Source organism: Carettochelys insculpta, chromosome 15 (assembly GCF_033958435.1).
Source record: "Carettochelys insculpta isolate YL-2023 chromosome 15, ASM3395843v1, whole genome shotgun sequence".
NCBI lineage: Eukaryota > Metazoa > Chordata > Testudines > Carettochelyidae > Carettochelys > Carettochelys insculpta.
Window position 1 is genome coordinate 39524200 of NC_134151.1, and position 58521 is coordinate 39582720.

Here is a 58521-nt window from a genome sequence, read left to right on the forward strand (position 1 = left end):
ACACCAGGGGATCCACCGCACCAGGAGAAGGTTGTTACAAAACTTTTTCTGGCCAGGGATCTTTGCAGCTGTCTGTCTGTATTGCCTGTCCTGCGATCCCTGCCAGAGGGTGGGGAAGACCTGGGAAAAGGGGAAAGCTGCCCTGAGGCCACTGCCCATCATAGAGGAGCCTTTCCAGAAAGTGGCTATGGACATAGTGGGCCCCTTCAGCAAGGCAACGCGTTCGGGGAAGAAATATATCTTGGTGGTGGTAGATTTTGCCACGCGATACCCAGAAGCAGTGGCCTTGACCTCTATCGACGCTGACACCGTGGCAGATGCACTGCTGTCCATTTTCAGCAGAGGGGGGTTCCCCAAGGAGGTCCTCACAGATCAGGGGTCCAACTTCATGTCGGCCCTGCTGCAAAGCTTGTGGGACAAGTGTGGGGTCCGGCACACCTGGGCCACAGCCTACCACCCGCAGACCAACGGGCTGGTGGGGAGGTGCAATGGGACTCTGAAGCAGATGCTGAGAACCCGGCGGGGGCGGGATGGGGCCGCGCCAGGCGCTGCAGTAACTCTGCTCTGCCCCGCCCCCACCTCCCGTTCCCCCTCCCCCCCCGCGGTTCCCCCTCCCCCCGCCGGGCGCCGCAGTAACTCCGCTCCGCCCTCCCCTCCCCGCCCGGCCCGGCCCCTCCCCCGCGGTTCCCCCTCCCCCCGCTGGGGGCGCTGCGCGGCGCTGCCCGGGCGCTGCCCGCTCCGGCGATGGCGGCGGCGGCTTCCGCGCTCGGGCCGCCCCCGGGCAGGGGCCGGACGGGCCGCGCCGCCATATTGGCTGTTGTCCTGGCGGCGGCGGGCGGGATGACTCGCCGGCGGAGCAAGGCGGCGGCGGCGGCGGCGGGGGCCGGGGCCGGGGCCGGGGCCGGGGCGCAGCGGGAGCGGGCGGGGGGAGCCGCCCCCCCCGGGCCCCCCCCGGGCCACGGCCCCGCCCCGCCCCCCGAGGCGGCGCCGGGCAGCAGCGCGGAGCCGGGCAGAGCCCCGCAGGTACCGGCCCCGCCCCGCCCCTCCCCTCCCGGGCCCGATCCCCACCTGCTCCCGGCCCCGCCCCGCCCCGGTCTGACCCCGCGGCCCCCGCCTCCCGCTGCGCGCCCTGGTCCCCGCCGCTGCGTCCCCGCCGCGGGCCGCCGTCCCGCTCGTCTCGGCCCCGGCCCGGCCCGGCACACGCTGCGCGCCCCCTTCCCCGCAGCGCCCCCAGCCCCGCTGTACCCCCGGCCCCGCTGCACCCCCGGCCCCGCTGCACCCCCGGCCCGGCACACGCTGCGCGCTGCCCCTTCCCCGCAGCGCCCCCAGCCCCGCTGCACCCCCGGCCCAGCACACGCTGCGCGCCCCCTTCCCCGCAGCGCCCCCAGCCCCGCTGCACCCCCGGCCCGGCACACGCTGCGCGCTGCCCCTTCCCCGCAGCGCCCCCAGCCCCGCTGCACCCCCGGCCCAGCACACGCTGCGCGCCCCCTTCCCCGCAGCGCCCCCGAGCCCCCCTGTACCCCCGGCCCAGCACACGCTGCGCGCCCCCTTCCCCGCAGCGCCCCCAGCCCCGCTGCACCCCCGGCCCAGCACACGTTGCGCGCCCCCTTCCCCGCAGCGCCCCCAGCCCCGCTGCACCCCCGGCCCAGCACACGCTGCGCGCCCCCTTCCCCGCAGCGCCCCCGAGCCCCCCTGTACCCCCGGCCCAGCACACGCTGCGCGCCCCCTTCCCCGCAGCGCCCCCAGCCCCGCTGTACCCCCGGCCCAGCACACGCTGCGCGCCCCCTTCCCCGCAGCGCCCCCAGCCCCGCTGTACCCCTGGCCCAGCACACGCTGCGCGCCCCCTTCCCCGCAGCGCCCCCGAGCCCCCCTGTACCCCCGGCCCAGCACACGCTGCGCGCTGCCCCTTCCCCGCAGCGCCCCCAGCCCCGCTGCACCCCCGGCCCAGCACACGCTGCGCGCTGCCCCTTCCCCGCAGCGCCCCCAGCCCCCCTGTACCCCCGGCTCAGCACACGCTGCGCGCCCCCTTCCCCGCAGCGCCCCCAGCCCCCCTGTACCCCCGGCCCAGCACACGCTGCGCGCCCCCTTCCCCGCAGCGCCCCCAGCCCCCGCTGTACCCCCGGCCCAGCACACGCTGCGCGCCCCCTTCCCCGCAGCGCCCCCAGCCCCGCTGCACCCCCGGCCCAGCACACGCTGCGCGCCCCCTTCCCCGCAGCGCCCCCAGCCCCCCTGTACCCCTGGCCCAGCACACGCTGCGCGCTGCCCCTTCCCCGCAGCGCCCCCAGCCCCGCTGTACCCCTGGCCCAGCACACGCTGTGCACCCCCTTCCCCGCAGCGCCCCAGCCCCGCTGTACCCCTGGCCCAGCACACGCTGCGCGCCCCCTTCCCCGCAGCGCCCCCAGCCCCGCTGTACCCCCGGCCCAGCATACGCTACGCGCCCCCTTCCCCGCAGCGCCCCCAGCCCCGCTGTACCCCTGGCCCAGCACATGCTGCGCGCCCCCCTTCCCCGCAGCGCCCCCAGCCCCGCTGTACCCCCAGCCCAGCACACGCTGCGCGCTCCCCCTTCCCCGCAGCGCCCCCCTGTACCCCCGGCCTGGCCCAGCACACGCTGCGTCCGCCCCCTTCCCTGCAGCGCCCCCATGCCGCCCGGCCCAGCCCGGTACACGCTGCGCGCGCCCCCTTCCCCGCAGTGCCCCCGAGCCCCCCTCTGCCCCCTGGCCTAGCCCGCAGCCCCTGTCTCCTGCGCCCACCCACGGGCCCCCAGTTCGCCCAGGCCCAGCCCCCCACTTGTGCCCGCAGCCCACCCTGGTTCTCCTCCGCACCCCTGGGGCCCATCTCCCCCAGTCTGCCCCCCACACCCCCTATGCCCACGGTGCCCGCTGCCAGCCCCTCATTGCACATGCTCCTTGCCCCAGTACCCCGCCAGTCTATGCCATGCTCCACACCCACCCCAGTCCTGTCCCGGGCCGCCCTTGCTCTCACTGCGGCGCTCCTGGCTGCTGGCAGCACCCTGACTCTGCACCCGTCTCCAGCACCCACCTGGGTCCTGCCCATGCTCCCCCTGCAGCACCTTCCCTGAGCTCAGCCCATCTGCCCCACGGGCAGCCCCCACCCCGTCCTCCGGCTGCCAGCCTGTATGCAGAGCCCAGGGACCTGCTCCCTGCCGGCAGCTTCCCCCATCTAGCTCCTCTCGCCCTCCCTAGAAGACTCTGTGTAGAGCTTGGCCCCCCTTCCTTTTCCCTGCGCCACCCTCCCCGGGTGCAGAGCCATGCACCTCAGCCCCTTCTCCGTGCCAGCCCTCCAACGCCCCCCTGCTGTGCCCGCAGCACCCCCGCCAGGCGTGCTTCCCCTGAGCCCTGAGCCCAGCCGCTCCCCCGGCCATGTGTGCGGCAGCCCCCTCCGGCGGTGGGCTGGGGGCTGGAGCCATCCAGCATACGCCCTTCTGGGAGGACTGTCCTCTCCCGGGCGTGGGTGTCAGACCCCCTTGTGGTGGGGTGGCGCTCTCAGGGCTGCTGTGCTGCTGGCTGGGAGGTGGCGCTCTGAGGGAGTTGTGCAGTTGAAGTCCACCGCGCCTCTTGCAGGATGGGGAGGGGAGGGCTCCAGCTGGGCTGGGGGAGGCGCAGGTAGGATCTTCCCGGTGGGCTGGGCTTTGCACTCCGCTGCCCTGGCCTCTCCAGGAGGATTCGTGGGCTCCAGCTGGAGCGGAGGCGCTGAGCTGACAGCGAGGTGAATTCTGGAATTCTCCAAGTGCCTGGGAACTCCGGGGCAAGGAGGGGGAGTGTGCCGCCGGCAGAGGGAGGCTGGCACAGCCAGGTGGGGCTCTGTGCCCCGGTGCTCCTGTCCAGGTGGACATCTGGGCAGGCGGTACCTCGCCCCCGTGCGCTCAGACGGCAGCTCGCTGGGCCAGAGGGTTCCCCTGGCGGTGTGCTAGCTCCCAGCCGCAGCATTGGCTCTGTGGAGAGCCAGGCTGTGAGAAGGGCTCCTCTTCCCTCCGCCCAGTCTGGGTCAGACGGGTGCAGAGCCAGGGCTCCGTGTGGTGCTGCAAGATGGGGATGCAGGGGCCAGTCTGAGGCTGGAGGTGCTGGGGCAGCTGGACCAAGCCTGACTTTGTACAGGGCAGCGTTTTCCTGCGGCCCTCTGAGGGGCGTCCCGCACAGGCCAGCGGCTGTGGGGTGGAGGGAGCTGCTCCTGGGTCCCAGCCTTCCTGTGGTGCTGGCTGCCTGTCTCCGCAGAGACGTCGGGCTGGCGCTGTCTCCAGCTCTCAGCAGGGGAGGAGTGGGCAGCGTGTGGCTCGGGTGAGGTGCAGCTCTCCGGGGGCACCTGGGACTCTGTATTTACATGAGATGCTCTAGGGTGCACCTAGATCGCTGTCCTGAAGGGCACCTGGTTTCCCCTGTGCTGGCAGAGGAGCACCCGGGAAGTTTGCAGTAAGCCTGCAAGGGGCGGAGGGCTATTGTAGGGGAGCTGCAGGGGCAGGATGACCCAGGGTTCAGACAGAGCAGGGGCTGGCTGCTTTTGCCAACCCAGGGATGCATTCTGCAGGGGACGGCCAGCCCAGGCTCAAGCTGAGCGCTGTGTGGGCAGCAGTGGGGTGTGCCGAGAACTGTCCTGTATCTGGCAGCAGCAGCATGGGGGATGGTGGTGTGTGACTGGGGCGCCTGGGCAGCCCTCTGCGGGTGCTGCTCGTGCTGCGACGTCGCTGCTCAGCCTTGTGCACAGAGGACAAGAGGGGTGACGGCATTAGGCTGTTTCTCTGGGACCCTTCCCTAATGGCTTTCCATCGCTGCAGTTGCCCTTGGGATGGCCAGGCCTGTAGCTGGGTGTGGTCTCTCCAGAGCTGACAGGGTGGGTCCCCGCTGGGGGCATGTTCTGCCAGGGTGGGAGGAGCAGGTCCCTGGCATGGGGTATGTTCTGCTGGGTTGGGGTCCTTGGTGGGGGCGGGTGTTCTGCCAGGGCAGGAGGGTCAGGGCCCTAGTGTGGGGGAGGGGGTGTTCCACCAGGGCAGGAGGCGCAGGGCCCCTGTGGTAAGGTGGCGGGGGACGTTCTGGTGGCACAGGAGGGGCAGGGCCCTGGTGCCTCAGTTATTCCAAGCTGAGAGTGAGTCTCAGCAATCTGTTTCTTCTCAGGATCACCTTAAGTCTTCTCCCAGCAGAAAGCACCCCACAGAGCTGGGGGGACCTTGGGAGGTCATGGAGTCCAGTCCCCTGCCCTCTTGGCAGGACCAGGCACCAGCCCCCCGCCCCCTTTTTTTTTTATTTAATCTATTTGACCAGATCCCTAAATGGCCCCCTTAAGGGTTGAGCTCACAGCTGCGGGTTTAGCAGGCCGGTGTGCAAACCACTGAGCCATCCCACCCCCCCGTGTGGGGAGCCCCTGGTCTGCTGGTGCGGGAGGGGCCCCAAGCAGTCCCATGGTACCAGTGGATTTGGCGGGGGCAGGCCTCCAGGGACTCGAGAGAGACCAACGCCTGGGATGCTCCAGGCTGTAGGTTGGCTGAGGCAGCTGTGATCTGACGTGGTATGTCGGAGGCGTGTGGCCCTGGGAAGGGGGCACAGCCTCCTGCAAGCGGGAGACGCCCACCTCCTCACTTACACGGAGAGGGGCCAATCAGATGGGCAGCTGCACCCGCCCCACCGCCGCCTCGGGGGGCTGGGGCATGGACGTTTGGCCTGGGGGGATCAGGAATAGTCTCCTGACTGTCCTGGGAGCAGAGTGGACCTGGTCCCCAGGGCTCACCTGCTGCTCAGGGTCACACCTGCCCATGGTGGGGTGCTGCCAAGCCGGTGATTCTGGCTGCCAGTGGTCTGCCAGGCCAACGTGGGCAAGAACGCCAAGTGCCTGGGCAGCGTCAGACAGACCTTCCCAGGAGGTCCGGTAGCACAGGCTCGGTGCTGGTCGGCGTGTGCCCCTCCCGGGCCAGGGAAGTGGACACTTCCCTGCACCGGTTTGGGGTTGGAGAGAACCGTTCAGGATGGGAGGGGCCCCAAACGTTCACACGCCCACCTGGCTGCCCCGGGACCCACGGCAGCACTGCCGGCTGCTCCCAGTCTGGGGAGGGCGGCCGCCGCGCAGAGGCGCCCAGGGTCTCAGCGTGGCGCCCTGGAAGGCTGGCGGGACCTCTTGTCTGGCACAGCAGAGACTGGGGCTGGCCAGGTGCCCCTGCAGGTCAGAAGGTATCACCTTTCCAAGCGGCTGCCCAGCATCGGGGGCAGGCCCCATGGCAGAGCGCCACAGGCCCTGTCACTGCAGCGCCGTGTGCACCTGCCGAGCGCCCCTAGCTCGGGTGAGGGCAGTCTCTGGGGAGTCCGTAGGCCTCACCTGCTGCCCCGGCTGGCGAGCTGTGCCGGAGGATGAACCGTCTTCACCTGTGTGGGCGAGATTTGCCCAGAGAATGGAGCAGTTACTTGGAGAGCCCCCACAGGGCAGCCCTCGTCGGTGCCCCCCCCCCTCCCCGCCACAGGGCAGCCCTCGTCGGTGCCCCCCCCCGCCACAGGGCAGCCCTCGGCTTCCCTTCCCCCCCCCCCACAGGGCAGCCCTCGTCGGTGCCCCCCCCCCCCCCACAGGGCAGCCCTCGTCGGTGCCCCCCCCCCGCCACAGGGCAGCCCTCGGCTTCCCTTCCCCTCCCCCCCCACAGGGCAGCCCTCGTCGGTGCCCCCCCCCCCGCCACAGGGCAGCCCTCGGCTTCCCTTCCCCTCCCCCCCCACAGGTCAGCCCTCGGCTTCCCTTCCCCTCCCCCCGCCACAGGTCAGCCCTCGGCTTCCCTTCCCCTCCCCCCCCCACAGGGCAGCCCTCGGCTTCCCTTCCCCTCCCCCCCCACAGGGCAGCCCTCGTCGGTGCCCCCCCACCCCCCACAGGGCAGCCCTCGGCTTCCCTTCCCCTCCCCCCCCACAGGGCAGCCCTCGTCGGTGCCCCCCCCCCCGCCACAGGGCAGCCCTCGGCTTCCCTTCCCCTCCCCCCCCACAGGGCAGCCCTCGTCGGTGCCCCCCCCCCCGCCACAGGGCAGCCCTTGGCAGTGCCCCTCTGGCTTGGGCACCATTCCAGCCATTGTGAGCCATAAAACGCCTCATCTCCTTAACAGCGATGCCCCTGGAGGGAGGCCACGGCCAGCCTGACAGTGGGGAAGGGACCTGAGCCATGAGGGTGCCCGCCCCAGCCACGGGCCCCACGACTCCTGGTTAGACACAGGAGAAGCCTTGGGCACCCAGGCAGCAGGCTCCCAGCGTGGGGCACACATCCGAGGGCTCAGCACTGTCGCTCTCCCCGGGGGGGGCTCTAGTTTCCATGCCCACTGTCTGACACGCTCCCTGCGGCCCTGGCGGCTGTGCTGGGTCTCTGGGGCAGGGAGCAGAAGGAGATGGACTTGAGGACATAGAAACCGTTCCGAGGCAGAGCGCAGAAATCTGCCCTTTGCCCTCTGTGTCCGGGCCAGGGGCTGGGGATGCTTTTTAAAGTCACCAATAGTCCAACTTCCAACAGCTTCGTTAACAAACAAAGCGGAGGCGGAGCTTTCCCGTGGCGGGGGCATTAGCTGGTTTGTTAATCCCCAGGGAGACGGACGGGGCTGAGCCCTGCCTGCGCTGTGCCGGGGGTTGCTGACCCTGCCATATTCTTCCAGCTGCTCCGGGGCTGAGCAGGGCCTGCTTGTTGCTGGCGGTCTCCTGTCTGGGTTCGCCCCCTTGTCCGTCGCTGGGTCCCCTAGGAGGTGTACGGACCTGGTGGGGAGGAGCTGGCAGAGAGCAGGGGGAGCCCCAGGAGGCTCGGCGGAGGTGGGGTTGGGAGAGCTGCGGACATCTGTGGAGAGAGCAGAACGTGGCCGCGCTAAGGCCAGCCGGGCTCGGCGCGTGGCTGAGGGACTCGCCCAGGGCTGCGCCGGGAGGTGCAGAGGCTGCAAGGCGACGGCGGGGGGAGCACTGGGACGTGGGCTGTGTCCGCAGAAGCGTGGCAGGGCTGGGGGCCCCTTTGAGTGCGGCTCGGGGTGGAGAAGACCTGGGCGCCTGGACTTGGGCACGTTGACCGTGAATTCGGTGGCAGTGCGAAGGGCCGGCCGCAAAGCCAAGGACTGAGGGACTGGCCCGACTGGAAGGGCCGGGGTTGATGGGGTAGCCCAGCTGTGGTAGGTGCCTGGGGAAGCCGGGAGCCCCTCGGCCAAGCACAGCACCAGCTCAGTGCAGTCCCGGCCTGTGCCCGGGTAAGAGCTGCGCAGGCCTCAGCCTCCCTGCAGCCGGTGCCCAGGAGGTGCGTGCGGAGCACGGCTGGAGAGGGAAAGCCCCATCAGCCCCCAAGAGCCTCCCCAGGGCTCCCCTCATCCCCAAGGCAGGGCCTGGCTTCCTGGCTTGCGGGCAGAGGAGGTGGCCGGAGCCCTGCCCCCGCCTGCGAAGCTGGGCATGGGCGCTGGCGCATCCTGCACCCAGCATGGACAAGCTGGCAGGGCACGCTGGGGGCGACGTCGACTGGCACAGACCCGCCCGCTGGGCCCACGCCTGGCTGCCTGCTCCCCCCAGGGTAGTGGCCTTGGAGCAGCCTGGCACTGCCCTAAGGGCTCCTTGGGGGCTCCTGCTGGCCAGCAGGGCGCTCTGCGGGAGCCTGGGGAGGGGCTGTGGGAGCAGAATGCAGAGAGTGCCAACCGCCTCCCCCGCCCCACGTCGTCTGCCCCAAACCGGCCTCTCCCCGGTCTGCGCAGCGCTGCCCGCAAGTCTGTGGTGAGCCTGGCCTTGGGGAGGGGCTGGCACTTCCTGGGTGCCCCAGGCTACTGGCCCCCGTGCTCTGCAGGGGCCACAGTGGTGTTCCGTGGGCACGGCTTCGCAGCTGCCCCCCCCCGGCTGCGGGTGACTCGTGGCCCTGTGTCCTCCTGCAGGTGCTGCCCACGGCCAACCAGTCCGTGCAGACGTGCTGTCTGCTCTGCCACCGCGAGCGCAAGGACTGGGGAGGCCCCTCTCCCAACGGGCTGGTGCCCCCAGGCGAGAGGCTGCCCCCAGACTTGGTGCCAACGCTGGTGCAGAACCTGCTGGGGGAGATGCCGCTGTGGGTCTGCCAGAGCTGTCGGAAGAGCGTGGAGGAGGAGGAGCGTCGGGCTGTACAGGAGCAGGCCTTGGCGGTAGGCAGCCGCTGTCCTCTGCCCGTGCTGATGGGGGCAGGGGCCCTCCTGGGCAGGCAGCCCTGTGTCCCCGGTTGCAGCCCTCTGAGTCCGCCTGGGCTGGCGCCTGCCAGAGCTGTCTGCTGGGCGTCTCCACACACGGTCTCCTGTGCGTGTGTTGCCCTCGGCTGGTTCCTCAACAGAGCGTCACAGCTCTGGGGAGCTGCGGCACTGCCAGCGGTGGGGCTGGGGAGGTGGGTGGGGGCGCCCATGGGGCTGCCCCGACGTGCCTTCCGGCTGGCTGCTCCTGCAGACCTTGGGTGTGCCCGGGGCGGGGGGATTTTAGTAAGTTGTGGGCCTTGCCCCTCGCTGAGCTGCTGCCCTCAGCCTGGCTCTGGGTCCACCAGGGGTTGGCCGCCTCAGGCCAAGGGCTGGCATTGGGGGCCCCTCCTCTGACCCCTGTGCAGCCCAGCCCACGGAGCTGCCCCCACCAGCCAGACCCCTGGCTGGATTTACAAGGCCTGAGCCCGTCCCATTGTGGGCCCATTGTTCCAGAGCCATGTCTGAACGGGTCTGCCAGTGTCCAGCGCTGGCACGCTCCCACCCTGGAGACAGATGTGAGGGGTGCCTGGGCATGCCCAGAGCGCGGTCAAGCCCCTGTGCTCCCCTTGGGGTGCTGGCGGGGAGCCCTGTGTGCTTGGTTGCCAGCAGCCCTGCTCCATGCTGAGCTGCACCAGGCTTCGCGCTTTGGGGTGCTCTTGCTGTGGGTGGTGTGTGTCTTCATTAAAGGTGCCAGTCGTTAGCCTGCAGCAGCTGGGCCAGGCCTGGCCTTTGTAGCCCGGCTCTGTGCTACTGAATGACATTGGCGTGGCTGTGATGAGCCCGTCCCCTGAGCCCAGAGTCAGGCCTGCCTTGGCACTGGGCACACGGTGCTGGGTCAGCTGCAGAGCCCATGGGATGTGCTCTTGTCCTGGAGCCCAGGGGGCAGAGTCGGGAGGCACAGGAAGGGAGCGTGGGGTGGACTGCACTTGGCCTGGACTGGTGGCGCTTGGACGGACCAGAGCGCTGGGTATTCGCCTCCTCAGGCTCCTGCTGCTTCACGCTATGAGTTTCTCCCCAGGTCTCATTATCGCACACGTCCTGCAAGTCACAGTCCTGTGGGGGTGGCTCCCACTCCTCGTCCTCGTCCTCGTCGTCCTCCTCCTCCTCCTCTTCCTCCTCCTCCTCTTCGTGCCACGGGAACTCGGGGGACTGGGATCCCAGCTCCTTCTTGTCTGCGCACAAGCTGTCGGGCCTCTGGAATTCCCAGCATGCCATGGGGGGGCCGCCTGCTGCGCTAGGTGAGTCCGGGTCCGGGTCCAGGCCTGGGTCTGGCTGGCTGGGGACGGGCATGTGCCACAGTACGTGGGGGGCTGGCGGTGGGCGCCAGGCTAGGGGCGGCGTGTGCTCTGCGTCTGAGCCGGGCCCTGTGCGGGAGAAGCCATCTCTAGCACTGACTCCCTTTCAGGCGAGAAGCAGCCCAGCCTCCCGCTGGCCCTGGAGTGCATGGGTCAGGCTCCCGCCGCAGCGCCCGGGCTCAAGGCCTGTCCCTACAACCACGCGGTGCCCCCAAGTGCCAGCGGGGCCGCCCCCGGCTCACCTCTGCCTACCTCACTCGACTTGTGCAAGACGCTGGCCAAGCCGTTCCAGAGCACGTGCCGCAGGCCCACCCCGCCAGGTGCGTGCGTGTGCGCTCGCAGTGCGCTCAGCTCGGGGCCCCTCCCTCGGCCCGGCTGCTCTCCTGCGCCCCCACCTGCCTCCGAGCCCAGGCAGCAGCAGAGCCTTCTCCGGGGGCACGGGGCGGGCGTGGAAAGGGAGATTGGCCTGAGGCCCTGCCATGGCCAAGCGTGGAAGCTGCTGGGCCAGGCCCCGTTCCCAGCAGGAGTTTGCTGGGCTCGGGGAGTCCAGCGTGGAGGCTGGCCGCCCTCCGTAGCCCGGCATGCTGGGATCAGGTGGCCCCTGGGCTGGCTCTGTGCCCGGGGCGCTCCCCTACCAGCTGGGCTGTGCACGGCTGGTACTGCAGGACGTGTGCCTGACTCGTCTCTAACCTGCCTATCTGCAGGTGAGGCCTTCCACTCCTTGGACCATCCCCGGCACCCGGACCTCGCTGCTCCTCCCAACAGCCCCACAGGGCTCCCCTCCCAGCTCCCGGCTCTGGCCCCCAGCAAGCACTCGCCTGCCCACCGGAGCCCCTCGCCGCAGACGGCTCCAGGCCCCACCCCCAGCTCCCACACAGCCGCTGCCGAGTCCCCCCCCACCGGCACGCGCTCTCACGGCCAGGCCTCCTGCAAGAGCCCTCATCTGCCCCCTGCCAATGGGCCGCTTCTGAAGATGCCACCTCCGCTGTCAGGCTGTGCCCACCCCTGCAACGGGCACTGCAGCGGGTCCCTGGTGCCACCAGCCGCCCCACACCAGCTGCCCAGCACTAACAGGTGAGAGAGGCTCTGCTGCGATGAGCCAGGGCCCTGCTGGGGCTTGAGTTGCCCCATCCCCGTGCCCAGGGCCATTCCTTGGGGCAGAAGGGTTCTGCCCCGTGCCCCACAGCCCTGCAGAGGTGGTCTGACTCCAGCAGTGCACAGCCCGGAAGCTCCAGGGCCTTTCCCACTGGGATGGATCCATGTGTGAGGCAGGTGTGGCCTTGGCGCCTGTCTCCTGCAGCTTGGGAATCGAACCCCAGCAGCTCAGAGAGCGGGACCTGCCCAAGAAAGGCCGGGAGCCCCAGGACTGGCTGCACGGCCTGCCCCATGGAGTGGGCTGAAGGTTGGGTTCCACCAGGGGGTCTGGGCAGCAGAGGGTCGCTGCTGGTTGAGGTGTGTGGGGCAAGAGCTGGGCTCTGGCTGCACCTCCGGGCTCTGGGCCCGTTCGCGGGTGCGCTGGGTGGTCAGGGGGCCGGGTGGGGGTCTCTTCCCTGCTGGATTACCAAGCCAGGCAGTGTTGGGAGCCTACCCACGGCTGTCTGCTGGGGCCTTCCCTCGCCGCCGGAGCGCAGGGTGCTCCCTGCAGTGCTGTCCGAGCCTGGCTCGCGTCGACCCCCAGCGCCTTGCCTGCTCACGGCCTTCCCTCCTTCCCCAGGGACCCCGTGTGCAAGGGCCACAAGTTCGCCAATGGTACCAGCTGCCACCCGCCGCTGTCGTGCGAGGCGGACGAGGGGCTCGGGGAGGATGAGGACAGCAGCTCTGAGCGCAGCTCCTGCACCTCCTCCTCCACCAACCAGAAAGACGGGAAGTTCTGTGACTGCTGCTACTGTGAGTTCTTCGGGCACAATGCGGTAAGTCGCTGGGCTCGCTGGCCACTGCCCCACCCCGGGAGCCTGCCCTGCCCGGAGCACAGGCCACCCTGCGCTCAGCGAGTTCGTCTGCATCAGCCGCTCGCGGGGGCCCGGGCCCGGGCCGCTCTCAGCCACGCTGGGTGGAGTGGCCCTGTCAGCGGCGGGGCAGGGAAGTGGGGCGCCCTGGGCAGGGCAGGGCAGTACCAGCCGGGCTTTCTCCACAGCCCCCGGCGGCCCCCACGAGCCGGAACTATGCCGAGATCCGGGAGAAGCTGCGCTCCCGCCTCACCAAGCGGAAGGAGGAGCTGCCGCAGAAGCTGGGCCAGAGCAGCGGCGCGGGGGAGCCGGCCGTCGATCACCGGGACGTGGACGAGCTGCTGGACTACATCAACAGCTCGGAGCCGAAGCCCCTCAACAGTGCCAAGGCTGCCAAGCGGGCCCGGCACAAGCAGAAGAAGAAGGTGAGGCTGAGGCCCGGGGACGTGCTGATCCCCGCCTGGCCCAGTGGGGCTTGGGGTCCTCTTGGCTCCCATTTCCCAGGGCAGCGGCCTGGCTCCAGCCTCCCCGGCATAGCGCCAGGGCCGGAAAAGGCCTTGATGCACAGCCCCTGGCTGAGAGGCCGGAGCAGAGCTGTCCCCAGGCAGGGGCCTGTCGGTAACTCCGCCAGCTCTGCCCCCTGTGGCTTCTCTGCCCAGCCCAATGGAACTGGTGCCCCTTCGCCCCCCAGGAGTAGACCACTGGCCTGTGGTAAGGGTCACCCTCAGCTGAGGCGCTGGCTGGTGGCTGTGCTGGGGCAGGCCCTGCGGGCTGCTCCAGAAGGCAGAGGGGCCCTGGCGGTGCTGAGTGGGGCTGTGCGGAGCCTGAGCCCGGTCTCCCATCCTGCCTGTTCCAGGAGAAGGAGCAAGCCCAGCTGGAGGCAGAGGCCCGGAAGCGAGTGGCACGCGGCCCTCTGGCCAGCCAGGACAGGGAGCTGGCGGACGAGAAGCTGCTGGAGTGGCCGCAGCTGGAGCTGGAGCGGGTGAACAGCTTCCTCAGCAGCCGGCTGCAGGAGATCAAGAACACCATCAAGGACTCCATCCGCGCCAGCTTCAGCGTCTACGACCTCAACCTGGACGTGGCCGACTTCCCCAAGAAGGCGGCCGTGCTGGAGCAGAAGGCGCTGCTGTCTCACTTCAACGGCTCCGTGGCCCGCCCAGAGATTGACCTGGATCTCTCCCCGCTGCGCCTGGGCTCCCCCCCGGGTCACGTGCCGCTGCGGAGCCCCCGGTGGGCTGAGAGCCCTGGGGAGGGGCCGCCGCAGGCCTCCGAGAACGGGGTGGTGAAACGCCTGAACGCAGTGCCCAGCCTGTCCCGCATGATCTGGGTCCAGCCCCCCCAGCCGCCAGAGGCTGCCCCGCAGAGCAAGGGGGCGGAGCAGCCGGAGCTGGCGCTGGCGGGGGGTCGGCAGCGGAAGAGCAAGCGGCAGAGCTGCCAGGCGAAGAAGGGGGAATGCCCTCCCCTGGCACCCACCGCCCAGGCCGAGCTGGAGAGCCCCAGCCCCAAGCCCCCTTCGAAGGCTGCGGCAGGGCCCGTGCTGCAGAGGGGCAGTGGCTGCGGGGCGCCCCCGCAGAGCGCCAAGGGGCAGGGCTGGGGCGGCAGCGCCAGCACCCGGTCGGAGAAGGAGAGGAGCAGTGAGGGCAAAGGCCGGAGGGGCGAGGGCAAAGCAGAGCAGCCGGCGCTGGTCCAACCGCTGCTCCCTGCCACGGGGGAGCAGCAGCCCCCCCAGCCCCCCGCACTGGGCAGCTCCCCCCAGCCCAAGGGCAAGAGCCGGAAGAGCAGGAGCAGGATGGAGAAATCCAGCACGTCGCTTGGTGAGTGCTGCCCTGTGCTGCGGCGCGCGCGCGTCCAGACCGCTGGCACCGGGGCAGGCGTGTCAAACCGGGGAGCGCGGTCCTGGGCAGAGCTGAGAGAACCTACCTGGGCTAGAACTGGGCCCCTGACAGCCCCGCTGGCACTTCCTCCTTGGGGAAGCAAACCAAGCCAGCCCCTCCCGCCACGCAAGCAAAGCCACCGATCCCCCAGCAGGTGCACCACTCTGTGCGGGGGCGAGGCTACAAACCCTGTCTCACCAAATCCACGTGTCCTTCCAGCCCCCAGAGGGACCAGCCGCCTCCCCAGGCCCGAGCGTACTGAGCCGTTACCCCAAAGAGCACGCTGGGCCCACCCTTTAGAGCCTAACGTGTAAAGGTTAATGAAGAAAGACAGAAAATAGGGTGAGAGAGGAAAGCTGAGCAAGGGGGTAAATCCCATCCATCAGTCACAGCTCCTGAGGCAGGTCACAGCCGATGGGACATGCTGCTGTCTTGAAAGGCTCTGAAAATACATCCCCTGGGGGACAGCTCCCCAGTCTGCCCAGGCTTAGCTCGTAGCAGAGAAGTTGTAGCAAACTGCTCCCCACGGGCAGGCTGCGAGCAGAGGTCTGAGGACTGAAAGATGAAGCCAGCCACAGCCAGGCTCACGTTTGGGGACGTGCCAGGTGGAGGGAAGTTCTCTGCTCTTGGTCACATAGGCGATGGTGAATCACCTGATCTCTTCACCTGTCCACGTGTCATGGGGGCGTTCTGCCATTGGCCGATTCCCAGAGGACGCATGTAAGCCAAGTTCCTGAGCTGTGCCTGAGGTCTGAATCTCTGCTTAGCCCCTCTTCCCGGCTGGGAGGCGAGCAAGCCTCCCTTTGCGATCCCTGGCCGGGAGACATCTCTGCTAGAGTCTCTGTACCATCACTGCACCTGGCACAGCCGTAGAAGTAGCATAACCAGGGTCCGCGGCTCACCGGCTGTCACTAGACACCTGCCTTGGCTGCCTGGCGTAGGATCCGGCACACACTTAATCCAGGGGTTACAGAAATGGTTTCATATTTAATGTAAAACTCCAGTAACGTCACCACGGGGCTGTGTCCCATGCACCAAACCGCAGGGGTGTGCCACGTGGGGCTGGGGTGGGAACTGGGCGGCAGCGGTGTAGCCAACTCCACCCCTGCCCTGCCGCATGCCCTGGGCCCGGGTGTCTGCACACTGCTCTTTGCTCCAAGTGGGCTCTGTCCTGAGGACAGCCTGTGCCAGGGTGCTCAGGGGCCGTTCCTGGTGCCTGCGATGCCAGGCTCTGACCCTCCGCTGACCACGTGCCGTGCGCTGCTTTGCTAGATGACGTGTTCCTGCCCAGAGACGTCGATGGGCTAGAGATGGATGAGACGGACCGGGAAGTCGAGTACTTCAAGAGGTGAGCCTGGCCTGCAGCCCTCTGGGACAGAATGGAGCCTGCAGGCTCAGCGCGTCTCCCCACCTCCTTGGGGAGAGGCATTCCTCGCCTCGGCCGCTGTGGGCGGGGGAAGGTCCCAGTGGCTAGGCTCCAGCCCCCTCACCCTGCTATCTGCACTGCAGCCTTCTAGCCCGGCAGGTGTCATCTGTGCTGTACTGCAGGCCTCGGGCACAGCGGAGGTGTGCCCTGAAAGATGCCCCAGCAGCTCTCCCCCGTCTCCCTTCCTGCAAACCAGGCCCTGGCTGCTTTGGCGACGTGGAGAACCAGGGATCTCTCGTCTCTGTAACAGGCTGGCACGGCCCCCGTGTCGCCTCTTCTCAGACTGAACACGGTCAGCGTCTGAACCCGCCTCTGCTGCCTCTGGCTCTCTCCGACTGGTCCACACCCCCCTAGGGCGTGGCAGGGCCCCCGGCCTCCCTGTGGCACACGTGGGGTGCTCCTGCTCACGCCCCCCGGTGGGAACAGCCCATTGCTCTGCCCACTGTTGCCTGCCGACAGCGGCCCCAGTGTGACAGTGGAGCCAGGGTCCCCAGTTCTTGGTGGCCGGTTGATTCCCCTTCCTAGGGGAAGTAGTGCCACTTGTCGGTAGGGACTTCCAGCTCGCTGCCTGGGGAGCGATTGCTGGTGGCCTTGAGCATTCTAGTCCTGTCCTGCCACGTGTTTGCAGCCCGTCCCAGCCCCACGCCTTCCCAGACGGGCGCGCAGCTGCCCGCTGTTACGCATGTGCCCCCGCCAAGCCTGACCCCAGGAGCCCCCCTCCCAGGCTGACGGTGACCTGCTGCTAACTCCTGAGTCCAGCCGTTCCGCTCACGGGGCCCCTGCCCCACAGGAATCCCACCTTGCCTGCCTTTCTCCCCAGCCACCCTCTGCTTCAGCAAATGTCAGGGACTGGCCCCAGCCAAGCCCCAGCCCACCTGCTAGGCCAGTGGCGCTGTCCAGGCAGGCAGTGAAGGTGCTTTGGTTTTGACCAGTCCAGGCTGGCGGGCCGACCCTTACACCCTGTTGCCTTCCAGCTGTGACCAAAGGGGTCCTTGAAACATGGCAATACCTGTCTCGTAGAGCTGGGAGGGAGCTCGAGAGGTCGAGCCCTGTCCCCTGCCCTCACAGCAGGACCTAGGACCACCCCGACTGATTTGTTTTAAATCTAACCTGCCCCAGACCCTGGAAGGGCCCCTCAAGGGCTGAGCTCGCACCCTGGGGTTACAAGGCCGCTGCTCTAAGCACCGAGTGAGCCCTCGCTGTAGGGATTGGATCTCATGTGGCGCAGGAATTGGCACTGGGTTGAGGGCTCTGTGCTTTCCCCAGGCCTCTGCTGCTCAGTTTGCCCAGCTCCAGCCCTCTGGCACCTCCCCGCTCTGCTCCCGCCAGCCCTTGAGAGCCCTGCAGTGAATTCACTCAGACCCTGCTGATTTGCATGCCTGGAGCTGCTCTAAATGTCGCATGCCCTGCTCTTTTGCTGGCTGGCTGGCTCGGCTGCTCGCCCTGGCTGCTGTTACTTGTGCTGAGGGTCTGGCCAGCAAAGCAGGCAGCCAGCCCCTCGGCCCTGCGGAGCCCCTGCCAAAGAGTGGCACGGCACAGCACGGCCTCCCCACCTCTGCTGCTGGCCGGGTCAGGCCTGTGCCCCAGCCCTCTGTCCTACGCCTCCCTTTGCAGAAAGGAGAGTCTTCCTCCTCCGCAGGGCATGGCTGGCGGCCTCTTCTCTGGGGCCCTTCTCCCGCCGCTGGCTTCCCAGGAGAGCCGGCCTGCGCGGGGCTGGGAAGAGGCCCTGGCAGGGGCGGTGCTGGTAACTCTGCTCTCTCCCCACCCCCCCCAGGTTCTGTCTAGATTCTGCTAAGCAAACGCGGCAGAAAGTCGCCGTGAACTGGACCAACTTCACCCTGAAGAAAACCACTTCGAGTGCAGCTCAGTGAGGGCGGGGGGAGCCTCCCCACAGGCGCCCGCCTCCCTGAGCCCCCCTCTGCTCGGGGCCCTTTTTGCTCTCTCTGGGTTCCTCCACCAGTGAATGTGGAACGCCTCCAGCCAGGCCTGCAGCTCCCCTGCCAGCCGCAGCCCTGGGAGAGATCCCCAGCCTAGGCAGCTCCCCACCCCGCCCCATCCCTCTAGGGGACTGTCCCTCCTCCAGTGCGCCAGTCATGTGCAGGGAGCTCGCCGGTGCCCCACGCCCCAGCCTGGCACGCAGCCAGGGAAGGACCATGCTGGACCCAATAAAGAACTTTTTAATTTTTTATTTTATTTAAAAAAAAAGCAAAAAACAACTTTTTTTGTTGTTTGTTCCTGGCTGCGTAGACCCCCCCCCCCCCCCCGACTCAGCTGCCCTGTCCCAGGAGATACCCAGCTCCCATGCTGCCCAGGGGTGAGTTCCCTCTGGTCATGGCCCAGCCGCAGGCCCTGAGCAGCCAGCTGGGGGCAGCCTCACCAGGCACCGTAAGGAGCACAGTGCAGCTCTGTGGGTTCTCAGTGTTCTCCAGTGAGCACTGTGCCCTGCCGTCCATGGACCTGCTTCCCCTCTGCAGCCCCCTGCACTCTGCTGCAGGGTTCCCAAGGCCAGGCCTGGCCACGGGCAGAGTGTGCCCATTGCAGCAGGTGATGGATGTGGTTGGTAGCAGGGGGCTGCACCTGGCTGGTTGCCAGCCAGCTGGGGCAATGCCTGGGCCCCTCAAGTACAGGTTGAGTGCCTGCTGGGCACATCACCCAGCCCAGGCCTGCTTTGCACGCCCCCAGCGTGGCTGTCTCAGCTTGTGGAGCATGAGCTAAGGGATACCTGGGACGGGCTGGGGGCTTTCTCTGCCCCTCCAGGAAGCAGCAGGCGCACCCCGTTTCCTTTCCCAGCTGGGCCAGGTGGCACTGGGGGAAAGGGGCCAGCAGCCCCACGGAGTAGTACAGCCCCTAGAATGCAGCTTGAGCTCTGCTGCCCGCTCCAGGATGGAGCATCCCTCCCTGCGTGGATAACAGCAGGGCTCCCCCACAGGCTGTCGCCCTCCAGCCCCATTTGCTCTAGTCCCAGCCTGTGGGAACCACCCAAGCAGTGGGCTCTGGCCATGGCAGCAGCGCCTCCCCCCAGCTGGGCTCTTATGAGGGTTTGGAGAGGCCCACACCCATGCGCTGTGTTCCCCACACGAGCAACCCATTACTGAGCCACATGGGCACAACCTGCCAATCTCTTGACTGACTCTGGTGCTACCCGTCCCCCAGCCTGCAGGTGGCCGAAGGCACTGGGGCCCATGGGGGGCTCCCACTGTGCCCGCTGGTGTCTGGTTTTTAATTATTTACTTTTGATACTGTGAAGATCTTTCATGCTGAAAGATAAAATGGCGTTTGGACACGGAGCGGGTGTGTGCTGTGTGATTAGCAGGGGAGGGCTGCAGGGGCCGGCCCCAGGTGAGCTGGGAGGCCCTCTCTGGGTCAGGGCCAGGGCCAAGCAGGCACTGCCAGCCATACCCTGTGGGTGCTCCGGCCATGGCCTCCCAGCTCCCTCCTGGTGCCAGGTGAACCTCACGGAACCAGGCTGCAAACCCAGCTCTCCTGGGCCTGCCCTCGGGAGGGTGCAGGGGCTGGCAGAGCTGGGAGGAGCTGAGCCCCCCGTGAAGGCCAGGGCTGGACCAGTGACCCCTCAGATCCTGTCCAGGCCTAGGACGGTGAGAGGGCCCTGCAGTAGGGCCAAGCAGTGTGGGAGGAGGGTTCACCCCACTGTGCTGCTCTGCTCTGCTCTGCCAGCAGCATCTCCCATGGCCACAGGAGGCAGAGAGCAGGTTGCTGCAGGGCCCTCGGCACCCTCCGGCAGGTGTGGTAGTGCCAGCAGTGAGTGCTCGGAGGCTGGCCCGGTCTGGCTGGCACAGGCAGGGGGCTCCCTAGCCTGGGCTGGGTGCTCCTGCCAGGCCCCTGCCGCTGAAGGTAATGGTGCATGATCGGGCATCTCCTGCCCAGCATGCCTGCTCACCCCCACGCAGGGCGTCCAGCCTGGGGCGTAGTTATACTGGCCCCTGCCTTCAGGCTGCCTCCGCTGGGCTGCTGCTGGACCTCAGGCCGGGCCAGTCCTGGGAGAAGGAAGCGTGCTACAGGATGTGCTGCTGCTGCAGCTTCATGGAGCGTCTTCCCGCTGCTGGTCTGTCTCCCGACGTGCAGAGCAGCCTGCAGGCCTGTGTTCAAACAGCCTCCGGGCTGCCCCTGGAGGCCGGGCTTTAGTGCTGGCCGGGACATGGCGACCACGGCCAGCGTCCCCTGTGCCTGTGCAGAGCCTGAGCCCGCAGATCTGCTGAAAGTCAGAGTGGGGCTAGAGAAGGGGGCAGGACGGCTGCTCTGCCCGTCACCCCTCCCGCAGAGCAGCTGACACTGACAGGGAGCGCTGTGAGTGCGCGGCTGGGAAAAGGGCAGGTGCTTGCAATGTGTGAGTGGCCATGGGGATGCTGCCATGGGATGGCCAGGAGGCCCAGAATTCAGCTGGGCCCACAAGGAACTGAGCTGTTCCCATAGGAAACAAGATCCAGAGGAGAAACAAAGGCAAGGCCCCGTCCTGCAGCCGGGCAGGAGCTCAGAGAAGTGCTGCAAGCACAGGTGCCCCATCGCTGCATCCACGGGGCACTGTCAGCAGCCAGGGATGGAGCCACGTGGAGCCCTGCTCTGAACCAGCCCGGCAGTCCCTGTGCTCCAGCGCTGGGTGGGGCAGGCCGGTGTAAAAAGCTGTCCCGTGGGGCTGGGTACCAACGCCCAGCACCACAGCCTCAGCGCCTCCCTCGGCTGCCAGCCGGGCCACCCCACCCCACGGGCTGGCATTAGCCGCAGGCAGCCAGCAAGCTGCACTCCTCTGGTGGCTGGCCCAGGCAAGTGAGTGGCTGAGCTGAGGGGCGGGGGCGGGGGCGGGGGCGGGGGCTGGCACGTGAGAACAGAGGGCAGAGGTGGGGAGGAAAGAGGATAGACTGGAGGGGAGCTTGCCCCAAGAGGGGAGGGGCAGCTGAATAGCCCTTCCCAGCTGCCAGAGAAGGCGCCCAGCCCTGCCTAAGGAGCTTGAGATGGTATATGCGCCCAGCGTGCCAGTTTGGGCCCCTGTTCGTGGATAACGGCCCGGTGCTCATCTGCTTCCAGGGCCAGCACAGCACGGCCTGGGCCACGCATAGGGCTTGAGAGGCTGGGGTGGGAGTCCTACACAGGCCTGCAAGCCGGGTCCGGGCCATGGCCGTGCCCTGCCCTGTAGCCTGAAGGCGTGCCAGTTTGCGGGAGCAGCGGGCAGCCCGCACTGCAAGGCTTGCAAGAGGCAGGGTTAATGGAGGCTGCGACGGGTGATTTGGACCAGCCTAGAGAGCAGCCAGCCGGGTGCTCAGGCCGGTATCTGAGTCACACCTGTCCCTGTGGTACTAGAGGCCAGCGAACACCAGGCGGGCCGAGGCGTGACAGTTCTCACCACCACCTCCAATGCAGCAGCAACGCCTGTGTGATGGGGTCCCCCAACCTCTGCACCCTGTCCGCAGGCAGGAGAGTCTCTCACTTAGCAGGAGAACAGCGGGTTTATTAGCCGACAGGACACAGCATCATACAGAGGAGTCAGTGCAGCCGGCAGAGACAGCCAGTCCAATTCATGCTGGGGAGAGGAGGCCCCGAGGGGCCCCCAGAGCCTGGGCCTTGCCCCCTCCTTTTTCTCTCTCTCCCTCAGCCCAGACTAACTGCTTCCAACTCCCAGTTCCAATTCAAACCCCTCAGGCTCCACCTCCTCCTTTGTCTGCAGTACAAAGGTGTTACCTGGTCATCAAGGTTACCCTCAGCAGGAGCCCCCCACCCTCTGTGAGCCACTCACACACACACACAGGTATCCCCCACTCCATCACAGCCTGTGATTGAGCAACCTGACACCAAGCCCAGGCAGCTTCGGGGGGCTGTTGTCCAGCAGCCTGGGGTGGCACAGGGTTCTCCACTGGTGTACATGTACCCTGGGCACGGGCACGGGCACCGCTGCGGCACAACGCAGGAGAAAGCTGGACGGTTTCCGTGCCCTGAGCTGGGCATCTGACCCGGGCGTGGCGCGGGGGTACCGGAGTACTGGACGCGCTGCTGCTGGCGGGCCAGGCGCTCAGACAGGCTGAGAGCCGTGGCCCCTGACTGCTGGGCAGGTCCCTGCGCTGCAGCTGGCCCAGGCCGAAGCTGGGGCGGGAAGCAGCCGGGCTGCTGCCCGCGGGCACAGGCGCCGCGTGGAGCCTGGGGGTGCTGCCAGCTGTTGGAACGGGCACCCCGGCTGTACTGCGCGTGCTCGGGGGACACAGGCCCGCGGCGATGCCTCCGGCTGGGGTCCCGTTCCGGCATTGAGCTCACAGTGCAGCCCAAAGGCGCTGCCCGTAGTGTAGACGCTGTCTGTCGACAGACAGGTGTGCTGCCGGGTAACTCTGCCGACAGCGCTGCCTGCCGAGAGGAGACGCCCGCGCAGACCAGCTGAACGGGCGCGGCAGTTTGCAATGAGCCAAGTTTGTCCCTCGGCGCAGCCCGTCCGGCGCTCTGCCCCTCACGTGGTGTGGCCTTGCGTGGTCGCTTAGCGATAGGGCCCGCCCCAGGCCCAGCTCCTACGCTCATTGGCTACGTGCGCTTCGCCCGACGCGGGAGCGCGGAGTGCGCGGAGAGCGAGCCATGGAGACCGGAAGCGACCGGAAGGTGCGAACCCGGCCCCGGCCGGCCCCGGCCCCGGCCCCCTCCCCCCCTTCCCTCCCCCCGGCGCGGCGCGGAGCTCGGCCGGCCCCTGACCTCGCCCGTGTGTCCGTCCCCGCAGAGGCAGCGCGAGGCGGAGGCGGAGGCGGAGGAGGAGGAGGGCCCGTGCGGGGATGAGGAGGAGGAGGAGGATGAGGAGGATGAGGATTACGTGCCCTACGTGCCCGTCAAGCAGCGCAAGCAGCAGATGGTGACGGGGTCCCCTGGCTGCGGCGGGGGCTCGGTCGCCGGGGGGGAGGGGCCCGGGGGGGGTCCCCTGGCTGCGGCGGGGGCTCGGTCGCCGGGGGGGAGGGGCCCGGGGGGGGTCCCCTGGCTGCGGCGGGGGCCCGGTCGCCCGGGGGGAGGGGCCCGGGGGGGGTCCCCTGGCTGGGCGGGGGGGCCCGGTCGCCCGGGGGGAGGGGCCCGGGGGGGGTCCCCTGGCTGGGCGGGGGGGCCCGGTCGCCCGGGGGGAGGGGCCCGGGGGGGGGTCCCCTGGCTGGGGGGGGGGGGCCCGGTCGCCCGGGGGGAGGGGCCCGGGGGGGGTCCCCTGGCTGGGCGGGGGCCCGGTCGCCCGGGGGGGGGTCCCCTGGCTGCGGCGTTGGCCCTTATCTTGTGCTCTGGTTTGCGAGCCGTCTGCCGCAGCGCGCGGGGAGGTGCCCATACGTGGTGGGGCTGGTAGGTCCAGTTTCCTGCCCCACTGCACGGTCCCCAGCGAGTCACTGGGGCGGCATGGGGGGTGGCATTGAGGCGCCTGGGCAGAGTGCAGGTCGCCGTGTGGCTGGATTATGGGGGTCTCCTCCCAGGAACTGTGATGCTCCCCTCACTGGCAGGGGCATGAGCGGGGGGCAGGTGACTTCTGTGTCCTTTCCGGGGGGGGGCGGGGCGCTCATGGCAGCTGGGTGCTCCTGACCAGTGTGTCCCCACAGCTGCAGAAGCTGCTGCAGATGCGCAGGAAGGGGGTGCTGGAGGAGGAGCAGAGGGACAGCAGCAGCGAGCATAGGGGAGATGAAGATGATATTCCTCTGGGCCCCCAGTCCAATGTCAGCCTCCTGGACCAGCACCAGCACCTTAAAGAGAAGGCAGAAGGTAGGGCTGGCACATGGGGCTCCCGTAGCAGTGGCCAAGGAGCAATCTGTGGGCAGCTTGTCACTCCCCTTTTGCACGACTCTTCACAGCGCGCAAGGAATCAGCTAAGGAGAAGCAGCTGAAGGAAGAGGAAAAGATCCTGGAGAGCGTGGCAGAGGGTCGAGGTGGGTCAGGCTGGGGGAAGTCAAGTCAAGTTGGCTCTGAGGTGACTTTACTGTCGTTCTCTGCCTGGCACTGGTGAAGCCACAGAGGGAAAAGGTGCTGTCCCCATGTAGAGCTGGGGCAGGGCTGCCTGGTCCCACCTCTCCCTAGCTCCTGCTGCTCTCCCTGAAGAGAGAGTCATGCAGTTCCCTGTAGCTGGCTTTGTGGGGTCCCCCACATGCAGGGAGGCGTCATGCCCGGCCACTTTCCTCTTGTTCCGGCTGAGTGTGCTCCCCCAAACCTCTGTTACCCCCACCGCTAAATCTCTGGTCAGAGCCACGTGACCTGCTGGTACTGATCCTGCAGTCTCTGTTTTTGTGCAGCTCTGATGTCTGTGAAGGAGATGGCAAAGGGCATCACCTATGACGATCCGATTAAGACCAGGTGCGCCCCGAGGGATCCATTTGCTGTTGGATTGCGTTACCTTTGCGCAAGCTGAAGGAAACTCAAGGCAGTGTGAAATAGTCCTCTGCTGCAGAGACTGGGGCTCGCGAGCACTGGTTTTATTTCTGGTGCTGGCAGCTGGGGGTTGGACAAATTGTTTCCTCTGTCCCTTAGTTTCTCTGGCTGTGAAATGGGCATAGCGACTCTGGTTTCCCTCGTGGCTCACTGTGAATTCTGTGGGCGACGGAGCTATAGATGAGCTAGGTACCGTTATTACTGCTTGCACTGCCGGCTGCACCGGGGATTCTTCTGGTTCATAGTGGTGGTAAATGCTCCTGCAAATTGTGAGCCCAGGGCCAAGTGCGAAGCCCTGGGGAAGAGCCCTAGTAAAGGGAGCAGGAACCGGATGTCTCCATGTGTCAGTGCCATGGAACCTGCATGAATCGCCCACCTTCTCTGTTGAGGTGGCTGAGCCGGCTTTAGAGGACCCCTGGGTATTAGTCAGGGCCCTGAAGATGCATGTCCATGGAATCGCCTCCACGTCCACTCTTGCTGCACACTTACGCTCCACACTGATTTCTCATTGCTAAGTGGCTGGACCATGTGATCCCAGAGCGACTCCCAAAATGTGACTGGTGTGGCAGTGCCCGAATCTGCAGAGGGCCTGACAGAGGGGCTCAGCATTCGGCCCGGCACCGGTCAGTTCATTTAGAGCCCCGTGAACTCCACAGTTGTAGGGCTGTGAAAGCTGGCGTTTCCACAGGTGCCCTGGGATTCACCGGTCTGCTGCAGCCTGGTGCCCAGCATGCTGTGGCACTGCTTATTCTGTGGGCAGGGCCCTGTTGTACTAGGCTGTGCCCACACCCACATTTTGTGTCTGGCAGGGCCTGCTTGCAGCCAGTCTTTGCTCCTCACCCGCTCTCAGCTGGGGCGCTGTTGCTGTACTGCTGCTTGCGTGTTGTTCGTGCAGAGCAGCAGGGCTGAGGGCTCTGGCACCAAGAGCTGGAGTCTGGTCTCTTACTGGGGACTTGGGAAGGCAGATGTGCTGGCAAGGGGCCTAGGGCGCAGGCAGGTTAAACCACTGAGGGCTGGAGGCCCTTTCCTGACTGGTGAGGGGTCCTGCACCAGCAGGGGTGTAACAAACACGCTCAGGGACCTGCACCCCCGCGAGCATGTTGACCACGAGGGGGCTGGGAGTGAAGGACGTTCTGTGGTGAGAGGGGAGAGCCAGGCTTGCCCTGGAGTTAGGGGTTGACGCTGCAGAGTGCAGCACTTGCTGCCAGCGCGCCACGTTGCACGGGGAGCCAGGCTTGCCCTGGAGTTAGGGGTTGACGCTGCAGAGTGTAGCACTTGCTGCCAGCGCGCCACGTTGCACGGGGAGCCAGGCTTGCCCTGGAGTTAGGGGTTGACGCTGCAGAGTGCAGCACTTGCTGCCAGCGCGCCACGTTGCACGGGGAGCCAGGCTTGCCCTGGAGTTAGGGGTTGACGCTGCAGAGTGTAGCACTTGCTGCCAGCGCGCCACGTTGCACGGGGAGCCGGGCTTGCCCTGGAGTTAGGGGTGACGCTGCAGAGTGCAGCACTTGCTGCCAGCGCGCCACGTTGCACGGGGAGCCAGGCTTGCCCTGGAGTTAGGGGTTGACGCTGCAGAGTGCAGCACTTGCTGCCAGCGCGCCACGTTGCACGGGGAGCCAGGCTTGCCCTGGAGTTAGGGGTTGACGCTGCAGAGTGCAGCACTTGCTGCCAGCGCGCCACGTTGCACGGGGAGCCAGGCTTGCCCTGGAGTTAGGGGGTGACGCTGCAGAGTGCAGCACTTGCTGCCAGCGCGCCACGTTGCACGGGAGAGCCGGGCTTGCCCTGGAGTTAGGGGTTGACGCTGCAGAGTGCAGCACTTGCTGCCAGCGCGCCACGTTGCACGGGGAGCCAGGCTTGCCCTGGAGTTAGGGGTTGACGCTGCAGAGTGCAGCACTTGCTGCCAGCGCGCCACGTTGCACGGGGGAGCCAGGCTTGCCCTGGAGTTAGGGGTTGACGCTGCAGAGTGCAGCACTTGCTGCCAGCGCGCCACGTTGCACGGGGGAGCCAGGCTTGCCCTGGAGTTAGGGGTTGACGCTGCAGAGTGCAGCACTTGCTGCCAGCGCGCCACGTTGCACGGGGAGCCAGGCTTGCCCTGGAGTTAGGGGTTGACGCTGCAGAGTGCAGCACTTGCTGCCAGCGCGCCACGTTGCACGGGGGAGCCAGGCTTGCCCTGGAGTTAGGGGTTGACGCTGCAGAGTGCAGCACTTGCTGCCAGCGCGCCACGTTGCACGGGGGAGCCAGGCTTGCCCTGGAGTTAGGGGTTGACGCTGCAGAGTGCAGCACTTGCTGCCAGCGCGCCACGTTGCACGGGGGAGCCAGGCTTGCCCTGGAGTTAGGGGGTGACGCTGCAGAGTGCAGCACTTGCTGCCAGCGCGCCACGTTGCACGGGGAGCCAGGCTTGCCCTGGAGTTAGGGGTTGACGCTGCAGAGTGCAGCACTTGCTGCCAGCGCGCCACGTTGCACGGGGAGCCAGGCTTGCCCTGGAGTTAGGGGTTGACGCTGCAGAGTGCAGCACTTGCTGCCAGCGCGCCACGTTGCACGGGGGAGCCAGGCTTGCCCTGGAGTTAGGGGGTGACGCTGCAGAGTGCAGCACTTGCTGCCAGCGCGCCACGTTGCACGGGGAGCCGGGCTTGCCCTGGAGTTAGGGGTTGACGCTGCAGAGTGCAGCACTTGCTGCCAGCGCGCCACGTTGCACGGGGAGCCAGGCTTGCCCTGGCGTTAGGGGGTGACGCTGCAGAGTGCAGCACTTGCTGCCAGCGCGCCACGTTGCACGGGGAGCCAGGCTTGCCCTGGAGTTAGGGGTGACGCTGCAGAGTGCAGCACTTGCTGCCAGCGCGCCACGTTGCACGGGGGAGCCAGGCTTGCCCTGGAGTTAGGGGTGACGCTGCAGAGTGCAGCACTTGCTGCCAGCGCGCCACGTTGCACGGGGAGCCAGGCTTGCCCTGGAGTTAGGGGTTGACGCTGCAGAGTGCAGCACTTGCTGCCAGCGCGCCACGTTGCACGGGGAGCCAGGCTTGCCCTGGAGTTAGGGGTTGACGCTGCAGAGTGCAGCGCTTGCTGCCAGCGCGCCACGTTGCACGGGGAGCCGGGCTTGCCCTGGAGTTAGGGGTGACGCTGCAGAGTGCAGCACTTGCTGCCAGCGCGCCACGTTGCACGGGGAGCCAGGCTTGCCCTGGAGTTAGGGGGTGACGCTGCAGAGTGCAGCACTTGCTGCCAGCGCGCCACGTTGCACGGGGAGCCAGGCTTGCCCTGGAGTTAGGGGTTGCTGCCAGCGCGCCACGTTGCACGGGGAGCCGGGCTGCAGCAGTGCTGGGTGAGCAGAGAGCTCAGCTGCTGTGCTTTGGAGTGGGCCATGTGGGTGGCTGCGGAGGGCCCCAAGCTCAGAACTATGTCCTCTGCTGGTGGCTGGGCCCAGGTTTTGCTTTAGTGTCAATGGCTCGTGGGGGCCCAGGGCCCCATCCGGGGGATGAGCAAGTACACACCGTAGTTGGTCCACCTGCGCAAGCAAAGCCATGGTAAACAGCGCCAGCGAGCGCTGCTCAGGTCAGCCTGGTGCACCTGATCCTTGCTGACCTCTTCCCCTGCCTTCTCCCTAGCTGGACGGCTCCACGTTACATCCTGGGCATGTCGGAGGCCCGGCACGATCGTGTGCGCAGGAAGTACCACATCCTGGTGGAGGGTGAGGGCATCCCCCCGCCCATCAAGAGCTTCAAGGAGATGAAGTTCCCAGCAGGTAACTGGGGCGAGGGAAAGTTGTCAGGGCAGACACCTGGGTGAGTTGGCTCTGCAGGCTGTGGAGGGTCGTAGCCATTGAGGCGGGTCACAGCGCCGTGGCTGGGTACAAAGCTGATACCCGCATTGGGGTGCAGAGAGAGAGTGCGGGCGTGTGCCGGGCTCGCGTGCAGGTGTGTGGTGGGCGCGTGTGGCCGTGTGCGGCCATCTGCCAGGCGCGTGTTGGTAATGCGCCCCTCTCCTTTCTGTTTGAAGCTATCCTGAGGGGCCTGAAGAAAAAGGGAATACAGCAGCCAACTCCCATCCAGATACAGGGCATCCCCACCATGTGAGTGCTGCCTGCCCCGGCTCCAGGGCGTCCCCCGCCACGGGAGCGCTGCCCGCCCCGGCTCCGGGGCCTGGAAGGGGAGCCAGACACATCATCCACCACATCCTGCGGCACAGCCCTGGCTGGGAACAGGCAGGAGCCGGCACAGGCCCCCCATGCCTAGGAGTCTCTACCTGCGACCTTTCCCCATCTCTTCTGCAGCCTGTCCGGCAGGGACATGATTGGCATCGCATTCACTGGCTCAGGGAAGACGCTGGTGTTCACGCTCCCTGTCATCATGTTCTGCCTGGAGCAGGAGAAACGGCTGCCCTTCTCCAAGAGGGAGGGGCCCTATGGGCTCATCATCTGCCCCTCGGTAAGCGGGCTGAGCTGGGGCTTGCTGTGCGGGAGGTGCTGGGTGTGTGCAGGATGTGAGGGTCTCTCCTCTCGGCAGAGGGAGCTGGCTCGGCAGACTCACGGCATTCTGGAGTACTACTGCCGCCTGCTGCACGAAGACAGCCTGCCCCTCCTGCGCTGTGCCCTCTGCATCGGGGGCATGTCTGTCAAGGAGCAGATGGAAACGATCAAACAGTGAGTCCCGCCCCAGAAGAGGTGTGGTGGGGTTGGGCCTGCAGGCACCTCCCTGCCCCCCCCAGAGAGGGGTTGTAATATTTTAGAGGGGTTTCTGGGTACAGCTGGGAGAACTTGCCCCAGGCAAATTGCTTAAACCCCGGCCACTTACAGCCCAGGCTGGGATTTCCTTCTCCCTAAGGCAAATCCAGCCAGTCACCACAGCCCCACTGGCCAGCCAGGAGCCACACGAGCAAACCCACTGCTCCTAATGCCCAACCAGTAACCCTCCTGCTCAGGTGAGAAGCTGTGAAAACCTATTTCATCAAATCCACACAGGTTCTTCCAGCCCCCAAAGGATCTAGCCACGTTCCCAGGTCAACATATATTAACTCTCACCCCAAGGAGCACGCTGGGCCCAGCCCTTTCGGCTCTAGAGGTGCATCAATAAAGAGCAGGGTGGGAGAGCAATTGTTAGTGGTCAGTTACGTACGTCAGTCGGAGCCGTTGATGCAGGATACAGCGGTGACACAAGCTGCTATTCTTGAGAGTCTTTGAAAATACGTCCTCTGCGGGACAGGCCCCCAGCGTGCTCAGGCTGAGTTCATGAGGGCTGAAAAGTCACGTGGCCGCTGCCAGGGACATCTTTATGGACTTGCCACGTGGAGGGAAAACCCCTTCCTTCTTCGTGTGGGCAATGGAGGTCACCAGACCAGGTGGCCCGTCACGGCGCTCTGCCATCGGCCGCATCCCAGATGGCACGTCTCAAATTGTTGATGTGTCTTTGAAGTCTGAGTCTTTTGTTTTGGCCCATCATCCTGGCTGGGAAGAGACCCTGCCTCCCGTTGCGATGCTCCGCGCGGAAGCACTTTTCCCACTGGTGCGGAGCCGGTATCTGTAACCTCACTCACAGAGGGGGCCCGATAAGCGAATAGCACAAACGGGTTCCGTGAATTACCAGCTCTCGTTAGACACCTTCCTTGGCTCTCCTGGCCCAAGGCTGGTGCAAACGTAACGCAGCCGTGAAAGAAATGGCTTTCACTTTTAACTTAAGAACCCACTATTGTCACAGGTGTGTGTCGGGCTGGGGGCTCTTCTCTGCCGCCCCACATCTTGCCCCCTAGTGGAGGGGGATGTCAGGGCCCGTGGACACCTCTCTGCCGTCACCATGTCCCGACCCCCTGGGGAGAGGGGTGTCGGGGCCTGCGGGCCCCTCTCTGACTCCCCCCTGTCCTGATCCCCCCCCTGGGGAGGTGAGTGTCAGGGCCTGTGGACACCTCTCTGCCCACCCCACGTCCTGCCACCCAGAGGACGGGTGTGGGGGTCAGGGCCTGTGGGTGCTGCATCTCCCCAAGTGGGCCTGAGTGCAGGGTTCTGAGGCAGGAGAGCAGGCCAGCTTCTGAGCGCTGTGGGAGAGGGTCAGTCTGACGTGAAGGTGGGGGTGGAATGTGGTACCTGCCCACAGCATGGGGATGGGAGATGGGCATGGGGGGGCTGGGTCCCTGGTGAGGCAGGCAGCTTGCAGGGCCCTTCCTCCCCTGCAGCCAGAGGGTGCAGGAGCCCTGAGGCCTGCCCTGCCCTGCTTTGCAGTGGTGTGCACATGATGGTGGCTACCCCGGGCCGCCTCATGGACCTGCTGCAGAAGAAGATGGTGAGCCTGGACATCTGTCGCTACCTGGCCCTGGACGAGGCCGACAGGATGATCGACATGGGCTTCGAGGGAGACATCCGCACCATTTTCTCCTACTTCAAGGTAGCTGTTGGGCAGGGGAGGCTTGAGTACAGAGGAGCTGGGGCCCTGCGGGGTTGAAGTCCCTTATTTCCCAGGCCCTGGCCTGGTGCACTCAGGAGCTTGGAGGTGCATATTGCCAGTACAGCTCTCCACCTGCCCAGGGAAAGCTGAATCCAGGGCCTGGCTGGCTGGGCTGATGGTTTTCCTGCCAGGTCCCAGCTGCCCCTTGTGACGGAGGTGGGGTAGTGCATGTGTGAGACTCAGGTTGGACGTGGGAGACAAGCCAAGCAGCTCCCAGTGGCTAAGGATGACCCTGGGGCTATAACCTAGGCTGGCAGGTAACACCTCAGCCCTGAACAAAGAGGAGGCAGGAGCCGAGCTGGGTTTGAATCGGGGGCGGCAGTTAGAGGCTAGGGGGAGAGAGAGCTGGAAGGCAGCCAGCCTGAGGAAGAGGAAGCTACACCCCAGAGGGGCACCCCTCGGGCTTCTCTCCCCAGGACAGGTTGGAAGGACTGTCTCTGGCTGCTGTACTGTTGCCTCTGTGAGAAACTGGGCATCTGTTGCCTAATAAACCTCCTGTTGTACCTGCTGAGTGAGAGTCACTCCTGCCAGCGGATGGGGTGCAGTGCATGGGGACCCCTGAATCCCATCACACCCCTGCCAGCAGTGGCATCTGAAGTCTTGGCACTGTATCTCTGCCCTGTCTCCTGCTTGCTGTCCCAGCCCTGCTGGCATGATGCTGATCCCCAAGGGCCCGTGTAGGGTCTCTGGGGGCCTCCCAGCCCCACTAGTTGATGCTGAGATCCATAGCCCCCATTGCTGTTTGGCTCAGCGGCTGCACTAACCATCCTCCCTTGGCCAAGGGCCAGAGGCAGACCCTGCTCTTCAGTGCCACCATGCCCAAGAAGATCCAGAACTTTGCCAAGAGTGCCCTGGTAAAGCCCATCACCATCAACGTGGGGCGAGCCGGAGCTGCCAGCCTGGATGTCATACAGGTAAGCTCCAGCGGAGGGCGCTCCCACCCAGCCTGTGCCAGCCCTGCCAGCAGCCACTGTCCACCCAAGGGGTTTGTTCTGGCCCAGCCCCAGCCCTGAGGGCGCCCTCCCTGCTCGTGCAGGCCTGCGACTTGGGCTCTGTGCTTGTTCTCAGGAGGTGGAGTACGTGAAGGAGGAAGCCAAGATGGTGTACTTGCTGGAGTGCCTGCAGAAGACCCCGCCCCCCGTGAGTGCGGCGCGTGAGCTGCTTTTGCGGGCCGGGGGGGACGACACCGGCGCCGCACCTGCTAGCGGAAGTTGGCCCTCTGCAGTGGTGATACACGCCGGCTGCTCCTGCCCTGGCTCGGCACGGCCTGGCGGCGAACGTGCCAGCAGAGGGCCCAGGCTGCTCAGCAGCTCAGGGGTCGGGGAGGTGGCTCTGGTGGGGTCTGCCCTGACGCGGTGCCGTGGCAGGTGCTGATCTTTGCGGAGAAGAAGGCTGACGTCGATGCCATCCACGAGTACCTGCTGCTCAAGGGAGTGGAAGCGGTGGCCATCCACGGCGGGAAAGGTCAGTGAGCCGCCCCAGCGTGGTCCCGGCACAGCTGCTGCGGAGGTTTGGAGAACGTGCTGTGCCCCCTGCCCGCAGCCAGCGCCAGCGTGTGCTGCTTGGGGGGACCTGGGCAGGGGCCAGTGCAAGAGCCTGGCTCAGACGGGGGGTATCTGATGCCAGGCGGGTGCAACCCCAAGGCTCAGCGCGCTGGTGCCAGGGGCACAGAAACGACGGGCATGTACGAGCGCAGCCACTGCTGCTTGGGGATGAGCTTCCTGGGGGTGGAGCCTTCCCAGTGGAAAGGTTCTCCCGCCCCCCCCGTTCCAGGGTGTTCGCCAGCCTCGCTGACAGTGGCCTCCGCGGAGAGCTCAGGGGAGGGTGTTCCCAGCCGTGCGGCATTTCCCAGGACTCCCCACTGCGTGGAGTTGGGAAGGGGAGCTTAGAAGGTTCTGCTGGAAGCCGGTTTCTGGGGCAGTCCCCTGCCTGTGTGCCTGGGGTGCTGGGCGGGGGGGTCATTGCAGTCCCTTCTGGCCATGCATTCCTCCTGCTCCCCTCCCCCTCTGGCCTATGAAGGCATGAGTTCCCGGCATGGCCCCCAGCGTGCTCAGAACCTGGCCCCTTGGTGTTAGGATAACCCAGTCTCGGGCTTCGGGGCTTCAGCTGGCCCTGTGCAGGCGCCAGGCAGCAGAGTTTCTGTTCACACCGTTGCCTAGATGTGTTCTGGGGTTTTCTCCCCTTCCCCTGGGGGCCGGGCACTTCTCAGAGGGACCAGTGTGCAGAGTGGCATGTGGAGGCCAGGCTGGCGGGATTGGTCTCAAGAAGAAGTTGCCTTGGGTGGGAGTAGGGTGTATTTGCAGCGGGGGCATTGGCTGGGCTCATCAGATTGCTGCAGGGACCTGAGGCAGTGGTGACCCCTCGATTTGGCTCACAGCTGAGTCCTAACCCATTTCAGGCCTCAGGGCACCAGTCCCTCAGCTCTGGGGGGTGTCTGCAAAGCTCTGGCCTGTGGGACGCAGGACTGCCTGGAGGAGCTGATGCCCCTTCTCCTGACACTGCAGCCCTACCTCGGCCTTGTGCTGTGCTGGCACAGCAGGAACGTCCCCCCTGCTGCTGGGCAGCTCCCAGCTGACTGACTCTCTCTCCCAGACTGCTTTGCCACCCACCATTTCACCGTATTCTCTGGGGCTCAGCTCACCCCAGGCACCTTCTGTGGTGGGGCTCATACTGGCTCTTCGGGCTGTGCAGCTGCCCTGGTCTCCAGGCCGTGCTGCTTGCCAGCCTGCCCTCCTTGCCTGCAGCCCCTCACACTGGTGAGCCGATTGCCCGAGGGCTTGAGGCGGCTGTTGGCAGATCACGGGAGGGCAGAGGGGCAGGACCCTGGCAGCAGCCCAGGGTGTGGGAGAAGGAGGTGGACCCCCACTCCAAGTGAGCAGTCCTGGCTCTTTGCGTTCCCCAGCCAGCTGCTACTGCCTGAAGGGTAGAAACGCAGTGGCTCTGGTCAGAAGGGAAGGGACTGGACAGCCCAGTTCCCAGGCCTCTGTTGTGAACCTGACCCCAGCGCTCTCATGTGACACACCATTCTGGGCTCAGCTCCATCCGCCACGGGCCCTGGCCCAGCAGGTCCCCGCACGCCATGGGGCTGAGGAGATGAGAACCTCCTGCAGCCCTGGTGTGGCAGCTGAGCTGCAGGTCACTCCGAGTCCAGCACACGCAGGTAGGAGGGAGGGGTCTCTCTGAGCCACAGCCCCATGTGAGGTGGGTTTGGGGCAGGGTCCTGAGCTGGCAGAGCTGTTCCTTTGCTAGCCCTCTGTGCTGGCCCACAGACCAGGAGGAGCGGACCAAAGCCATCGAGGCCTTTCGGGATGGGAAGAAGGACGTCCTGGTTGCCACCGACGTAGCTTCCAAGGGCTTGGATTTCCCAGCCATTCAGCACGTCATCAACTACGACATGCCGGAGGAGATTGAGAACTACGGTAGGGCAGAGGCCTGCGCGGGGGCGAGGTGGGATCTCACCCATGGCTCAGTGAGGGGCTGAGCTCCTTGGGGGTGGGGCAGCCTGCTGGGTGCCAGCCGGCGGTCCTGCCTGGCTGGCTGCGGCGAGTGGCCTGGGCCTGACGCGGGCTCTCCCTGCAGTTCACCGAATTGGGCGTACAGGCCGCTCCGGGAACACCGGCATCGCCACCACCTTCATCAACAAAGCCTGCGGTGAGAGCGCGGGGCGGGGCTGGGCTGGCGCTGCGTTGTTCACATTGCAGCCGTTGGGCTGAGCTGGGCCACGCCAGGCGTCTCTGCCCTGCCTTGGGAGCTTGCCCCCAGGCTGGGCGCAGCACTCAGAGGCGACCTTGGGGAACGTGGCCCAGGAGCAGGGTGTTCGGTGCTCACTCAGTGCTACCCTGAAGTCCATGCGGGAGCAGCTGCTGCGCTGCTGGCCCTCGCAGGCTTCTCTGGTCCCCAGCTTGGACGGTTCCAGTCCCCCTGCGGCCTCCCCTGTCGCGGGCGTGGCCCCTCTGTCCTGCCGGGGGCCCCCCCTGCGGCCTCCCCGGCACGGGCGTGGCCCCTCTGTCCTGCCGGGGCCCCCCCGCGGCCTCCCCGGCGCAGGCGTGGCCCCTCTGTCCTGCCGGGGCCCCCCCTGCGGCCTCCCCGGCGCGGGCGTGGCCCCTCTGTCCTGCCGGGGCCCCCCCTGCGGCCTCCCCAGCGCGGGCGTGGCCCTCCGTCCTGCCAGGACGCCTGGGCCCAGAGCAGCCGCAGGCCGGGCTCTGTTCTCATGTTCTCCTCTGCCCCAGATGAGTCTGTTCTCATGGACCTGAAGGCGCTGCTGCTGGAGGCCAAGCAGAAGGTGCCCCCGGTGCTGCAGGTGTTGCACTGTGGGGACGAGACCATGCTCAATATTGGAGGTGAGAGGTTTGCCAGCTCCCAAAGGCCTGGGGAGGGTGGAGCACTGCTGAGGGGGACAGAGACAGGTGGGGGAGCTCACGTCCCTTGGGAGCCCTGCACAGTCCAGCAGACAGGCTCCTCCTCAGGGCAGAGCACCCAGAGGTGGCACCTCCAGCCCCTGGTTCCCCTTGGTTGGATACCTAGCCAGGATCCTGGGGTCAGTTCCCTGCTCTGTTGCAGTCTGGGGCTCAGCTCTCCGTGTGATGTGCTGATCGTGTCCTGCCTCGGCTGGGGGCGGGGGCCATGGCACACCGGGCTGCGGGGGCGCCATGGCACGCTGGGCTGGGCTGGGCTAGGCTGGGCTGTGATGGGGCAGGGGGAAGCACTGCCCAGAAGCAGGCTGCCTCCCGTCCTGCCCTCCATTGCAGGCGAGAGGGGCTGCGCCTTCTGTGGCGGCCTGGGCCACCGCATCACCGACTGCCCCAAGCTGGAAGCCATGCAGACCAAGCAAGTCAGCAACATTGGCCGCAAGGACTACCTGGCGCACAGCTCCATGGACTTCTGAGCCAGCTGCGCTGCTCTCTGGGTTCCGGCTGCGCGCTCTGCCCTGCCTGGCTCAGGAGTGGCTAAGGGGCCAGCCGCTGCGGCTGCCACTTGGAGCAGAAGCATTGGAGTTGTGCTGCAATGGCCCCTGACATCAGCCAGCGTCAGCATGGTGCAAACTGGGCCCCCTCGCAGGCCTGGACAGCCCTGGGCACAGCAGCACACCCAGAGGCAAGCAGGGCTCACCAAGGCACTGGCCCAAGGCCTGGGGCTCGCACGAGCCACTCTGGGCTGGCAGGGCCACCCAAGGCTCTGGGCCACCCTGGTTGCAGAGCAGCCGGCGAAGGGCGTCCCCTGCCGGCCTGCCGGCTGCTGCTGCCTGCGCCTCCCCCACCTCCGCAAAGGGGAAGTGAGCAAGAAAGGAAGTCTCCCGGCACCCTCACTCCTTACTGGCACTGCTGCCCCCACACGCAGCGCTGCAACCGGCCCCATGGAGACCCCTGTGCAGGCTGGGGTCCTCTACCTCCAGTACGCCCGCTTTGGCAAGGTAATGGGGGAGGGCCCTCCTTGGCTGGGGACGAGGGACCTGGGCTGGGCCGGGCCCCTGAAGCAGAGGGGTTGTGGTCAGTGCCCCTGCTGGACCCAGGCTGGAGGGGGTGTGGGAGCACCCGGGCAGCAATCCCTGAGCCATGCCTACCAGTGGGGTCCCAGCTCCAGCTGCAGCCTGCGGCGGGTGTGTGACGCGCTGACCTGCTAATAAAGAGATTACAGCAAACTGGCGTTGGGTGGGGGCATGAGCTGGGCCCCTCTGCCGTGTGTTGGCGGGATGGAGGCACCTCTGGGGCGTGGCACTAGCTGTAAGGGGAGATTCCAGGCCCCGGCCTCTGCAGGTTGTTGCGGGGACTAGGGCTGCTGCTGGCTCTGGGCAGGTCAGGGGCTCGGCCCTTTGCGTGGGCAGGGGGCTCAGTGCTGAGCCCAGAACCCTGCTGGGGCTGGAGAAGGTGGGGCCCTGCCTGGTTCAGGGCAGGGGCATATTTCAGGCCAGCCCCTCACAAATGGCTGTGTGCCCTGAGCTGCTGCACGCTCGCCCTGATGACTTGGCCAACAGGCCCAGCCCATGGGGGCCAGGCTCAGGCCCTGCGCGCTGGGCGAGCGGCTCCTGCCGTGTGCTCTGTGGGTGAGGCAGGAGGGGGACGTGTACCCTCGGCCCGGCCCCAGCGGAGGGCAGGTCCCCGTAATGCCCCTGTCTAGGCAGGGTTGGGACAGTCTGTCTTAGGCCCTAGGGAACCCCTGTCCCCGCAGGCCCTGCCTGACCCCGCTCGGCCCCTGGAGCCTAGCAGCAGGCAGGCCCCAGCCGGGGCCCGTCTGTGCTCACTGGTGGTGTGTGTGTCTGTGGGGCAAAGAGCAGGGACCTGCATGCACACGGGCACAGGCCTTGTGTGACTGACAGCCCTGCAGCGAGGGAGCACAGCCCTTCCCTCCCCTGCCTGCTGCTGCTTCATCCTCTGCTCCCCTGCTGGGGCGGGCCTCGGCCTGGGGGTGCTACAAGCCAGGCTCACTTACCTTTTGGCCTTAGGCTCTGCTGCTCTCTCCTGCCCCACGGGGGATGGAGGCTGCCCCTCAGCTGTGCTCTGCAGCCAGGTGCTGGCTGACAAACCCTCCCCAGGGAGGATGTGGCTGCTACTGGCTCCAGGGCTGGGCCCGTGCAGCAGATGTGGGGCTGCTAAGGAGAGAACAAATGTCTCAAAATGGCATAATTTGCATCAGGCTCAGCTAAAAACAGCCCCAGAAACCCAGGGCCATAGGCCTAGTGCTGGTGAGGGAGCCCTGACGCAGGCCTCACCCCCTCATGGAATCCTAGAGGTGGAAGGGACCTCAGGAGGTCATCTCGTCCAGCCCCCTGCCCAAAGCAGGATCAACCCCCACTAAGTCATCCCAGACAGGACCTTGTCAAGCCAGGACTTAAAAACCTCTAGGGATGGAGAATCCACCACCTCTCTAGGCAACACATTCCAGTGCTTCACCATCCGCCTGGGGAAAGAGTTTTTCCTAATATCTAACCTACACCTCCCACTCTGTAACTTCAGACCATTGCTCCTTGTTCTGCCATCTGACACTGCTGAGAACAGTTTCTCACCCTCCTCTTTGGAGCTCCCCTTCAGGAAGTTGAAGGCTGCTATTAAATCACCCCTCAGTCTTCTCTTCTGCAAACTGAACAAACCCAAATCCCTCAGCCTCTCCTCATAGGTCTTGTGCTCCAGGCCCTTAATCATTTTTGTTGCCCTCCGCTGAACCTGCTCCAGCAAATCCACATCCTTTTTATACTGGGGGGCCCAGAACTGGACACAATATTCCAGATATGGCCTCACCAGTGCCGAATAGAGGGAGAACAACTACTTTTCTAGATCTGCTCACAGTGTTCCTCCTAATGCACCCTAGCATGCCGTTAGCCTTCTTGGCTACAAGGGCACAGTTTACTCATATCCAGCCTTTCATCCACCCTAACCCCGAGGTCTCTTTCGATTGTACTGCTGCTGAGCCAGTTGGGCCCCAGCCTATTACAATGCTTGGGATTGTTCCGCCCCAGGTGCAGGACTCTGCACTTCTCATTATTGAACAGCATCAGATTTCCTTTGGCCCAGTCCTCCAATTTATCCAGGTCACTCTGGATTCTCTCTCTCTCCTCCAACATATCTACCTCTCCCCCTAGCTTTGTGTCATCCGCAAACTTGCTGAGGATGCAATCCAGTCCCTCATACAGGTCATTAATAAAGTTGTTGAACACCACAAGTCCCAGAACCAAACTTTGTGGCACTCCGCTTGAAACCGACCGCAATCCAGATATTGAGCCATTGACCACTACCCATTGGGCCCAACGGTCAAGCCAGCTTTCTACCCATCTTATAGTCCATGTATCTAATCCATATTTCCTTGACTTCTGTGCAAGTGTGTTGTGGGAGACTGTATCAAAAGCTTTGCTGAAGTCAAGGTGTATCACATCCACTGACTTCCCCATGTCCACAGAGCCTGTTACCTCGTCATAGAAGCTAATCAGATTGGTCAGGCAGGACTTGCCCCTAGTGAATCCATGTTGGCTACTTTTGATCAATTTCCCCTCTTCCAAGTGCTCCAAAATGGATTCCTTGAGGATTCCCTCCATCATTTTCCCAGGGATTGAGGTAAGGCTGACGGGTCTATAGTTCCCTGGATTGCCCTCCTTTCTTATTTTAAAAATGGGCACCACATTTGCCTTTTCCAGTCATCTGGGATCTCCCCTGATCTCCAAGAGTCTTCAAAGATTATGGCCAAAGGTTCAGCAGTGACCTCTGGCAATTCCCTCAGTACCCTGGGGTGCATTAAATCCAGACCCATGGATTTGTGCACATCTAGTTTTTCTAGATAGCTCAGAACTTGTTCCTTCCCCACAGTTCCAAGGTCACTGCAGCCCAGGTTGCCACCCACTTCTATGTCTCCTACTAGTTCTTCCCTGTCTGTGAGCAGCAGGTCCCGTTGCGCATGGTCACCGGTCGGTTCCTACAGCACTTGTACCAGGGAGTTATCCCAAACATCCTCCAAACACTTCCTGGATTGTCCATGGCTGCTGTACTGGTCTCCCAGCAACTGTCTGGGTGGTTAAAGTCTCCCATGAGAACCAGGCCTGTGATTAGGTCTCTACCTGTGGCTTGCTGGCTGCATGGCCCTGGCGCAGCGTGGGGCATGGGTTGTCCGCTCTGGCCATTGGACCGGGGTTGCTGCGTTGCCTCCCTGCATGCATGGCAGCTGGAGGCTCTAGGTACCTCCTCCCGGAGCAGGGTCCTGGGGCTAGGAAGACATCAATGTCAGCAGAGCCAGCGCCCAGCCAGCCTCCACCCACCCTCCCAGCCCGGCTCGTGCTAGGCAGCCCATGCAAGGGTGAGCACCCGCCTGTGAGCAGGGGAAAGGACCGGCCCTTGGGCCTGGAGCCGAGCCACGCGCCTGGGGCTGTACTGGCCTCCCACTCTGGTAAGGGCTGTTCTGAGGAGCGCTGTGTAATAGGGGAACTCTCTCAGCCACAGCAGCGAGACCCAAAGGAGGGCAACTTGCTTAAACCCAGGCTGGGGCCCTCTGCTCCGGGAAAGCCTCGATTCAACAGCCTCCCCTGCAGCAGCCTTTGGGAACGGTGGGTGCTGCCTGCCAGCCCCAGTCCCAGCCCCAAACAAACGCTGGAGACCCCGGAGCTGTGGAGGAGCAGCCGGCGCTGGGGCTGGAGGAGCCAGGGGGCTGTAGCAAGGCGCAGGAGCTCTCTTCCCCCTGCCCCATGTGCAGGGAGCACGTCGGCGCCCGGCCCCTGTCTGCACCGGTGCTGAGCCGGGGGCAGGAGGGGACCAGGCCGGGGTTTGGCTGCTCTCCTGGGAACTGGGGAGGGAGGCAGTCAGCGGTGCGGGAGGGGCTGGGAGGTCAGTGCAGGGGCAGACACTATAACCATTCGGCTGTAAGGCCCCTTCCCCGCTCGTCTCTTAGTCGAGGGTTTGCTGTAGAAAGCAGCACCCCGGCCCGAAGCCCCCTCGCCGCTGTCGCCACGCGCTGGTCCTACTCCTGGCCAGCCTGGCGGCACGAGCCAACCACTCAGGCTGGCCTGGGGCCCCATCGCTACCCCACACCCGGGAGCGGTTCTGAAAACCAATCGCCTTGGCTCCCCCCAGGTCCTTCCAGCCCCGTGCCCAGGGCCCAACAGCGCCGCCAGCCCCTCCCCCTCGACCCACACAGCAGCTGGCGTTCCCCCTTTGTGCGGGTGGGCCAACGAGTCGTTCAGAGCAGAGAGGTGCCCACAGACTGCAGCCAGCCAAGCGGGGGGGACTGCCCTGCCCTGCCCTGCCCACGGCGAGTGGCGGGAAAGCCTGGCCCTCCCGGTCTGAGGTCACGAGATATGGGGCATTCTGCAAACAGGTCCCAGCTAAGTTCCTGAGCGGTGGGCTGGCGTCCGACCAGGCACTGCCTCGGTTAAGTCCGGCTTCCCCTGGCTGCGGCACGGCTGCGCTGCCGATGGCCGTTGCCCAGAACGTCACAGGGCGAGCCCCTCGGCTAACTGCCTGCATGCGCCAGCCCTGAGCAGAGGCAGCAACGCCCCACTGGGCCCAGGGGTCGGTGCGGGCTGAGGCCGGGTTTCACTGGTGGTTCTCATGCTCATTGTAAAACGTCACCCGCCGTCTGCAGTGCGGCCGCGGCTGGGGGCCAGGCGAGCTCGGCGTTGGGGCTGGCGGCTGCGGTGCTCTCAGGCCCTTTCGGCCAGCGCAGGGGCCACCCCTCCCCTCGTGCCGCACTGGGACCAGCATGTGGCAGCAGTGCGGGGGAGGCTTGTCCTGCAGCTGGCTGGAGCCGGGACAGCTCGCGTGGGCCGCCGGGGCAGTGTGCCCCCAGCAGCTCGGGTGGGGATGGTGAATTTCCCCGTTGGGGAGGGGCTGGGTGCCCTTGGTCCTGGCAGGGGCTGAATGGGGGCTGCTTTTGTGCGTTGGGCCCACTCTGGCCCCTGCAGCCTCCCACTGGTTGCCCCCCATGGGCCCTGGGCACCAGCTGCCTGGCTGTGGTGGGGCGAGGGCTTCGCAGGGAGGCCTGGTGCTGAGTCTTGCCCTGTGGGTCCCCCCCAGAAGTCCTGGCGGAAGGTGCGGGCCCAGCTCTTTGCCCCCAGCCCCTATGGCGTGGCCCGGTTGGAGACCTGTGACCTGCGGGGCAATGATTCTGGGCTGGAGAAGGCGTCTCTGCGGAAGGGTGAGCACCGGGTCATCCGCCTGGCCGACTGCATCTCCGTGGGGCCCGCTGACGCCCCCGGCTGCCCCCCGGGCACGGCTGCCTTCTGCCTGAGCACCCTGGAGAAGCGGCACGTGCTGGCCGCTGAGCAGCGGGATGAATGGATAGCACAGCTCTGCCAGCTGGCCTTCCAGGTACGCCCTGCCACTGCTGGGCACCACCCCTCGGCCAGCCCCCACCAGCGCCAGGAGACAGAGCCACGCTCCTATACTGGCATGACTCTGCCCACAGTGCCACACCGTGGGGGCCAGCCTGGCGTCACGTCCCCCTCTCCATGGGCGCTGGCACAGCTCTGCCCACCCCCTCCCTTGTTGGGTCCTGCCGAGGCTGCTGCTGCTAACCTGTCTGCTTTCAGGGCCCAAAGGAGCTGCCACCTGGCCGTGCCCAGGAGCCCCCTGGGCCCCATCTCCACATCCAGGAAAACTCCCTCTACTCGTCCTGGCAGGAGCGTACGTACAGCCGTGGCAAGCCGGGTGTCCGGCACTGGGAGTCCAGCCGTGGGGGAAGCACGGGGACCAGCAGACCCCGCAGGGCTGGTGGGAGGTGGGATTCAGGGCCCTTGGAGGCGAGAGGAGACTCCTGTGTGGGCAATGCACAGGGTGGGCATGTGTCCCAATTGTATAGGGACCGTCCTGCTAGGTGGGGCTTTTCCCTGCGTACACATCTGTTGCCAGCCCATCTCCCTCCTGAATTTTCCCCCTAGGTTCTTGCGGGGAGCTGAATGGGTGGCAAAGGGGCAGGAGGCTGGTGGGACGCGGTGGGGTCGGGTGGGATGGGGGGAGCCGGGCAGAGTCCGGCTGGTGGGATGCGGGGGGAGCCGGGCAGGATGTGGGGGGAGCTGAGCAGAGTCCAGCTGGCAGGATGCGGGGGGAGCCGGGCGAGGGCGCCGGCTGCTGGGACGCGGTGGGGCCGGGCAGTGACCGTGCTGGGTTTGTTTTGCTGCAGTGAGCGAGTTCATGGTGCTGGTGCACACGACAGACGCCTCCACCCGGTGTGGTCTGCGTGGGCGCTACCTGCTGGCTGCCTTACCCGAGGGGCTTGTGCTGAAGGCACCCCAGTCCCGCCAGCTCCTCCTCACCTGGCCCTACCCCTTCCTGCGCAAGTTTGGCCATGACCAGGTACTGGCTGCCTGCCACAGAACCTGAAGCCCCCCCAGCCCCGCCAGCCGCCGCCCCCTGCCCCGCCCCGCCAGCCGCCGCCCCAGGTAACGCTGCTGCCGTCTGCTCCCCACAGGCCACCTTCTCCTTCGAGGCGGGCCGCCGCTGCGACTCGGGCGAGGGCGTCTTCACCATGGGCACCAGCCGGGCCCCCGAGCTGTGCAGCTTGGTCTGCGCAGCCATCGCCCGCCAGAGCGAGAGCCTTTCCAGCCGCGGCAGGGTCCTGGCCCCCGAGGCCCTGAGCTCCAGCCAAGGACCCGAGCCCAGGCTGCAGCGCTCTCAGAGCCTGGAGGAGGCTGGCAGGTCCCCCCTCTCTGTGGGGCTCTGTGCAGAGAGTGGCCAGGCCTCGCCCAGCACCCAGGGGCCCGGGGCCCACGCCAGGACAGGAGCTGAGCTCCCCATCGTCTACGCCTCCATCCGCAGAGGCCTGCCGCCCTCGCAGCCCATGCCCTGGGGGGAGGCCCCGGAGGAGCAGCCGCCGGGGGGGGCAGCCTGGGAGGAGCGGCCCCAGGTGTCGGAGCATCTCTACGAGAACCTCTGTGCCCCGGAGCAGCCCGGCTGCATGGCGGGGGGGGGCTCCTCAGGCCTGGGCTCCAGGGGCTCCCCGGAAGGGAGCCACACCAGCCTGGCCCCCCTCTACGACAACAGCTGCATGGCCTCCAAGCGCTGGAGCAGCCCTCCAGCTCCCAGCACAGGGCCCAGCCCCTCCCTGGAGGCCCAGTGCAGGCGGCTGCTGGGCCTGGAGGGGCAGCAGGGGGGTGAGGAGCAGCAGGGGGAGGAGGACGCCCTGGTCGGCTCCTTCCCCAAGGCCAGCGTCAACAGCGGCTTCAGGAAGCTGGTCGCCCTGCTCAGCCGAGAGCTGGTCTCGAAGGCAGCTGACAAGACCCCCAGCCCCCCAGGCCAGGCCTAGCGCCTGGGCAGGCAGCTCTGGGCGCAGGCAGCCTGCAGCTTCCCCAGCCCTGCGCACATGGCCTGCGTTGGCCCAGCGCAGCCCCAGCTCTGCCCTGCCTGCAGGAGCCTGAAGCTGGCCCAGGGCTCCTCAGGCAGGTGTGTGGGTGGGGCTGAGCTGCCCATGCGGCATGATGGCTCCCTGAGGAGGGACTGAGCCAATGTGGTACCATGTGCCCTGGGAGAGTCCAGCCGGGGCCGGGGCAGCTGGATCTCAGCCCCACGCACAGCCGGGAGCAGCACTGGCTGCTATGGGCCAGGGCAGCCGAGGCTCCCTTTGAGCTGCCGGGCCTGTGCCAGGGCCCCGGCACAGCACGTCCTCAGCTCCCCTGCCCCGCACACCCTGCACCCTGCTCAGTCCTGCGCTGGGCCCTAGCTGGGCACGCTCTGCTCTGCTCCAGTGGCCAGGGGCAGGGGTGGGGCCAGGGCCGGTGCTCAGCTGCAGGGCAGAACGGCCCCGCTGGCCAGGCCAGGGCCTGTCCATCAGCAGCCACAGAGCAGGGCAAGCATGAATGATCCCCGCCTGGCATCCAGACAGCTGCCAGCCCTCAAAGGCTCGGGACCCCAGAGCCTGGGCCTGGCCAGCCTGTTCATTTTCAGCTGCCCCGCCTGTGCCTGGGCAACGTACATCCCTGGCTTTGCTTTAAACCTGCTGCCTGTTGCCTCGGGGGTGACCCCTGGCCTTGTGTTACGGGACGGGGGAAACACCACCTCCCTCAGCTCTGTCTCTGCACCTGGCCGGGGTGCCCAGAGTGGGGCAATCCCTGGGGCGCAACATTTCATAAGGGGGCGCAGCACGAGAGGCTGCTGGGCCTCTGGCTCAGCCCGCTCACCCGAGGCGCCCAGTTTCCCGTCTGTGTGGTCCCAGTTAGGCACCGGTTAACCAGGCGTGTCCAGGCGAGAGCCTGGCTCTCTCCACGCCCCAGGGGGCTTTCCTCCGGCCGGCTCACGCGAGCCAGGAGGGGCCTTGCTCCCTGCGGGGCCACAACATGGGACCCAACCTAAAAAGTGTCCTCATCCCGCTCACCTCAGCTCTCCTACCCGGCCCCCCGCCAGCCAGCTGTGCCCCAGGCCTGGTCTCTGACCTCTGCCAGGGAGCAGGGCAGGAGAGACAGTGCACCGGGCTTAGTGCAGCTCTGGCCTCCCTCGTGACTCCGGCCAGCTGTGCTGCCTGCAGCACATGGATGTCCTGCAGCGCCGGGCTGGGCCTCAGCACCAGCCCTGCTCAGCAGCGTGTGCCCGCGCCCAGCCCAGACCTGCCGTGTGCTGCAGCGGGGCCCCCCCAGCGTGATACCACCGCTCCCAGCAGCGCTAGAGTGACCCGCCTACGCTGCGACGGCCCCAGGCACATCTCAATAGGCCACGAAGCCACCCTGGGGTCAGCGCCTCCTGGTCTGGCCTGTGCATGTGCGGCAGCCCAGCCTCCCCCAGCCCAGCCCAGCCCCCCCCAACTTCCCCCAGCCCAGCCCCCGCCCCACCCTCTCGCCTCCGGCCATCCAGCCTCCCCCAGCCCAGCCCAGCCCCCCCCAACTTCCCCCAGCCCAGCCCCCGCCCCACCCTCTCGCCTCCGGCCATCCAGCCTCCCCCAGCCCAGCCCAGCCCCCCCCAACTTCCCCCAGCCCAGCCCCCACCCCACCATCTCGCCTCCAGCCGTCCAGCCTCCCCTAGCCCAGCCCCCCCCACCCTCTCTCCTCCGGCCATCCAGCCTCCCCTAGCCCAGCCCAGCCCCCCCCAACTTTCCCCAGCCCAGCCCCCGCCCCACCCTCTCGCCTCCGGCCATCCAGCCTCCCCCAGCCCAGCCCAGCCCCCCGCAACTTTCCCCAGCCCAGCCCCCGCCCCACCCTTTCGCCTCCAGCCGTCCAGCCTCCCCCAGCCCAGCCCCCCCACCCTCTCGCCTCCGGCCGTCCAGCCTCCCCCAGCCCAGCCCAGCCCCCCCCCACCCTCTCGCCTCCGGCCGTCCAGCCTCCCCCAGCCCAGCCCAGCCCCCCCCCACCCTCTCGCCTCCGGCCGTCCAGCCTCCCCCAGCCCAGCCCCCCCCCACCCTCTCGCCTCCGGCCATCCAGCCTCCCCCAGCCCAGCCTCCCCTCACACCTCCCCCAGCCCGGCCTCCCCCCCACCCTCCTGCTGTCCAGCCTCCTGCACTCCATCCTCCCCACTACCCTCCGGCCGTCCAGTCTCCCCCAGCACAGCCTCCCCCCACCCTCCCACCGTCCGGCCTCCTGAAGCCCAGCCTGCCAACCAACCACCAGCAGCCCAGCCAGCGGCCCCTCCTGCACCCTTTGGTGCTTTCTGGGGCTAGCCAGCCAGCTGGCCCCCACCTCCTGCGTTGTTCTCCGGCTCCCCGGCTGGCGCTGCAGAGCGTGGGCCCTGGCCACTGGTTACTGCCAGATGCAGAGTGTGGGCTGCTGGCAGGGCCCAGGCGGCCCGTCAGCCTCTCCCTGCCTGCTGGGGTCGCTGCAGCAACCGCACACGCTTGTCCTGCCCCTAGAGCCTGTGGGCAAGCGGAGGCACTGGCGTGTTCCTGCAGAACATTACGAAGCCCCCGCGGTCACAGGAGGCCACAGGCCAGGGCCAGATGCTGGGGTGGAGCCCACCTGGTGCAGTGCCACGCCCAGCAGCCTGGGTGTGACGGAGTGGGGGGGTGCCTGTGTAAGACTCAGGCTGGATGTGGGAGACAAGCGGAGCAGCTCCCAGTGGCTAAGGATGATCCTGGGGCTATAACCCAGGCTGGCAGGTAACACCTCAGCCCTGAACAAAGAGGAGGGAGGAGCCGAGCTGGGTTTGAATCGGGGGCGGCAGTTGGAGGCTGGAGGGAAGAGGGAGCTGGAAGGCCCCTCGGGCTTCCCTCCCCAGGACGGGTTGGAAGGACTGTCTCTGACTGCTGTACTGACGCTTCTGTGAGAAACTGGGCATCTGTTGCCTAATAAACCTCCTGTTGTACCTGCTGAGTGAGTGTCACTCCTGCCAGCGGACGGGGTGCAGTGCAGGGGGACCCCTCAACCCCATCACACTGGTGTCAGGAGTGGGATGCACTGCACCCACGGATGAGCTCCCAGCAGTGGCTGACTGAGCGCAGGAGAAGGAAGGAGCCTCACAAGAGCCAGAGGGGGAGCAGAGGAATTCCTGCAGCTGCTGCTGGTGAGTGGATAACCCGGGAGACAGCGGGGAGATGGATTATACCCGACTCCTGAAGGCAGAGCTAGCGGGGCTGTGCAGAGAGAGGGGCCTGACCGTGGGGAAGGCAACCAAGTCCCAGCTGATTGCCCAGCTGGAAGAGAATGACCGATCCGGGGGGGCAGAGCCTGTCCCGGCAGAAAGTGGCCGGTCAGCCTCGGGAAGCGTTTCGGATTCTCCGACAGGAGCGGGGGCTCGACGCCGTCAGACACACACGGTGCCTGCCAGGTCGTGCTCAGCTAGCGGTGGTCCATCGCGGGCAGAGTCCCCTGCTGCAGAGCTGCGACGGCTGGAGCTCGAGGTGAGATTAAAGGAACTGGAAGCCCAGGGAATGGCAGAGGGAACACGAGCGCCAGGAACGGGAAAGAGAGCGTGAGCACGAGCGCCAGCTACGAGAGAGAGTGGGAGGAGAGAGAGCGAGAGCGGGAGCATGAGTGAGCCATGGCGGAGGTGAGACGCCAAGAGGCCCCAGCTGCGGTAAGCGGGGAGAGGACCAGGCAGCTCGGGGTGGCCAGTCACTTGGAGACGTGTGTGCTGGCCCAGTGTCAGGACCCAGGGGACATGGACGAGTTCCTTACCGCCTTTGAGCGAGCCTGTGAGTTGCATGAGGTTCCCCCAGCCGAGTGGCTCCAGCACCTCACCCCCTTGCCGGATCAGAAGGCCGCAGCGGTGCTCAGCCAGCTGGAGGGGCTGCAGCCTGGGGACTATGAACGGATCAAACAGGCCCTGCTGCATAAGTTCGGGCTGACTCCGGAGATGTACAAAGAGAGGTTCCAGGAGGCGCAGGAGAGGCCAGAGGAAACCCACGTAGATACAACCGCCCGCCTGAAGCAATACTACCAGAAGTGGGTGTTCGGGATGGGAGTCCAGTCCATAAAGGACCTGGTCGAGCTGGTGGTCCTGGAGCGATTCTATGAGATGTGCTCACCTGAGCTGAGCATGTGGCTCGTGGACCGGAGGCCTGGGGATTCACACAATGCAGGGAAACTGGCAGATGACTTCACAAACAGCTGGGCCATGTTTGAAAGTGAACCCCACAAAGAGAGGGAGTCCCGGAGAGAGAGGGAGAACCGGAGAGAAAGGGAGTCCCGGAGGGATAGGGAGTCCCGGAGAGACCGAGAATCTCAGAGAGACCGGTTCCTGACCATACGACAAAGGGGACCACCTCTTGGGCGAGCCCAGGAAAGAGGGGCCGGCCACCCACTCCCCAGAGAGCCAAACAGAGCCTGGACAGAGCAGCCGGCCCGAGGGACACAACAAGACCCAGGCTGTTATCGCTGTAGGTGGAAGGGGCATAGAACAGCCCAGTGCCCCAAGCTCCCAGACAGGTTGAGCAGGCCGGGGGGGTCATGGAGTCAACTGGGTGGAGTCCCAGAAGCCAGAGGGGCTGGCGGCCAAGGCGGGTGGTGCTGACAATGGGTACTCAGATTGGGCCGAGTCTGCCCCACAGACCAGCTCCTCAGGGGGACCAAATGCTCAGCGGTCAGTTTACAGAGTGGGGGCGGCGCTACCTCTGTGGAGCGAGTGTCTCACACCCCTCGAGGTAGACGGAAAAAAGGTGACGGGGTTCTGGGACACAGGCGCTGACGTGATGCTGGCCCAACCTGGGGTGGTGGCACCGGGCTGCGCGATACCCAATTCCCACCTGACTGTAACAGGAATTGACAGGACCCCTTTCAAGGTGCCCATGGCGAGGGTGCACCTGAAATGGGAGAACAAGGAAGGCCCCGAGGAGGTGGGCGTGCACAGCCATTTGCCGGCGGATGTACTGATGGGGGGTGACCTGGAGAACTGGCCAGGTGAACGCCCTCATGCCCTGGTCTTGACCCGTAGCCAAAGAAAACGAGGGGTGCGCTCCCCAGATTCAGGGGTACAAGCCCAGCCAAAGTCACAGGAGCCACAGGGGCCAACCCTGAGAGAAGGGGGGCCCCCAAAAACCAGATCTCACAGGCCAGGGGTGCTGGAGCCAGGCAGGGATGGGGAAGTAGCATCCGCCCCTGCCCCAGCGGAAGAATTCCAGGCAGAGCAGCAGAGAGACCCCTCCTTGCAGAAGCTGAGGGAACTGGCCAGTCTCAGCCCAGCTCCACCCCTGGGGGAGGGCTGCAGGGAGAGATTCCTGTGGGAAAAGGGATTCCTGTACCGGGAATGGGCTCCCAGACGCAAAGCGGAGCCATGGAAGGTCCAGAGGCAAGTGGTGGTTCCCCAAAAGTACCGGCGCAGGTTGCTGTACCTAGCCCATGATGTCCCGCTCGCAGGACACCAGGGGATCCACCGCACCAGGAGAAGGTTGTTACAGAACTTTTTTTGGCCTGGGATCTTTGCAGCTGTCTGTCTGTATTGCCTGTCCTGCGATCCCTGCCAGAGGGTGGGGAAGACCCGAGACAAGGGGAAAGCTGCCCTGAGGCCACTGCCCATCATAGAGGAGCCTTTCCAGAAGGTGGCTATGGACATAGTGGGACCCTTCAGCAAGGCAACACATTCAGGGAAGAAATATATTTTGGTGGTGGTAAATTTTGCCATGCAATACCCAGAAGCAGTGGCCTTAACCTCTGTCGACGCTGACACCGTGGCGGATGCGCTGCTGTCCATTTTCAGCAGAGTTAGGTTCCCCAAGGAGGTCCTCACAGATCAGGGGTCCAACTTCATGTCGGCCCTACTGCAAAGCTTGTGGGGCAAGTGTGGGGTCCGGCACACCTGGGCCACAACCTACCACCCGCAGACCAATGGACTGGTGGAGAGGTTCAATGGGAGTCTGAAGCAGATGCTGAGAACCTTCATGAATCAATACCCCCATGACTGGGACAAGTACTTACCCCACCTGCTGTTTGCATACAGGGAGGTGCCCCAGGAATCCACGGGGTTCTCCCCGTTTGAGCTGCTGTACGGAAGGAGGGCACGGGGACCCTTGGATTTGCTCAGAGAAGAGTGGGACGGGACGGCCTCTCCTGAAGGGGAGTCAGTGGTGCAGCATGTACTGACCTTCCGGGGGAAACTCACCGAGCTCATGGGCCTGGCCGGGGAGAACCTCTCCATGGCCCAAAGAAAGCAAAAGGTCTGGTATAACCGTAATGCCTGGGCCCAACCCTCTGCCACCGGGGACCAAGTGATGGTCCTTGTACCTGTGTGGCGAAACAAGCTGCAAGCGGCCTGGGATGGCCCCTTCAAGGTCGTCAAACAGCTGAATGAGGTGAACTATGTGGTGGAATTGTCGAACTGGGCCCACAGCCACCGGGTCTATCATGTGAACATGATGAAGCCTTACTGGGACAGAGAGAACTTGGTACCGGCCGTGTGCAGGCACTGGGAGGGGCAGGGGGATGATCCCTTGGTGGATTTACTCACAAGGACTGGAGCAGGCTCCTTGCTGGAGTCTATTCCCCTCTCAGACCAGCTGACCCCTGCCCAGCAGACAGAGATCAAGGAGGTGCTGCATTCACATCAACAGCTGTTCTCGGACAGACCCAGACGCACTGACCTGGCTGTCCACCGAATAGAGACAGGCACCCACGCCCCTATCAAGTGTGTGCCGTTCAGAGCCACAGGGAGGACGGCTCAGGACATAGAGCGGGAGGTTGAAGACATGCTGGCTCTGGGGGTGATCCAACCGTCCTCCAGCCCCTGGGCCTCTCCCGTGGTGTTAGTCCCTAAAAAAGATGGGTCTGTTCGGTTTTGTGTGGACTATCGCAAGCTTAACGCCATCACTGTCTCGGACGCCTACCCCATGCCCAGGCCTGATGACCTTTTAGACAAGCTGGGGGGAGCCTGTTACCTCACCACCATAGACCTCACCAAGGGGTACTGGCAAGTGCCATTAGACCAAGATGCCCGGCTAAAGTCGGCTTTCATCACTCCTGTGGGGCTCTACGAGTTCTTGGTCCTTCCCTTCGGCCTCAAGGGGGCACCCGCTACCTTCCAGCGTCTGGTGGACCAGCTACTGAAAGGGATGGAGAGCTTTGCCCTGGCTTACATGGACGACATTTGCATCTTCAGCCAGACGTGGGAGGACCATGTGTCCCAACTCAAGCAGGTGCTGGACCGACTCCAGAAGGCCGGTCTGACTATCAAGGCAGGGAAGTGCAAGGTGGGAATGGCTGAGGTGACCTACCTGGGCCACAAGGTGGGCAGCGGCTGCTTAAAGCCAGAGCCAGCTAAAGTGGAGGCTGTCAAAGATTGGCCAACACCCCAGACTAAGAAGCAGGTCCAGGCCTTCATTGGGATGGCGGGGTACTACCGGAGGTTTGTGCCCCACTTTAGCTCCATCGCAGCCCCCCTCACGGAGCTGTGTAAAAAGGAAAAGCCTGACAAGGTGGTCTGGACCGAGCAGTGCCAAGAGGCCCTCTGCGCGCTGAAGGAGGCTCTGGTCAGGGCCCCAGTGCTGGCAAATCCAGACTTCAACAAGCCCTTCCTGGTGTTCACCGATGCCTCGGACGTGGGGCTGGGGGCGGTGCTAATGCAGGTGACTGACAAAGGGGAAAAACACCCCATCGTGTACCTGAGTAAGAAGCTGCTGCCCCGGGAGCAGAACTACGCGGCCATAGAGAAGGAATGTCTGGCCATGGTGTGGGCGCTGGGGAAGCTGCAGCCGTACCTGTTTGGACGGCGTTTCACCGTGTACACCGATCACTCACCCCTGACCTGGCTGCATCACATGAAAGGGGCCAACGCCAAGCTCCTGCGGTGGAGTCTGCTCCTGCAGGACTACGACATGGAGGTGGTCCACGTCAAGGGGAACAACAACACCATAGCCGATGCCCTGTCACGCAGGGAGGGCCCCAAACTTCCCCAGGTCACTGGCTAAGTGACCCCGCTCAGTGCGGTCTGGAAGAGGGGAGAGATGTGATGGAGTGGGGGGGGTGCATGTGTGAGTCAGGCTGGATGTCCGAGGCAAGCAGCAGCTCCCAGTGGCTAAGGATGACCCTGGGGCTACAACTGGCAGATAACACCTCTGCCTAAACAAAGAGCAGGGAGAAGCTGAGCTGGGTTTTGAATCGGGGGCGGCAGTTAGAGGCGAGGAAAAGGGAGAGCTGGAAGTCAGCCAGCCTGAGGAGGGGGAAAGCTACACCCCAGAGGAACACCCCTCGGGGTCTTCCCCCCAGGACAGGTTGGAAGAACTCTCTGGCGGCTATGCTGTTGCTTCTGTGAGAAACTGGACATCTGTTGCCTAATAAACCTGCTGTTGTGCCTGCTGAGTGAGAGTCTCTCCTGCCAGCGGACGGGGTGCAGTGCAGGGGGACCCCTAAACCCCATCACAACATCGAAATAGGATACTTCGATGTAGGCTTCACGTGTAGACGTGGCCTCTGTGAGCCACTCACATACACACAGGTATCCCCCACTCCATCACATCTCTCCCCTCTTCCAGACCGAACTGAGCGGGGTCACTCAGCCAGTGACCTGGGGAAGTTCGGGGCCCTCCCCTCGTGATCGGGCATCAGCTGACCCTCAGTGCTCCCCTTGATGTGCACCACCTCCATGTCATAATCCTGCTGGGGGAAGCTCCAACTTAGGAGCTTGGTATTGGCCCTTTTCATGTGATGCAGCCGGGCAAGTCCCTTTAGTTCCCTCAGGTTGGTCGGTCTCGCTGCTTCGGCCCCGGTCCGTCAGCCACGTTCTCAAGTTGGGCAGGCAGAGCCCATACAGATGCTGCAGCACGAACAGATCAAATAGTTTTTTTCTGGTCTGGGCCCTGCCCTGTCTGTCCACCAGCCCATACAGCTGCTCCGGCACAAGTTTGGAATTCAGTTACAGTCCAGTAAAGGAAGGTACAAATGCTTCCACCCATGGCATTTAGCCAGACCACCAAAATGGTTGTGTGCCTCAGTTCCCCCTTCCATGCCACACAATAGGTTTGGAATGTTTTTCCTTATGTGAGAGGTTGCAAGACTAGTTACAGGGAACAATGGTGACATTTCAGAGTTACAGACTCCTTTAACATACAGCTTATGCTTTTACATTAATGTCATCATGTTAAATGGCTTTTTCCAAACATTCAGTACATGGTACAATTCTACAGCTTTTGGTAGCAGCACCCCTTGGTTACAGCAGTTAGCGTGAGTAACAGAACAAACCCATTGCAACTGCACATTTACGTTGCTCTTTGGTAGACCACAACCTTTGTGCAACATTCTTGAGAATCTGGTATTTTGGGGATAAATGGCTGAGGCCTTTCTTAGCACCATCAAGTTCTAATCTTCTCCCTTGCCCCCTGGGGTGGAAATTTGATTTCTCTGGCTGTGCCCTCCCTTCTAACAAGAGCTGGGCCATTGATGATCTCAGGGAGACGGCCCCCTCCCAGCCAGCCTGGAAATTTGCAAACCAAACTGCTTTCTGAGAGCTGTTTTGTGAGTCCCAGACGCAGAATCCACATGAAGGAATCCCTGTTTATCCCTTACTGGCCCACTAGGCCCAAAGCTTCTTTGTCCTTCCACCTCCAACTACTGCCTCCCCATGGAATTAGAAGTCGAATCCAGTATGAGAATATAAGTGTTTTCACCATTTGGAGATGGGGAATTGCTGGCCCTCTCCTGCATTCTACAGAGACTGACTGTGCAGCCGTTTTACTTGGTTATCACAGGGCTGCTCACATTTCCTGATAGTTTTTACTTTACTTGCATTAACTTCCAGTTCCTGAGAAACTTTTACCCTGCCTGCTTTGGACCCTTCCAGAGCACAGCCAGTGGTTTTACACTTAGGCAGATCCTGGCCATCAGGAGCTGAAACAAACTTCTTCCCAGGCAAAGGGCTGCTCTGGCTCTTACAGACAGACAAGCACCTTTCCTGTTCACTCTCCTTCACCTCACTCCCATTTTCTGCAGTCCCCACAGACGGGTCAGGAAAAGTTTCAGGAAAATTCTCTTCCTTAAGAGCTTCCCCAAACAATAACTCACCCCTGTCTGCCTCCACAGGGGCACTGCTCCCTTGAGCCACAACCAGCTCCTGGGTTTCACCTACACCCAGGATCACTTCTGGCCCATTAGGCAGATTCCCACGTAATCCCCCTCCAGGCAGACAGCCAGTACCACCGGACAGAAGGTTAGGGTCCCTTTCCTCCCTTCTGCTACCAGCTCCTTTATCTTCATCAGTCAGCGTAACTCCATTGCCCATCTGTTCTTGTGTCCTGGCGAGAGGATGACTCTGGTAGGACAGAGCCCTCTCACCCCCTCCCAGTAACACCTCAGCATCAGGCAAAGAACAAGTACCAGAATCGTCTGGTCTCTGGGATTCCCTGATGATACTAGCTGGATCAGACCGAGTTAAAGCATCATCCCCCCTGAGAGACACAGAGGCAGGCCCACTTCCCATCTGGGCTTCAGCTGCACTCAGATCCAGCTCTGGGATCTTGGCTCCATCTCGAGCCCCCACAGGCTCAGGCAAAGGATTCACTTCCCCAGAAGCAGAAGCACTTTTCTTGCACCAAGGACCAGTGTCCTTAGCAGGGACACCACTGCCCATCCCAGAGCCATTCCCTCTGCTCCAGCCCCCATGGCTGGATTCAGAGACACACCTGGAATGCTCTTTCCTGGTGGTTCCTTCTCCAGCCACCCCAGGCTGGTGAATCTTCCTCAGACAATGGGCTAGTTTTCTCATTGGCACCTTTTCCAAACGCAGGCTCTGCTCTCTCCCCAGGCTGCTGCTGCTGTTTAACACAGACAGACAATGGGAGACAATCTCTCCTTTGTCCCAGCCCCCCGGCTGGTCTCCACACACACACAGAAGGTGAAGCAGCTTCTCTCACAGACAACTTGCCATTCCCAGTGGATCAGCTGCTTTCCTGCACAGACACACAGGGACCTTCCTTGGCCCAGGCCTGGAAAACTCTTCGCAGATCTGTCTTGGCCACTAGTAGATGATGGGTTGGAATCGCTCCTTCCCTCCTTGAGCTGTGGCAGGCCACTCGGTTCAGAGCTCCATGCAGTCCAGGGTTCCCTGCCCCGATCCGGGCTCACCTCTGCAGGATTCTCCTCAACCCTCAGCTCTGCCACTGCACATCCACGCTGCCTTGTCCAGCTTCTTTAATCTCGATTCAGTTTCCAGGTGCTGCCACTTCACAGTGGAGTTGCTCAGCGTGGTTGCAGGCTCTCAGGCTGATGCCCTCTGCAGCCCACGATTCCTGGAAGAATCCCTTCAGTGTGCCAGGCTCTTTGCGGGTCACAAGCTCCCTGGGGTTAGGCCATAGGCCCCTCTGCCCTCTGGGACTGACTCCAACAGACTTTCAGAGGAACCCCTTCTTCAGTGTGACACCCGCTCTCAAGGACCATGAGCACACTGTCTTGGGACAAACTCATTCAGCGTGTCAGCTTCCTCAGGGGTCACTTGTTCCTGGGGGTTGGGCCCTCGGCCCCTCCACCTTCTGGGACCGACTCCAACAGATTCCCAGGAGAAACCCCTCCTCAGGAGTGACACCCCCTCTCGAGAACCACGACCGCAGTTGCTTGGGTTCGGCCGCAGGCCCCTCCGCCTTGGGAAACTGCACCTCACTGCCCGTCAGCACACCTGGGTCTCACAGGCCCCTCTTCTTCTTCCGTGGCGCCCGTCACTTATTACTGGATGCTCCATCCTCGGGGTGCAGAACATCCCACTCCTGACACCAGTGTGATGGGGTTTTGGGGTCCCCCAAGCTCTGCACCCTGTCCGCAGGCAGGAGAGTCTCTCACTTAGCAGGAGAACAGCAGGTTTATTAGCCGACAGGACACAGCATCGTACAGAGGAGTCAGTACAGCAGGCAGAGACAGCCAGTCCAATTCATGTTGGGGAGAGGAGGCCCTGAGGGGCCCCCAGAGCCAGGGCCTTGCCCCCTCCTTGGTCTCTCTCTGTCCCAGCCCAGACTCACTGCTTCCAACTCCCAGTTCCAATTCAAACCCCTCAGGCTCCACCTCCTCCTTTGTCTGCAGTACAAAGGTGTTACCTGGTCGTCAGGGTTACCCTCAGCAGGACACACACACACACACACACACACACACACACACACACACACACACACACACACACACACACACACACACACACACACACAGAGAGAGAGAGAGAGAGAGAGAGAGAGAGAGAGAGAGAGAGAGGTATCCCCCACTCCATCACAATTTGCATCTTCAGCCAGACGTGGGAGGACCATGTGTCTCAGGTCAAGCAGGTGCTGGACCGACTCCAGAAGGCTGGTCTGACTATCAAGGCAGGGAAGTGCAAGGTGGGAATGGCTGAGGTGACCTACCTGGGCCACAAGGTGGGCAGCGGCTGCTTAAAGCCAGAGCCAGCTAAAGTGGAGGCTATCAGAGATTGGCCAACACCCCAGACTAAGAAGCAGGTCCAGGCCTTCATTGGGATGGCGGGGAACTACCGGAGGTTTGTGCCCCACTTTAGCTCCATCGCAGCCCCCCTCACAGAGCTGTGTGAAAAGGGAAAGCCAGACAAGGTGGTCTGGACCGAGCAGTGCCAAGAGGCCCTCGGCGCACTGAAAGAGGCTCTGGTCAGGGCCCCAGTGCTGGCAAATCCAGACTTCAGCAAGCCCTTCCTGGTGTTCACCGATGCCTCAGACGTGGGGCTGGGGGCGGTGCTAATGCAAGTGAACAACAAGGGGGAGAAACACCCCATTGTGTACCTGAGTAAGAAGCTGCTGTCCCGGGAGCAGAACTACGCAGCCATAGAGAAGGAATGTCTGGCCATGGTGTGGGCGCTGGGGAAGCTGCAGCCATACCTGTTTGGACGGCGTTTCACCATGTACACCGATCACTCACCCCTGACCTGGCTGCATCACACGAAAGGGGCCAACGCCAAGCTCCTGCGGTGGAGTCTGCTCCTGCAGGACTACGACATGGAGGTGGTCCACGTCAAGGGGAACAACAACACCATAGCCGATGCCCTGTCATGCAGGGAGGGCCCTGAACTTCCCCAGGTCACTGGCTAAGTGACCCCGCTCAGTTCGGTCTGATGTGATAGAGTGGGGGGAGTGCCGGTGTAAGACTCAGGCTGGATGTGAGAAACAAGCAGAGCAGCTCCCAGTGGCTAAGGATGACCCTGGGGCTACAACTTAGGCTCGCAGGTAACACCTCAGCCCTGAACAAAGAGGAGGGAGGAGCCGAGCTGGGTTTTGAATGGGGGGCGGCAGTTAGGAAGCTGGGGAAAGAGGAGCTGGAAGGCAGCCAGCATGAGGAGGGGGAAAGCTACACCCCAGAGGGGCACTCCTTGGGGTCTTCTCCCCAGGACGGGTTGGAAGGACTGTCTCTGACTGCTGTACTGACGCTTCTGTGAGAAACTGGGCATCTGTTGCCTAATAAACCTCCTGTTGTACCTGCTGAGTGAGAGTCACTCCTGCCAGTGGACGGGGTGCAGTGCAGGGGGACCCCTGAACCCCATCACACTGGGACCCCAGCCAGGCTCCCCAGCCATGGAGCCCACCTGGTGCAGTGCCATGCGCAGCAGCGTGGGACCCCAGCCAGGCTCCCCAGCCATGGAGCCCACCCGCTGTTCACCAGATGGGTTCCTTGTGGGCCATGAACTGGTTCTTGCTGAGCACAGTGTGCAGCTGTGCAGCGCGGGACAACTTGGGAGCTGGGTTTGCTGGGCTGGTGTACAAGCCATCTCCCTCTGTTAGCTCCCAGCCCACCAGCAGCCTCTGGCCCCATGGACCCAGGCCCAGTTCCCATTCCCCCCTCGCAGGCAGAGCCCAGGGGCAGCTGGCACTGAGCCACCCCTTGCAGCACCCGGAGCACACCTGCCTGGACCCCTCATGCCCAGCAGAGGAAGCTAGAAGCCCAGTGTGTCTGTCAGGTTCTGTGCCCCAGGAGGTGGGGGGGCTGGGGGCTGGCTGGAGCCCTGAAGGAGGAAGGGCTGCACAGAAGCGGGCTGCAAGGACTGGCCCAGGCCCAGGCCCAGGCCTAGGCAGAGGGTGTGAAGGGCCCAGCCACAGTGGTGCTTTGCCTGGAGTCCAGGGGTGGTGGGAGAAGCTGCTCTGCAGAGGGCTCTTGCTCAAGGGACCTGTGGTCTGCATGGGGCGCACGCATGAGCCATGGGGGGGCGGGCAAGGCTCAGCCCCAACTCTGGGCTGCAAAGCCACTGGCAGGGCTCGCAGTGAAGCTGAGCTTGCGCTGGGTCACACAGCGCCTATCCCTGCTTGGGCACAGCTGGCGTTGCTGGGGTCCCCTGGGCTGGGCACTGCTCCGAGGTGGCCTTACGGGTAGGGCAGGGGCTCCTCTCTGTTCATCCTGCAGGGAAGGGGCTGGCAGTGTTCCTCTCTAGCCTAGTTCTGGCAGCACTGCTGGCACCGACCCAGGCTCGTGCAGTTGCTCCACCAGCTGCCCTGGGCTCACAAAAGGCTCTTGCTGCCACGCCACATGCCATCGGGGCAGGCGCACAGCTGGGGCAGGGGCTGGTGCTGTGCCCGGGAGCTGGGCCTTTCCTTGCTGCCCAGGAGGATCAGGCAGTGAGGGGAGCTGCTCAGTGGCTTCCCTGCAAGAGGGGCTTTCCTGGAGAACAGCTGATTCCTTCTCTCAGCTTTGTTGCTCTCTGGCCCACAGCCCAGACTCCCCCGGCCAACCTTCCTGCTCCTCTTGTCCAGGCTCTGCAGCAGGACCGTCCCTGGAAGTTTGGGGCCCTACGTGATCTGTGTCTGGGCAGTGGGGGTTGACCCTGCAGCAGCAGGAGCTGTGTCTAGGGCTGCGGGGGAAGCAGCTTTTGTGGGCAGGAGCAGGTCAGCTGAGCAGGGGCCAGTCCTGCCCCCACACTCAGCGGCAGAGGGAACCAGAGTGGCCTGGCCCCAGCCTGTTCCCCTCCCACAGCTCCCAGGTGTGTGGCTGGGGGAAGGTGTGGGACCACCTCCTATGTGCACTGGTGGTGGGAAGCAGAGGAAGGCGGCTGGGGCCAGGACGCTCCTCTTCCCACCACCGGTGAGCTCAGGGGTGGGCCCAGCTCCTCCTGCAGTTGCCAGGCCCCCTGCTACTCTCCCGGGCTGTATCGCTCAGGGGAAGGGATGGGATGGGCACAGAACAGGGGCAGGAGGAGGTGGTGGAGGGAGGTGCGTGCTAGGCCCTGCATCCCCCTTGGGATGGCCCTGCTGGGCCCCTTATTGTTCTTGCTGAACTAGACTCACACAACTACCCC

At 64.8% G+C, this 58521-nt stretch overlaps 3 protein-coding genes across 4 annotated transcripts; all 3 read left to right on the plus strand.

Annotated features, from left to right (window-relative positions):
- Positions 1 to 840: 840 nt before the first annotated feature.
- FAM193B (family with sequence similarity 193 member B) lies at positions 841 to 18997 on the plus strand. Of its 2 annotated transcripts, none has more exons than XM_075009888.1 (10): positions 841 to 1023; positions 8855 to 9094; positions 10194 to 10413; positions 10581 to 10790; positions 11175 to 11544; positions 12185 to 12380; positions 12605 to 12841; positions 13273 to 14230; positions 15563 to 15638; positions 17491 to 18997. In XM_075009888.1, the coding sequence occupies exons 1-10, from the start codon at positions 841 to 843 to the stop codon at positions 17585 to 17587; spliced, it is 2787 nt and encodes a 928-aa protein (XP_074865989.1). In that variant the 3' UTR covers positions 17588 to 18997. The 2 variants fall into 2 exon arrangements, 1 of the variants encoding a protein (XP_074865989.1); XR_012647645.1 differs by lacking the exon at positions 841 to 1023 and adding an exon at positions 14824 to 15010 and having other exon boundaries at positions 8876 to 9094; positions 17491 to 17532.
- Positions 18998 to 22422: 3425 nt separating this feature from the next.
- Positions 22423 to 35399, plus strand: DDX41 (DEAD-box helicase 41). Its single transcript, XM_075009694.1, has 16 exons — positions 22423 to 22551; positions 23267 to 23426; positions 23516 to 23590; positions 23951 to 24011; positions 27680 to 27816; positions 28071 to 28143; positions 28345 to 28498; positions 28577 to 28713; positions 30283 to 30445; positions 31288 to 31419; positions 31574 to 31645; positions 31873 to 31969; positions 33775 to 33924; positions 34085 to 34156; positions 34735 to 34845; positions 35254 to 35399. The coding sequence occupies exons 1-16, from the start codon at positions 22549 to 22551 to the stop codon at positions 35388 to 35390; spliced, it is 1734 nt and encodes a 577-aa protein (XP_074865795.1). The 5' UTR covers positions 22423 to 22548; the 3' UTR covers positions 35391 to 35399.
- A 138-nt stretch (positions 35400 to 35537) lies between these two features.
- Positions 35538 to 44778, plus strand: DOK3 (docking protein 3). The gene is made up of 5 exons (XM_075009695.1): positions 35538 to 35915; positions 40993 to 41286; positions 41508 to 41601; positions 42098 to 42270; positions 42386 to 44778. The coding sequence occupies exons 1-5, from the start codon at positions 35538 to 35540 to the stop codon at positions 43217 to 43219; spliced, it is 1773 nt and encodes a 590-aa protein (XP_074865796.1). The 3' UTR covers positions 43220 to 44778.
- Positions 44779 to 58521: the final 13743 nt, after the last annotated feature.

Bases quoted from the DNA above. Each gene is read 5' to 3' on its own strand.
- DDX41 (XM_075009694.1), top strand. The intron at 27,817-28,070 runs GTAACTGGGGCG...TTCTGTTTGAAG, and splicing joins GGAGATGAAGTTCCCAGCAG to CTATCCTGAGGGGCCTGAAG. The intron at 28,714-30,282 runs GTGAGTCCCGCC...CCTGCTTTGCAG, and splicing joins CAGATGGAAACGATCAAACA to TGGTGTGCACATGATGGTGG.
- FAM193B (XM_075009888.1), top strand. From the start codon at position 841: ATGACTCGCCGGCGGAGCAAGGCGGCGGCGGCGGCGGCGGGGGCCGGG. The intron at 10,791-11,174 runs GTGCGTGCGTGT...GCCTATCTGCAG, and splicing joins CCGCAGGCCCACCCCGCCAG to GTGAGGCCTTCCACTCCTTG. The intron at 12,381-12,604 runs GTAAGTCGCTGG...CTTTCTCCACAG, and splicing joins AGTTCTTCGGGCACAATGCG to CCCCCGGCGGCCCCCACGAG.
- DOK3 (XM_075009695.1), top strand. From the start codon at position 35,538: ATGGTGCAAACTGGGCCCCCTCGCAGGCCTGGACAGCCCTGGGCACAG. The intron at 41,602-42,097 runs GTACGTACAGCC...GTTTTGCTGCAG, and splicing joins CTACTCGTCCTGGCAGGAGC to TGAGCGAGTTCATGGTGCTG. The intron at 42,271-42,385 runs GTACTGGCTGCC...TGCTCCCCACAG, and splicing joins GCAAGTTTGGCCATGACCAG to GCCACCTTCTCCTTCGAGGC.